The sequence below is a fragment of the Myxine glutinosa genome, chromosome 7 (assembly GCF_964187855.1).
Source record: "Myxine glutinosa chromosome 7, kmMyxGlut1.1, whole genome shotgun sequence".
NCBI classification, from domain to species: domain Eukaryota; kingdom Metazoa; phylum Chordata; class Myxini; order Myxiniformes; family Myxinidae; genus Myxine; species Myxine glutinosa.
Window position 1 is genome coordinate 130,983,278 of NC_136267.1, and position 72,089 is coordinate 131,055,366.

Below are 72,089 nucleotides of genomic sequence, written 5' to 3' on the forward strand. Positions count from 1 at the left end.
GATTGCCTTTCACACGAGACTGGGGGTTCCTGAGCTCTGCTGCCTGCTGGACCAACCATAATTGGTTCCGGAGGCCTAATTGCTGCCTTATTCGCTTTCACCCACAAGATCTCCACTGCGGTAGATACCATTACATGAGTTTCCTGGTAGGGATAGGGGATGGTAGTTACATGAGTTTCCTGGTAGAGATAGGGGATGGTCGTGACATGAGTTTCCTGGTAGAGATAGGGGATGGTAGTTACATGAGTTTCCTGGTAGAGATAGGGGATGGTAGTTACTTCCTGGTAGAGATAGGGGATGGTCGTGACATGAGTTTCCTGGTAGCAGTAGGGGATGGTAGTGACATGAGTTTTCCTGGTAGCGATAGGGGATGGTAGTGCCATGAGTTTCCTGGTAGAGATAGGGGATGGTAGTGCCATGAGTTTCCTGGCAGAGATAGGGGATGGTAGTGCCATGAGTTTCCTGGTAGAGATAGGGGATGGTAGTGCCATGAGTTTCCTGGTAGAGATAGGGGATGGTAGTGCCATGAGTTTCCTGGCAGAGATAGGGGATGGTAGTGACATGAGTTTCCTGGTAGAGATAGGGGATGGTAGTGCCATGAGTTTCCTGGCAGAGATAGGGGATGGTAGTGACATGAGTTTCCTGGCAGAGATAGGGGATGGTAGTGCCATGAGTTTCCTGGTAGAGATAGGGGATGGTAGTGCCATGGGTTTCCTGGCAGAGATAGGGGATGGTAGTGACATGAGTTTCCTGGTAGAGATAGGTAATGGTAGTGACATGAGTTTCCTGGTAGAAATAGGAGATGGTAGTGACATGAGTTTTCTGGTGGGGATAGGGAATGTTAGTGACATGAGTTTCCTGGTAGGGATAGGGGATGGTAGTGACATGAGTTTCCTGGTAGTGATAGGGAATGGTAGTGACATGGGTTTCCTGGTAGCGATAGGGAATGGTAGTGACATGAGTTTCCTGGTAGCGATCGGGGATGGTAGTTACATGAGTTTCCTGGTAGAGATAGGGATGGTCGTGACATGAGTTTCCTGGTAGAGATAGGGAATGGTAGTGACATGAGTTTCCTGGTAGCGATAGGGAATGGTAGTGACATGGGTTTGCTGGTAGAGATAGGGATGGTCGTGCCATGAGTTTCCTGGCAGAGATAGGGGATGGTAGTGACATGAGTTTCCTGGCAGAGATAGGGGATGGTAGTGCCATGAGTTTCCTGGTAGAGATAGGGGATGGTAGTGACATGAGTTTCCTGGCAGAGATAGGGGATGGTAGTGCCATGAGTTTCCTGGTAGCGATAGGGGATGGTAGTGCCATGAGTTTCCTGGTAGAGATAGGGGATGGTAGTGCCATGAGTTTCCTGGCAGAGATAGGGGATGGTAGTGTGGTGAAAATGTAAGTTGAACCCAGGTGTGACGCTCACTTAAACCACTGGGCGGTGTCTATAAGACCTCGGGACGTCCGCGACTCGAGGCCACTCCTGCGACTTTATACAATGACATGTAGAATTGAATGGTACGTACCCACTTATATTCTAGGCTTGCTTGCATTGACTGATATATCCAATCTTTCTCATATGATGCCTTGATCCTGACATATATGTTGCATGGTGTATTTTACAGGATGATGTTACGATCTAATTGAAATTAAACCTACCTATGGGACGAGTTGTGGATCTGGTTGATTTTCACAACACTTAATTTCAATTATGATCTTCGGAAATGGCGGGACACGAGTCTTGCGAAGGCCGGATGAACGCAGATCACAGACGAGCGTTCCTGACGTTCTCCGCGCTCCTGCGAGGCCCACCTCGGAGAAGAATGACCGGCGGAGGACCCGTCGAGCTAGCTCCAGCTACGGAGCTCCGACTACTCTCGCCGCCGGTCTGCCTCAAAAGGACCGGATGCGATGGGGACCTCGCAAGCCTTTTGCGGGACCGCGTCGTCAAAACGCAAACTGCTCTCCTGAGGCCCGAACGCCGGAGCAGGCATGACGGACTCCGGCAAGGCGCCTGCTGAAGGAGGCCTCTGGGAAATGTCCTGGGCCGCAACCCCGTTGGAACGACGGACCCGCTTGGCGCCGCAGGTACGAGTCTAGCCTCGGTTGCTCGAAACGCTAACGGCTCCGTCCGAGAGAATCATCCTAGATTTGCGTGCCTCGGCCCGAGATGAGATTCCCACGCGAGTGATCACGACTCCCATGTCGGCCATGCCTCCACACGGCCGGCACACTCCGACCACTCGCTACTCGGTGGAATCGCCTCCTCCGCGGGGGGCCGGCACACTCCGACCACTCGCTGCTCGGTGGAATCGCCTCCTCTGCGCGGATCGCGCACTGCTCGTCGGGATCACGCCGTGCCTCACACGGCCGGCTCACCCTGACCACTCGCTTCTCGGTGGAACCACCTCCTCCACGCGAATCGCGCACTGCTCGTCGGAATCACGCCGTGCCTCACACGGCCGGCTCACCCTGACCACTCGCTTCTCGGTGGAACCACCTCCTCCGCGCGAATCGCGCACTGCTCGTCGGAATCACGCCGTGCCTCACACGGCCGGCTCACCCTGACCACTCGCTTTTCCTCCGCGCGAATCGCACACTGCTCGTCGGAATCACGCCGTGCCTCACACGGCCGGCTCACTCCGGCTGCTCGGGCACTGCGCCCTTCGCGGGCACCTCTCTGCGAGGCCGGCGATTCTGATCGCGGCTCGTCGAAATCCCACCTACGCGCGAATCGCGCGCTGCCCCATCGCGGGCACAACCCGATCAATCGCTGCACGGTGGAATCACCTCCTACGTGCAAATCGTGCACTGCGCCCTTCGCAGGCACCACTCTGCGAGGCCGGCGATTCTGATCGCGGCTCGTCGAAATCCCACCTACATGTGGCTACTCAACGAGGCCGGCGAACTCCGCTGCCCGGAATCGCCTCAATGGAGGCTCGCTTGGCACCATGCGAGGACTCGTCGCAGCACGGATGAGTTTCTAAGGACGTCGAGCGGGACCTTCATAGCCTTTCACGACACTCGGGCTTATGCTTATGATAGATGATACACATACCATGTGTATTCTATATAACTAACTATGTCTAAAACTCCGGACAAAACACGGCCCGAAAGCTAAACAAACGAGACGCTACTTCAGGGCGTGATATGTATTCGATCCTTTGACCCGAAAGCTAAACACACGAGATGCTACTTCAGGGCGTGATATGTATTCGATCCTTTGACCCGAAAGCTAACAAACGAGACGCTACTTCAGGGCGTGATATGTATTCGATCCTTTGACCCGACAGCTAAACAAACGAGACGCTACTTCAGGTCGTGCAGTCAATCGCTGCCAAGCATGCTCGCCCTCTCGACTCGGCGTGCTCGCCCTCTCGACTCGGCGAAGCCACACTGATTCAACGGGCCGAGCTCAACTTTCGGTTTCCCTCGTACACGGTGCGCCCTAGATAATACTTTTAGCTCGTCGGCCGGGTTCGTATTCCGTACACCGATCTCGAGCCCGCTCTCTTGCTGCTGCCCAAAGGACGCGAGACTTTAGATTTTGGAGTGCTACTTTACTCCGTCTGGGGATACCGCTCAGCTGGAACTCGCCGTCAAACCCGCCCGCACGCGCCCGAACCAATTGATGACGTCATCGACTAAATCACGCTTTTGCTTTACAACACCGCGCCCGATCGATCCCGATTTAACTGTTTCCCGTGCTTGCGTCATCAGAGTTCGTCTACCTGGGTACCTCTACAGATAGCAGAAATCGATAGCATCGAAATACTCAATCTGACCGCCCCTGCCCGAAAGTGCGTGTCATAATGTGGCGGCCTTCGAGGGCGACTAGCCAACATCGCGGACTTATGCCGTTAATCGATAAGGCACGGGGCATTTGGGGGTGCACGGTGACCCCATGACACGGTGACATTGAGCGTTGCACCCGACTCCCTCATCTCCTGAGCAAGCCACGTGGGCACCGGCCCGCCGGATCGCCCTTGACTCTGGGCTTGTTGCTTCTAGAACACTTGGGGGTGCACGGTGACCCCATGACACGGTGACATTGAGCGTTGCGCCCGACTCCCTCGTCTCCTGAGCAAGCCACGTGGGCACCGGATCGCCCTTGACTCTGGGCTTGTTGCTTCTAGGACAGGTCTCCTGGCTCGCCTCCACACATTTCGAGACTGCGAGACGCCTCGCCCGGCCGCTGCCTGATTGCGTTCCCTCTGACCCAGACTGTGAATGTCGCTCGACTTCGGTGCGCGATGCGCAGCTGTTATCTCACACTTCACGACGGGGGGGGGGGGGGGGGGATGGATGAGTGAGGGGGTGAGATGATGATCCATCCATCCGGGCCATCCTCTTGGCTGTCGATCCATCCATCCAGGCCATCCTCTTGGATGTCGATCCATCCATCCGGGCCATTCTCTTGGATGTCGATCCATCCGGGACGTTTTCCATTTCTCGATCTCGACGTTTTCTCTCCGGGACAATCCCTCCGGGACGGTAGCCGGTATAGCCGATCTTCACAGATCCTCTGCGCGCTGTGCTGCAGGTCGGGAGATTCTGCGCGCTTCGCTGGGAAGGCGCATTTCGGTCATTTTGTGCGTCGTCGTAACTGCCATGCCGGTCGTTCGGGCAGCCTACGGAGGGCACTCGTGGCAAACGTTTTGCTTGAAACTATTTGCCGGAGCTTGTAATTCGTACGCGCTGCCGTCAGAGAGCGCTCGAGTCTTGTGATTTCAAAACAGGGGGACTCCGGGTTATCGCGTAACTCTCGTTATGGCTCTCGTCGGTTCTCTCCCTCGGCAATTCCATGACATGGATCTAATGTGGATCGACCATGTACCCTTGGGAGCCAAGGCAGGTACAGACTTACTGTAATGGACTTACACTGTCATGGCCTCCTGTCATGTAATCTTACTTACTGTTACAGCTTACTGTAAAGAGGCTTACTGATTTACACATCTTCCACATCGACACATCTTCCTGTAATGTGTTGCCTTGCGACGAATAGACATGGCTTACTGGTTTACACATCTTCCACATCGGCACATCTGCCTGAAATGCATTGCATTGCGACGAATGGACATTCGCTCTTCGACAAGGTACACCTTATGTAATGAGTTGCATATCGCAAAGGTACCCCTTATCCAGCACATAGGACTGTGAGACTAGCCTATTGTGACCCACAGGCTCATCGTCTGCCAGTATCGGACATGTTTGCTAACCAGGCTATGAGTGCGCCTAGAGAACATCAGCCGTCCCTCCCTTCGCCTGATACACCCCTGCCTGAAGCGGTGATGGCACTGAGGTGCCCCTCCGACACCTGCCTCCAGCGGCTACTCCGAAGCAGGGGACTCCGGATTTGGGGGCGACGTACCCGGTAATTTCCGAACCTGTGCTGGCAGGGTAATTCGCTACACTGACCTCTAAGGATGGACCGACTGACCTGTACTACTGATAATGGATTTGTTTCGTATAGCGCTTTCCAGGAAGCCCTAAAGACGCTTTGACAGTGTGCGAAACATAACACAATGGCGCAAAGACAAGAATCAATAGGGATATTTCTTTGACACCCTAATAATGATATGATGACTTCCTCTACCTATTAATGCTGACGCGCGCTCGCTTCCTGCCTAGTGGCAGCATAGTTCTAACGGCGGGGAGAATGTGGTGAAAATGTAAGTTGAACCCAGGTGTGACGCTCACTTAAACCACTGGGCGGTGTCTATAAGACCTCGGGACGTCCGCGACTCGAGGCCACTCCTGCGACTTTATACAACTAGGGCGTGCCCGTACGTGGGTGCAAAAAAACATGCGTGCAAACAACAACAACAAAAAAAAACTTTGAAACCACGTGGCAGTAACGACCACAGAACCCCCCCCCCCTCTATTTACATGAAATGGTTTGGTCCATTCGCAAAGCCAAAGCGAACGGCTTGCGAGTACGGTAGAACCCCCCCCCCCCTCTATTTACATGAAATGGTTTGGTCCATTCGCAAAGCCAAAGCGAACGGCTTGCGAGTACGGTGACCATACCTTGGGAACCACTTGTCCGATTAATTTCAAACCTTGAAAAGGCACATCCCCGGGTCCCCAGCAATATACCTGGCAAGTTTTAAGTATATCGGACCCGTGGTTGTCGAGAAACAGCGGTCACAGACAAACACACAGACACACACACATACACACACACATACACACACACACACACACACAGATTACTGGAATTATAGATAGACTAGGACGTGCCCGTACGTGGGTGCCCGTTCCTTGGTGCGGCCCGCGTGCCCGTACTATATATATATCTCAAATTATATCCCCCCCCTCTATTTACATGAAATGGTTTGGTCCATTCGCAAAGCCAAAGCGAACGGCTTGCGAGTACGGTGACATTCCCCCCCTCTATTTACATGAAATGGTTTGGTCCAAAGCGAACGGCTTGCGAGTACGGTGACAATCCCCCCCCCCCCCCTCTATTTACATGAAATGGTTTGGTCCAAAGCGAACGGCTTGCGAGTACGGTGACAATCCCCCCCCCCCCCTCTATTTACATGAAATGGTTTGGTCCAAAGCGAACGGCTTGCGAGTACGGTGACAATCCCCCCCCTCTATTTACATGAAATGGTTTGGTCCAAAGCGAACGGCTTGCGGAGTTTGGTAAAGAAATCGCCATAGCTCGGTAACTACTTCTCCGATTAATTTCAAACCTTGAAAAGGCACATCCTCGGGTCCCCAGCAATATACCTGGCAAGTTTCAAGTATATCGGACCGGTAGTTGTCGAGAAACAGCGGTCACAGACAAACACACAGACACACAGACACACAGACATTCACACAGAGATTACTGGAATTATAGATAGACTAGGGCATGCCCGTACTATATATATATCTAAAATTATATCCCCCCCCCCTCTATTTACATGAAATGGTTTGGTCCATTCGCAAAGCCAAAGCGGACGGCTTGCGAGTACGGTGACAATCCCCCCCCCCCCCTCTATTTACATGAAATGGTTTGGTCCAAAGCGAACGGCTTGCGAGTACGGTGACAATCCCCCCCCCCCTCTATTTACATGGAATGGTTTGGTCCAAAGCAAACGGCTTGCGAGTACGGTGACAATCCCCCCCCCCCTCTATTTACATGCAATGGTTTGGTCCAAAGCGAACGGCTTGCGGAGTTTGGTAAAGAAATCGCCATAGCTCGGTAACTACTTGTCCGATTAATTTAAAACCTTGAAAAGGCACATCCTTGGGTCCCCAGCAATATACCTGGCAAGTTTCAAGTATATCGGACCGGTAGTTGTCGAGAAACAGCGGTCGCATACACACACACAGACACACACACAGACACACACACAGAGATTACTGGAATTAGAGATAGATGACATGTAGAATTGAATGGTACGTACCCACTTATATTCTAGGCTTGCTTGCATTGACTGATATATCCAATCTTTCTCATATGATGCCTTGATCCTGACATATATGTTGCATGGTGTATTTTACAGGATGATGTTACGATCTAATTGAAATTAAACCTACCTATGGGACGATTTGTGGACCTGGTTGATTTTCACAACAGGTAGTGCCATGAGTTTCCTGGTAGCGATAGGGGATGGTAGTGCCATGAGTTTCCTGGCAGAGATAGGGGATCGTAGTGACATGAGTTTCCTGGTAGAGATAGGGGATGGTAGTGCCATGAGTTTCCTGGTAGAGATAGGGGATGGTAGTGCCATGAGTTTCCTGGCAGAGATAGGGGTTGGTAGTGACATGAGTTTCCTGGTAGAGATAGGTAATGGTAGTGACATGAGTTTCCTGGTAGAAATAGGAGATGGTAGTGACATGAGTTTCTGGTAGGGATAGGGGATGGTAGTGACATGAGTTTCCTGGTAGTGATAGGGAATGGTAGTGACATGAGTTTCCTGGTAGCGATAGGGAATGGTAGTGACATGGGTTTTTCTGGTAGCGATAGGGAATGGTAGTGACATGAGTTTCCTGGTAGAGATAGGGAATGGTAGTGACATGCGTTTCCTGGTAGCGATCGGGGATGGTAGTTACATGAGTTTCCTGGTAGAGATAGGGATGGTCGTGACATGAGTTTCCTGGTAGAGATAGGGAATGGTAGTGACATGAGTTTCCTGGTAGCGATAGGGAATGGTAGTGACATGGGTTTTCTGGTAGAGATAGGGATGGTCGTGACATGAGTTTCCTGGTAGAGATAGGGAATGGTAGTGACATGAGTTTCCTGGTAGAGATAGGGAATGGTAGTTACATGAGTTTCCTGGTAGAGATAGGGATGGTCGTGACATGAGTTTCCTGGTAGAGATAGGGGACGATAGTGCCATGAGTATCCTGGTAGAGATAGGGGATGGTAGTGACATGAGTTTCCTGGTAGTGATAGGGAATGGTAGTGACATGAGTTTCCTGGTAGAGATAGGGAATGGTAGTTACATGAGTTTCCTGGTAGAGATAGGGATGGTCGTGACATGAGTTTCCTGGTAGAGATAGGGGACGATAGTGCCATGAGTATCCTGGTAGAGATAGGGAATGGTAGTGGCATGAGTTTCCTGGTAGCGATAGGGGATGGTATTGACATGAGTTTCCTGGTAGAGATAGGGGATGGTAGTGACATGAGTTTCCTGGTAGGGATAGGGAATGGCAGTGGCATGAGTTTCCTGGTAGAGATAGGGGATGGCAGTGACATGAGTTTCCTGGTAGAGATAGGGATGGTAGTGACATGAGTTTCCTGGTAGGGATAGGGAATGGCAGTGGCATGGGTTTCCTGATAGAGATAGGGGATGGTAGTGACATGAGTTTCCTGGTAGAGATAGGGGATGGTAGTGACATGAGTTTCCTGGTAGAGATAGGGAATGGTAGTGACATGAGTTTCCTGGTAGGGATAGGGAATGGTAGTGACATGAGTTTCCTGGTAGAGATAGGGGATGGTAGTTACATGAGTTTCCTGGTAGAGATAGGGAATGGTAGTTAAATGAGTCTCCTGGTAGAGATAGGGGATGGTAGTGACATGAGTTTCCTGGTAGCGATAGGGGATGGTAGTGACATGAGTTTCCTGGTAGCAATAGGGGATGGTAGTGGCATGGGTTTCCTGATAGAGATAGGGGATGGTAGTGACATGAGTTTCCTGGTAGATATAGGGGATGGTAGTGACATGAGTTTCCTGGTAGAGATAGGGAATGGTAGTGACATGTTTCCTGGTAGAGATAGGGAATGGTAGTGACATGAGTTTCCTGGTAGAGATAGGGGATGGTAGTTACATGAGTTTCCTGGTAGAGATAGGGAATGGTAGTTAAATGAGTCTCCTGGTAGAGATAGGGGATGGTAGTGACATGAGTTTCCTGGTAGCGATAGGGGATGGTAGTGACATGAGTTTCCTGGTAGCAATAGGGGATGGTAGTGACATGAGTTTCCTGGTAGGGATAGGGAATGGTAGTGGCATGAGTTTCCTGGTAGAGATAGGGGATGGTAGTGACATGAGTTTCCTGGTAGAGATAGGGGATGGTAGTGACATGAGTTTCCTGGTAGCGATAGGGGATGGTAGTGACATGAGTTTCCTGGTAGAGATAGGGGATGTTAGTGACATGAGTTTCCTGGTAGAGATAGGGGATGATCGTGACATGAGTTTCCTGGTAGAGATAGGGGATGGTAGTGACATGAGTTTCCTGGTAGAGATAGGGGATGGTAGTGACATGAGTTTCCTGGTAGAGATAGGGGATGGTAGTGACATGAGTTTCCTGGTAGAGATAGGGGATGGTAGTGACATGAGTTTCCTGGTAGGGATAGGGAATGGTAGTGGCATGGGTTTCCTGATAGAGATAGGGGATGGTAGTGACATGAGTTTCCTGGTAGAGATAGGGGATGGTAGTGACATGAGTTTCCTGGTAGAGATAGGGAATTGTAGTGACATGAGTTTCCTGGTAGAGATAGGGAATGGTAGTGACATGAGTTTCCTGGTAGAGATAGTGGATGGTAGTTACATGAGTTTCCTGGTAGAGATAGGGAATGGTAGTTAAATGAGTCTCCTGGTAGAGATAGGGGATGGTAGTGACATGAGTTTCCTGGTAGCGATAGGGGATGGTAGTGACATGAGTTTCCTGGTAGCAATAGGGGATGGTAGTGACATGAGTTTCCTGGTAGGGATAGGGAATGGTAGTGGCATGAGTTTCCTGGTAGAGATAGGGGATGGTAGTGACATGAGTTTCCTGGTAGAGATAGGGGATGGTAGTGACATGAGTTTCCTGGTAGAGATAGGGGATGTTAGTGACATGAGTTTCCTGGTAGAGATAGGGGATGGTAGTGACATGAGTTTCCTGGTAGAGATAGGGGATGGTAGTGACATGAGTTTCCTGGTAGACATAGGGGATGGTAGTGACATGAGTTTCCTGGTGGCGATAGGGGATGGTAGTTGTCATGAAAATGTATCTAAGTTGGACCCAGGTGTGATGCTCGCTCGAACCACTTAGAGGCGTCTATAAGAACTCGGACGTCTGCTGCCGCGGGACAACTCCTGCGACGTTTAATCTATGACATGTAGACTCGGATGGTGCGTATACGTAGATAATCTAGGCTTGCTTGCATTGATTGATATTATGGGTCTTTCTTCATGATTCCATGATCCTGATATATATATATATATATATTGCATGATTGTATTTTACAGGATGTTGCCAGAGATCAAATTGTCATTAAACCTACCTACAGGACAATGTCGTGGAACTGATTGATTTCCATTACAATTAATGACGATTTGTCTCGCTGTCCAATCGAGAACAAGAGGTGAACGTGGGCGACATGGCGGGACACAGGATGATTCAGGTGCCGCAATTCGCAGCCGACCTGCAAGCAGCGGATGCGGGAGCGGAACTGACACATTGGCTGAAAACCTTAGACAATCAATTCAAGGCCCAGGAAACTGCTGTCACTGATGAAACGAAATTATAGGTACTACAAACAAAAGTGCATCATAACGTTTACCGGGCCATCGAACAGTGCGTGACATTCGATGTCGCGGTGACAGAGATAAAGCGTATTTATATCAAGAAATGAAGCGCGGTATATTCCCGGCACCTGCTCGCCATACGGAAAGAACAGCCCACGGAGACCCTGGATCATTTCGCTCAAGAGCTACGACGTCTGCTGACCGATAGTGCTCCGGCGGTACGTACACACGAACAAGTTTGCGATGATCTTGTTCGCGATTCTTTCGTCTCAGGACTCAGCTCCTCAACCGTCAGACAAAGACTTCTTGAAGAAGCCGACTTGATGCTCGCTGATGCACTACGGCTAGCTCATGTTTACACCCAAGCACGGGAACAATCTGACGCGTATGAACACTCATACGTCACTGCGGGGACGTCTCGACAAGCTCGACAAGCTCGACCGGAGAGAGCTACCACCGAGGACGCGGATGCAGAGACGACATCTCTGCCGGAATCCCCGGCCGCTCCCGAGGACGACCCAGATCCGGGCTTGACGGCTGCCGCAGCTGCGGGACCCAAGCCCGGACGTAACGCTACGTGTTACTTCTGCGGGAATCGACAACATCCCAGGTCGGTTTGCCCGGCTCGTGATGCGATATGTCATCTGTGCACAACTAAAGGGCATTTTGCAAAGATTTGCGGAAAGGCTGTGCGGGGCAAACGAACTCGCTCGACAATGAACGTGCTTATCGCCGAGCCAGTGGGCCGAGCAAAGAGCGGGGCGCCTCGCCCGACTTTGATGAGAATCGCACCTCCTCGTGGGCCCCTGGCTGCGCGCTCGACCTCGGTGGGATTCATCGCGCCGACAAAACAAATGGCGCAAACACGACAGAACGCAGAGCGACCGTCCTTGGCCGGCATCCGAACGTCTCATGTTGGCTTTGACACTCCACACATGACACGAGCGCCATCCGAAGACTGCTCGTACAAACTACAAGCTCCTGCTTCGGCGGGGAAAACTCTAGCCGGCTCTGAAACTCCGCACGTGTCACGAGCGACCTCCGGAGGCTGCATGTACGAACTACAAGCTACTGCGGCATGGAAAACTTTAGCTGGCGTTGGATCCACACGCGAGGCGTGATCGTCTCGCCTGGATGGCTTGATACCTGCAGGACCACCTGGCCTGGCTCGGGCTGTTATCCCACTTATGATCGAAGGGATTTTTGCTCGAGCTTTAATCGATACAGGGTCTACTGGTAGTTATGTTGATTATATCGACTGGTGCAAAAAACATGGATGGCTGATCCTTGGGACAAGACGTCGGATCTTTATGGCCTCTCAAGGGCTTAGGCTCAGCACAAAAGGGGAATGTCGATTGAAGCTTGTGATAAAAGGACGAATATTTCCGGATGTGCATCTCATGGTCTTACCAGCATTATGTGCAGATGTTTTGCTAGGTCATGATTTTCTTAAGCGACATGGATGGTTGGAAATGGAATTTGGTGGCACTGACACGCCAGCTGTGTGCGCTCTTGCAGGGATGGAAATTGAGCCGCTGTCGCTGTTCCCCAATATGACCACGGACTGCACACCTGTAGCGGTTAAATTGCGACGCTACTCACGAGCTGACGCGCAATTCATTGCGGAAGAAACGGCCCAGCTCTTAAAGGAAGGTAAAATAGAACCTAGTCGGTCGCCATGTCGGGCCCAGGTCCTGGTGGTACGAAGTGAAGTGCATCGCAAACGCACGGTAATCGACTATTCGCAGACGATTAATCGATTTACACAGCTGGACGCCTACCCCCTACCGGGGATGGACTCCCTGGTTTGACAGGTGGCCCAGTACTCGGTCTACAGCACTCTCGATCTGCGTAGTGCGTATCATCAAATCCCCATCTCTGAGGCCGACCGTATCTATACCACGTTTGAATCGGGTAAAAGGTTATACCAGTTCACCCGGCTACCTTTTGGGGTCACAAATGGGGTCGTGTGTTTTCAGAGGGCTATGGACGACCTCATCGCTAAGAGAACTTGACCGACGTCTTTGTATATCTGGACAATCTTACGGTTTGCGGGCATGACCAGGAGCATCATGACGCAAATCTGAAGCGCTTCCTCGAGGTCGCGCAGTGGTATCGCTTAACCATGAATGAGGCTAAGTGTCGTTACTCCATGCACACGATAGATCTTCTGGGGTACACCGTGACCCACAGCTCTGTTGCTCCGGATAAGGAGCGTCTGCGACCCTTGCTCGACATGGCCCCGCCCTGTGATCGAGCTTCGCTGAAGCGTGCTCTTGGGCTGTCCACCAATTATTCTAAGTGGGTGCAAAATTTCTCCGCAAAACTCCGCCCACTTGTGGACTGCGAAGCGTTCCCCATGGGCCTTGATGCCAAGGCTGCTTTTCAGGGCCTTAAGTCCGACATCGCTGGGGCCGCTGTGGTGATGATTGACGATAACAAATCTTTCGTTTTGGAACGTGATGCCTCCGATCATGCGATAGCTGCGACTCTCTCCCGGGGGGGGGGGGGGGGGGGGAGGGGGGGGGGGGTGGCGCCCTGTGGCTTTCTTTTCGTGAACTCTCACCTCCGCTGAGCGGAGACATTCGTCTGTCAAAAAGGAAGCGTACGCGATCGTCGAGTCGATTTGGCGTTGGCGTCCCTACCTGCTCGGACGATGCTTCCAAATCATCACGGACCAACAGAGCGTTGCGTTTATGTACGACACCCTGCATGCTCAACGCATTAAGAATGAGAAAATCACTCGCTGGCGCATCGAACTTGCCGATTTCTGCTACACCATCAAATATCGCCCGGGGAGGGATAACCTGGTTGCCGATGCTTTATCGCGGCCGGCAACGTGTGCGGGCCTCATATCTTTGGAGGGACTGCGCGCTTTGCACGACACTCTGTGTCATCCTGGGGTGACGCGTTTCGCTCATTTTGTGCGTTGTCATAATCTGCCATACTCGGTTGAGGACGTTCGCCAGGTCTGTCGCGACTGTGCTGTATGTGCGGAACTCAAACCGCGTTTTTACATCCCTCCCATGGGGACGCTGGTCAGGGCTACTAGGCCGTGGGAGCGATTGGCAATGGATTTCAAAGGGCCGCTGCCGGCGTCGGGTAACTCTCGTTATCTGCTCACTACCATTGATGAGTACTCACGATTCCCTTTCGCTTTCACGTGCGCAGATATGACGGCCGCCACAGTTGTACGGTGTCTGCAGAACTTGTTTTCTATGTTTGGGAATCCGGCCTACGTGCATACCAATCGAGGGGCGGTGTTCCTGTCCCAGGAAGTGAGGAGTTTCCTACTTCAGCATAATGTCACTTCTAGCTATACCACCCCGTATAGACCACAGGCGAATGGGCAGGTTGAGCGCTTCAATGGGATTATATGGAGGGCCGTCACACTAAGCCTTAGGTCCCTCGGCCAGGGCCTAGATAAATGGGCTTGGTCGTTACCTGCGGCGCTGAACTCAATCAGGGCTTTACTATGTACGGCCACCAACCAGACTCCTCACGAACGGATGTTTCATCAACCGAGGAGCTCGGGGAGTATCCGATCTTTACCTAGTTGGCTCACTGAGCCCGGGCCGGCCGAACTCAAACGTGCGGTTCGCACGAGCAAGTATGATCCACTAGTGGATAAGGTGCAGGTACTCCAGGCTAATCCCGAGCTTGCTCGTGTGTTGATGGCTGATGGACGCGAATCCACTGTCTCGGTATGCCACCTGGCCCCTTGCGGGGCCATCGACCCTTGCGGGGACATCGACGAACCAATTTACGAATCTCTTCCGTGGCTCTGCCTATGGAACATATGCCGTCCCTCCGAGATAGGGGGATGGTCGTGACATTAGTATCACTCACATCCTTTCCTCTCCATGCCTGATCTCTTTTATACTTTTTCCTCGCTGCCTTAAAACTGTCCCACTGGCTGCCACCTGTTCTTCTGCCATCCTATCGCACGCACCTGCCCTTTTGTACAGCTACCATCACTTCTCTCTATTTAGTGCCTCTTGTGCCACCTGTACCACCTTGGGGACATCACATTTTCTTCCTGTGTGTACCCAAAGGCTAAGTGTTCCCAATCACTTAATCTGTAGAGTCTCTTCGTGTAAGGTACATCCAGGCACTCAGCTAGTTTCACATATTTCAATGATTATGGATGGCAGTGGGTCGTTTGTGAAACTCACTCACTTTAGCAGGAAGCCTGGTGTTAACTTAACGGTTAACATGGATGGCTTCAGATCTTAGTGTCTTGAGTTTGAGCTCCTGTCGTGCCATTAAAGAACACCAGGTTGGTTGACTCGGCCTTTCATCCTTCCGAGGTCCACAAAAGGAGTACCAGCTTATACTGCATCAGCAGCACAGCCACGCTCGCAGTAATGATGCAACCAGCAGCCACAGGCTGCAAACGAAATAATAACCTTCATCTTGGAGCTGATCTGATTGTGTTCACCTTTTTTTCCCTGTGCTGTGGATAGCCGACTGGCACCTCCACACACATATATCAAATTTAGCTGGTTTAAGTGGAGAACAAAATAAATCGGTAATTTTGGAACTCCAAGGGTGTAACCAGCATCATAATTGTTAAATAAAATTAATTTGACAAATTATGATAATTATTAAAGTCGATTCACGCTGTTAGCAGGCTTGAAGTGTGCCCAAATTGTCAGTGAATAGTCCATAAACAATTACTATTCAGGGTACACACACTGTATTTGCCTTAAGCCGAAAAAACCGCAGAGTTTGGTGACAGTCTGTAAAAAGTTGTCTCAAAGATTTGATTTTATGATAAAAACAGTTTACTAGATTTGGTAGAACGAAGTCATTGCCATGTCAGATTCTTGTTATTCCTGAGTTTGTAAACGCACGAGTCAAACGGAAACCCCACACCTGTTGGAGTGGGGCCCGGAACTGTAGGGGTTTAACAGGGGATGGAGTTTTCAGACTAAGCCCCAAATAAATGTATTTCAATAATTCCTCACAATAATTTATCATTTGTGGCCTCATGGGTGTGCGGTTTTGTGCGGTTTTTGAGGGGATTTTTGTCAAACTGTGCCCCCCAAAGGATGGGGGTACAGGGTACAAAACAGGGTCAAACCAGTCTACACTGTTAATAGAGGTTTTATTCAAAGTTGCTTTATGTTAAAAACTTTTGCAATCTGCTTACCACTGTCAAAATGATCTGACCACATTCTGGACCACTTGCTGGGCTTCCAATGCGCTCTGTGCTGTGGATGGCCTTCTCCAATGGTTTATGGAATTGTTCGTCCACAGGGAACGTGTAACAACTTCATCTCCGCTGTGTTGCTGCAACCATTCGTCATACATCACACATCTGCGGCCCATCTGTTTTGGATACTTTCTGCTTTATTACCCCGAATGCACGAAGAGAGAGAGAGGGGTTAAGCAATGGCTCACTTTGTCTGTTTGTCTGTCTCAAAAAACGTCAGTTTATGATCGAGGAACAAAAATCGAATGTTCTATTTTGAACACGAATTGAATTGGAAAACGAAGCTGTACTTTAGCAGTACTTTGGCTCTGAATCCATGCTGATTGCGCATGCGCACAAAAGAGTGCGGCAATTATTTTTCGTCTCTGTCTGTCTGGCAGTCAAACAAAATTGAAAATCATTACAAACAGGAATCTTACTGTTTTTAGCGACGTCATAAAGGATACAAGCAACAAGTACACGGAACTAATGTAAACATGTTAAATAAGGTGGTGCAAAAGACCCTCAATCAGCGGCGGTAAACTTCCGATTTTAAAAAATATTTCTACAACCTTTAAAATCTATATTTTATTTCAATTGAATTTATGTACAGTCACGTGAAAAAGTAAGTACACCCCATGTAAAGTTTTGACTTTTTCAACATATTTCAACATACAGCTATTTGATCTTCATTTCAACAATATTGAAAGGTAAAGGTGAAATAATATAACAAATATCATGAAACATTTACATTTTGTAGTACATTGTATAATTTAAATAAACATAAATGCAAATTTCGCATGTGGAAAAAGTAAGTACACCCCTACATTTATCACTACTTCAAATACCTAAAATTAGAATTAGGTGCACCAGCTCAGGTGCAAATGATTAGAACATCATTAGAGAGGATCTTGGAGGAACCTGTCTTATTTAAACCTCAGACATTTATTTTGGTTTGCTCTTTGTTGTTGAAGTGTGCGGCGTCACCATGCCTAGATCAAAAGAGCTCTCTGAGGCCTTCAGAAAGAAGGTTAAAGATGCCGACGAGTCTGGGAAGGGATTTAAAAAGATCTCCAAACAATTTGAAATCAATCATTCGACTGTCCGGAAGATCATCTACAAGTGGAGAAGATTCCAAACAACTGCCAACTTGTTCAGGCCAAGCCGCCGGAGCAAGTTCAGCCCGAGAGCAGACCGCAAGATGCTGAAAGAAGTCTCTAAGAACCTCAGAATGTCATCACGGGACCTACAGGTAGCTCTTGCCACTGTTGATGTCAAAGTGCACGAGTCTACCATTAGAAAGAGGCTGCACAAATTTGATCTACATGGGAGGTGTGCCAGGAGGAAACCTTTGCTGTCCAGAAAGAACATCAGGGCAAGACTTAAGTTTCCCAATGAACACCTAGGCAAAGACCAGCACTTCTGGAACAATGTGCTCTGGACAGATGAGTCAAAGGTAGAGCTATTTGGCCACAGTACCAGAAGACATGTTTGGCGAAAAAGAAGACAGCATTTGACCACAAGAACCTGATACCAACTGTAAAGCATGGTGGTGGAAATATTATGGTTTGGGGCAGCTTTGCTGCATCAGGGCCTGGGCAGCTCACCATCATAGAATCCACTATGAATTCTTCATTGTACCAGAGGGTGCTTGAGGATAATGTGAGGCCATCTGTTGGAAAGTTGAAGCTCAACCGAAGGTGGACCTTGCAACATGACAATGACCCTAAACATACCAGTAAATCCACAAAGGAATGGCTGAAAAGAAAGAAATGGAGGGTTCTGGAATGGCCTAGTCAAAGCCCGGATCTAAATCCCATCGAGATTTTGAGGGGGGATTTGAAACGAGCTGTGCATGCAAGAAACCCCTCAAACATCACACAGCTGAAATAATTCTGCATGGAGGTGTGGGCAAAATTTTCTCCCAGTCGATGTCAGAAACTGGTAGACAGTTATAAGAAACGCCTACTTGAGATTGTTTCTGCCAAAGGGGGCAATACCACCTATTGGAGCCAAGGGTGTACTTACTTTTTCCACATGCGAAATTTGCATTTATGTTTTTTTAAATTATACAATGGACTACAAAATGTAAATGTTTCATGATATTTGTTATATTATATCACCTTTATCTATCAATATTGTTGAAATGAAGATCAAATAGCTGTATGTTGAAATATGTTGAAAAAGTCAAAACTTTACATGGGGTGTACTTACTTTTTGACGTGACTGTATTTAAACTGTTCAACACAACTTGCCTTGTAGGCATTTCCAAAAACCTTTCATTTAGCAGTACCTGGACAAAATATTAGGGCATTTTACATTCTCTCGACCAATAAAATTTGCTGCTTGCAGACCCCACCCATGTCCTTTTTCTCAAGACTGTGCGGTGTAACGTGTTCTATGAACTCTCTAGTTTTAACACTCATCAGAATTTACCATGTTTTTATTGACAGTGAGAATACTTATGTGTCCCAGCCACACAGTGCATCCTGACCTACATGCAGGGCGTGAACTGAACTATCTCATATTAACGAGTAATTTCTAATGGCTTCCAGAAAGAAAACCATCTCGTGTTTACAAGAAATATGTTGGAGCGGGTTAATGGCGGTCGAAAATATAATGGCTTTGGATGGTGGTGAACAGCTGTCTGGAAGACCTGAAGGAAAGAACGAGAATGTGGAAGTTATTTCCACGGGTGGGGAAAGAGCGGAACGAATGAGTGGATGTAAGGAGTGATTCTGGATGTTCGGAGTTTCACCGGAATGGGGTTGATGGTGGACCGCGTTGCACCTTGCGGAGACTTGGTGGGGACAGAGCACGGGGAGAGCAGAGGGTGCAAGACCAGAAAGGCGTCGGTAGAAGACAGAGGTTGCTGTTCAATCAGAACAATGATGTATAATCATAATGTGTATTTTAAAAAACAGACCTTTTTTTTTCATCAAATAGGCCCAAATGGACCAGTTTACAATGAAATAGCTCATCATGCCAACGACAGTTTTATTTTCTTGAATAATACGCCACCTCACTCCATTTCAGCTCACCGATGGATCACGGAAAGTGACCATATGGAGTGATGTTATTAATGAGGCCCTGAAGTGTGCTAATCATGCGTCCTCGTCGGCAACACACCAAGTGACGCTCATTTGCGATGAAAAAGACAATGTTCGTGGCAGAAAGTTGGATGGTGAAGAGGAAGAAAAAAGGGAGTATGAGAATCAGTGAAGAAATACAGCCGGGAAGTTTGTATGAAGACGAAGGTGCTGGAGCACGATGCATCAAAATTGTTATATTATTTTAGCCAGTGATCCATTGTGTATTGCACTCCGTGATGCAGCCGCCACTGAGCTTGTTTCCCGAACAAGCTCATATTCCCTAAACGTTCTTCCAAGTCACGAAGGCAAATAATTCAACTTGTTTTGGGAACGCGGTAGGTATGATAGGCAACGCAGAGATTCCAACAACAATGTCCCTCCCGGTAATTTATCGAGTGGCATCAAAAGGGAGCATGTTGGAAATGAATTACACACAGCCCTGAACGGGTGATAATGTATGTGTTTGCATAAATGAGGAGCGGCTAATTGGCTTGACTGCTGCTTGCGAAGGACAGGAGGAAAATGAAACGCCAAGAAGCCCTCGGAGTACGGTCGTGCATCAGCACTGAGCTGGGCTCCAATTGCGTGATGCAGATGTCAAAAGGCTCGTCATTTGCACGGAATTTTCTCAGGCGGGTAGTTGGGCAAAGCTGGCGGGGAACAGTTGCGATACCAAATCACAATGGGGTGTTTCATTTGCACGCGCCGCGTGGGTCTTGGACGGGCCTCGACCACCTGCTCCAATCATCCTTTCGAAGGAACTTGGCGGAGATATAAAGAAGTGAAGACGGGGAATTGTTCACAAACACGTCGGGCCGTTATAACATCCCTCTGACAACACCGGCGAGGCCTGCTGCTTCAAATGACAAACCTGGCCTTTGTTTGCTACTGCTTTGCTACTGTTTGCTACTGCTACTATGCTACTGTTTCAACACGTGGGCTTTGTGAGAAATATGACAAACGTCAATACGAACACAAATCGAAGAGAAAATAGATGCAAAACTAACCAGATGCTATTCATCGAATACTTACCCTGCAAAGTCAATTTGGTCTGAGCCAACTCTTCTGTTTTTGAAGAGTTTTTTCGTTGATCCAATATGGCCGCCAAACCACGTGAGGGATGACATCATAAATTTATATTCTCTAATATATCTGTTGCTTAGATCACGCTCAATACATTTCAAACTGATCAGACTAAGCGTTGTCCCTATGGAATTATGACGTCATAATTATGGCACCAATGACGTCATCGTTAACAACACCTATTCCACATATGGAGTTCTTTACAATGAGCCATGTTTAATTTTTTTCCATGGAGCGGTTTTGAAGATATAGAGGTGCAACATTTTTGGGGTTTTCCAAGTTAGCGCCTGTACCACATGACCGATGACGTCATGATTAACATTAAAATATCTACAAGAGGAGCCGCTCCTATGATGAAAATTTTGTGTCAATCGGACAAAGAATTGCAGAGAAAATAAAATTCATGCTGATCGAATTGTACTTGTCGAATTATGACATCATAATTAAGGTACTGATGACATCATCATTAACATATCTTATTCCCCATGGGGAGTACTTGACAATGCACCGTTTCATTATTTTCCATGGAGTGGTTTTGGAGATATAGAGGTGTAACGTTTTTCGATTTTTCCAAGATGGCGCCTGTACCACGTCACCTATGACGTCATAATTTAGAAAGCTACAGAAGGAGGCGCTCCTATGGTAAAATGTCGTGTCAATCGGACCAACGGTTGTGAAAAAATGACTTTTAAAAATGCAGACACACACGTACGCACATACACCACACATACGCACGTACACCACACATACGCACGTTCACCACATGTACGCAGGCAAATGCCTAACCCAGCTTTTCGCTTTGGGAGCGCAGGGTAAGTAGAACAGCACTGGGTAGAGCGCATACCTCCGCCAGGCTGAACAGTTTATGTTTTGTATCCCACCGAAAGGCCGTATCTGGATTTGGACCTCAACCAAAATCGAATCGACTTCTTCTTGTCGCCTACTCAACTTATCCACCAAGTTTCGTCCGAATCCTTCCACAACTTTTTGAGATATTGTGCTATATATCGTTTTTGGCCCTATTTTTGGCCTGCAATGGTGAAGAACCATTTGTAAAATTACCGTATCCAGATTCGGATCCGAATCTTCGCCAAAATCGAATCGGTTCATCCTTCTCATACACCCAACCTCTCCACAAGGTTTCGTCCAAATCCGTCCACAACGTTTTGAGATATCCCGCTATGTATAGTTTTTGTCCCTATCTCCCAATGGTGAAGAATCACTTAAAAAATTCTAGTAGCCGGATCCGAAACCGGATCTTCACCAAAATCTAATAATCTCGTCCTTGTCGCATACGCTACATCTCTGCCAAATTTCGTCTGAATCCTTCCACAACTTTTTGAGATATTTTGTTCACAAACGGACAACCGGACAGACAAACGGACAGACAGGGGTGAAAACATAACCTCCATCCACTTTTGGTGGCATTTAGAGTGTAGAAACAACAAAACTTAAAAAAAAAAAAAGAATTATGCAATCTCTTCTGTGTTAACTAAAGCACAAGCTCGACATTTCTCGAGGATTGCTGCCATCTTATTGAGCTCTCATTAAGAGTGACTTTATACACTGACTGAGTGTGCATTTATATTTGCACATTTCCATTCGAATCCTGAAATTGCTTCAGTACATGGAATGAGCATGGTGCCCATTGTCTTGGACAAATCATGCACACTCCAATCGAGAGTATGCTTGCCATCTCTCATCCAGTGAACCAGCAAAATGAGTTCCATGCCTCGTGGACTTGTGCTGATGTGTTCAGAAGCTGTACTATGACCTTGTGTCCCTGCCTCATCATATGTGTGACATGTATTACTGATGATGACCGAAAATACATCTCGTAAGAGGATACGTATTATAACTATGGTATATTTTCCCTCCAAAGTGTAGATTTTACTGTTTTAGCAAAACAAAATTAGTTTCATACTACAATTTGGTATGAAACTAACTTGATCCTACTCAATGTGTTGTTGCCATGTACAGGTAGTGGACAAAAAAAAGGGAACACCTGAATAAATGAGGGACATCAAGCAACTGCTTCCACACAAGTGTGGCCCATGTGATAATTAAGCAAATAACATGCCAGCATGCTTAGAGTCATGGTATGAAACTGCACAATAAGGTGTATATAAGTGCAATAACGAATTCCAGCCACATATGAGTTTGCCCCTCCTGGGAGAGGTCATGTGCCAATTATCACTCGTTCCTAATGTGAAAACGAGTTTTGACCTTATACGAGTTTGCCCATTCTGGGATATCCCAAGTGCCAGTTATCACTTTAAGTGCAAAAACGAGTGTCGGACACATCCAAGTTTGCCTGTCCAAGGAGCCGCCATGTGCCAGTTATCACTCTCTCAAAGAGGAGAAACGAGTTTTCGCCAGATACGAGTTTGCCCGGCCCGTCCTGGGAGATGCCATCTGCCAGTTATCACTTGATCCAGGTGTAAAAACGAGTTTTGGCCTCATACGAGATGGCCCGTCCTGGGATTCACTGGGAGATGCCATCAAATCTCTTCCTCAGTGCAAAAACGAGTTTCAGCCACATTCGAGTTTGCTCATCTAAGGAGTTTCAGGTGCAACTCACTTGGTAAACCAACAAGGGAAACATGAAGACCAATGATCTTCCATTGATGTCAGGCATAACGTGGTGAAGCACTGTTCAGGAGAGGGTTAGAAGAATATTTCAAAGTTACTCATTATCCCTTTGAATACGGTGAAATCCATCATTAAGAAGTGGAACACGTATTATACCACCCAGACTCTACCCAAATCATGCCGCCCATCCAAACTCAGCAGCCGGTCAAGCAGGGAACTGGGTCCTCTATGGACAGGTGGCAAGAAAGAAGCCATTCCTGAAAAAGGCGCATTTATAAGCACGTATGAAGTTTGCGAAAAAAACATATTGATAATACTGCAGGCATGTGGAGAAACGTTTTGTGGTCAGACAAGACAGAAATTGAAATGTTTGGTCTAAATTGGATTTGGATTAACTCTCTTGGAAGAGAAACTCTCTTGGAAGAGAAACTTGGAGAGAAACTCTCTTGGATTAAATCATACCTCTCTGACAGACGTCAGTTCATCTCCATCAATAACTGCAAATCCCCCACTGCTCCCCTCCCCCAAGGTGTCCCCCAAGGTTCAGTTCTTGGCCCCCTCCTCTTCATCCTTTACCTGTCCCCCCTCGGTCACTTAATCCGCCGTAATGGTCTCCAATTCCACTGCTTCGCCGATGACATCCAGCTTTTCATCTCCACCAAGTCCATCTCCACCGCCACCCACTCTATCCTGACAAACTGCATCACTGAAATAAAATCCTGGCTTCAAATCAACTTCCTCAAACTTAACTGTGATAAATCTGAAATAATCATCATTGGCCCAAAAACGCTCACCAAGTCCACCCATAACTTTGCCCTCAACATCGACGGTTTCCCAGTATCCACCTCCCCTCACATCCGGAATCTTGGCATCATCTTTGACCAAACCCTCTCCTTCGACAAATACACTAAACAGATCACAAAGACAGCCTTCTTTCACCTGAAAAACATCGCCCGTCTCCGTCCATCCCGCTCCTCCGTGGCTGCAGAAACCCTCATCCATGCCTTCATCACTTCCCGTCTGGATTACTGCAATAGCCTCCTTTATGGTTCACCCTCAACAATCACCAATAAACTCCAATACATTCAGAACTCTGCTGCCCGTCTACTCACCCATTCCCGGACCCGTGACCACATCACCCCCGTCCTTTACAAGCTTCACTGGCTCCCCATCTCCCAGAGAATCCAGTACAAAATCCTCCTCTTGACCTACAAAGCCCTCCATAACCTGGCCCCATCCTACCTGGCTGACCTCCTCTCCAGACACACTCCCACCCGCAACATCCGCTCTGCTGGTACCAACCTCCTGACCCCCCCCCCCCATCCGGACCAAATTTAGATCCTGGGGGGACAGGGCCTTCTCCATCGCTGCTCCCACCCTCTGGAACTCGCTACCTCACACCATCAGAGACTCCTCCTCACTCACCACATTCAAAACATCACTCAAGACCCACCTGTTCAACACTGCATTCAACATTTAACCCACAGCATCTAACCCCTGACTATCTCCTCTCTTTCTCCCTCCTTTGTGCTTTGAATATTTCCCTATTGATTCTTCTTTTTTGCAATTGTCCTTATGTTTTGCTATGCATTATGTTTTGCACTCTGTCAAAGCGTCTTTGGGCTTCCTGAAAAGCGCTATATAAAATAAATGCATTATTATTATTATCTATCTATAATTCCAGCAATCTCTGTGTGTCTGTCTGTGTGTCTGTGTGTCTGTGTGTCTGTGTGTCTGTGACCGCTGTTTCTCGACAACCACGGGTCCGATATACTTGAAACTTGCCAGGTATATTGCTGGGGACCCGAGGATGTGCCTTTTCAAGGTTTCATATTAATCGGACAATTACTTACCGAGCTATGTCCAAACAACGATTCAACCAATCAGAGAGCAGCGAGCTATCACGTGTGCCGAACGTGGCGATCAGACTCTGCCTCGGACGGCACATTTGACAGCGTATTCATTTATTTCACGTTGGAAAACTATGTTGCCGTTAAACTATGTTTTAAAACGAATTCAAACTGCGATTAAATTAAAACGATTCATCCTAACTGCGATTTGCGAACTTCCGGACAGTGAAGACTGTCCGGCAGCACGCTTTCCGGCAGCCAATCACAGAACGCTTTGTTGCGTAGGCGTGGCCGATGTGAGACGAGCGGAGCTGAGCGCGTTACGAGCTGACCGCCATTACGGTACGTAATTCGATTTCTTATGCGCATTATTTCTCCCAATTCAGTCAGAGCGAAGGGCGGAAGCGAAGAGCGTTGTATTTTTTGTTTACGGGCGTACGGGCGGGGTAGAGCGTACGGGTAGCGTTTTTTTTTTTTTTTGGCAAGGAACGGGCAACCACGCGTTTGTGCACGCGATGGCGATTGCTTTACCAAACTCCGGAAGCCGTTCGCTTTGGACCAAACCATTGCATGTAAATAGAGGGGGGGGTTCTGTGGTCGTTGCGAATGGACCAAACCATTCATGTAAATAGAGGGGGGGGGGTTGTCACTGTACTCGCAAGCCGTTCGCCGTTCGCTTTGGCGTTGCGAATGAACCAAACCATTTCATGTAAATAGAGGGGGGGGATATAATTTTAGATAGATATATAGTACGGGCATATATATAGTACGGGCATGCCCTAGTTATTATAAATTCAAAGCATTACTTCTGATGCAATCCAAACACAGCACATCACCCAGTCAACACCATCCCTACTGTCATGCATGGTGGTGGCAGCATTATGTTATGGGGCTGCTTTTCATCAGCAGGGACTGGCAAGTTTGTCAGGATAGAAGAGACAATGGATGGTGCAAAGTACAGGAGAATCCTTGATGAACATCTGCTTGAGTCAACCAGCCATGAATCGGAAACTGGGTAGAAGATTCACATTTCAGCAGGGCAATGATCCGAAGTGCAAAGCTAAAGCCACACTGGAGTAGATGAATAAGAAGAAAATAAATGTTCTTGAGTGGCCCAAAGTCCTGGCGTGAACTCAACTGAACATTCATGACAAGACTTGAAGATTCCAGTCGATCAACGATCCCCATCAATCTTAGCACAACTAGAGCAATTTTGACGTGAAGAATGGGAAAAGAGTTCACCATCTCATTGAACAAAGCTGGTAGAGATGAACCCAAAAAGACTCATCGCAGTCATTGCTGAAAAAAGTGCTTCCACCAAGTACTCACCGAAGGGGCTGAATACTTTTGCAACCAGTAGATTCTGATTTGTACACGTTTTTGCAGGTATTCTTGACATGTAACCTCCTTCAACTATAACAGTGTTTAGTTTGATCTCATCAGTTATGAATATATGTTCATTTGGAAAAATATGTTTTTACATAATTCGTAATCATATGAAAATACTCAATTTGTTGTCTGTCTGTCTGTCTGTCTATCTGACAATTTTGACCAAGATACATTCATTCGTTACTTATCCAATCTCAACCAAACTTAACAGGAGGACTAAGGGTCACACAATAAAGGTTGTAGCGAATTAATCCCCCAGCCCCCTACCCAAGGGGGTTTTCTCTGCTAAAGGGGGTTTTCCCCACTAATGGGGCTGCTTGTTGAGGTGTATATCCGCATATCTGCATTGTTGCTTTTGTAGCAATATTGGAGCAACAGGAATGATAAAGAACCTCACTGAGATTTAAAAAAACAAAAAACCCATCCCTGGGAATATTACCACAAATGAACTACAACTGGAGGCAATCCGGGGTTCGGTGACGATCCCGAAAAGAACCGTTGGAACAAAACTCTGATAAAGTTGAACAGCTTGGTCCATGAACTGTGATCCCTTGCCGACGAGGAGGTGGATACTTTGGGTCCTGGGAGGACTCCGTTCCACCTCCCGAACCCCGCAAATGGAAATAACAACCAATGACACACAGTGTCTTTTCTGGGGACAACTTTTATTCAAAGAAAGATGTAGGGATAGTTTCACATGATAATTTCTTGATTATCCCTACCTTGTTTACATACTTTTTGGAGTAACATCCCTACATCCTTTTGCATTTTTACACTGTGCTTGCGGAGCGAAAAGCGGGCCTAAGCGATTGCCTGCGTCCATACTTACCTGTCTGCATTTTTAAAATTCATTTTCTCAGCAACCGTTGGTCCGATTGGCACTAAATTTTCATCATAGGAGCGCCTCCTCTTGTTTAATTTTTTATTCATAATTATGACGTCATATGTCACGTGGTATGGGCGCCATCGTGGAAAAACCGAAAAACTTTGGACGTCCATATCTCCTCCGGAACCACTCTATGGAAAAAAATTGAAACAATGCTCATTGTCAAGTACTCCCCATGCAGAATAAGTGTTGTTAATGATGATGTCATTGGTGCCTTCATTCTGACGTCATAATTCTACAAGTACAATGCTTGATCCGATCAATATGAAAAATTTGAGGGTTATCTCGAGATAATTGTGTCAACATAATTAAATTGATGCCATCATAGATCACATGGTTTGGCAGCCATGTTGGATTGAACATAAAAAAACTTTTAAAATCCTCTTCTCCAGATTAGCTGACCAGATCGATGCGAAACTTCATGCACATGTCCTCCTAGCATTCCGGAGTATCGGGCGTCCAATGAATAATCACAGGTCACATGGTCTGGCAGCAATATTGGATTTAACCTAAAATCTATAAAAACCTCCAGAACGGCTAGACAGATCTCGGCAAACCTTTAAACACGTGTCCCCGAGGCTTGTGGATACCATGGTCTTCACAAATAAATCATAGGTCACATGGTCTGGAAGCCATGTTGGATCAAAGGGAAAAATAAATAATTATTTCTCTGAAACAGCTGGAGCTATAGAAGCGAAACCTTCCAAATATCATCTAACACGTTTGCTGCATATATTGTGAAAATGGTGATGTCATATGTCACATGGTTTGGCAGCCATCTTGGATAGAAAAACCATCCTTATCCAATCAAGACAAAACTTCACACACATTATCACCTACCCAATTGGAGCCAGAGTGAAAATCTATCATGTCGTAGGTCACGTGGTTGGCCAGCCATATTGGATCTATGCGAAGTCTTTGAAAATATTCTTCTCTGAAACTGCTTAACCAATCAATGCAAAACTTTAACTAATTCATCAACGAACTAATTTCTATTGATCTAATAAGTTTGCACTCTCTCACTTACATCAAATAAAAGAGGATCTGTCATTCACCATATACTTGTCACTTGTCAGCAGGATTAGGTACACTGTGTTGATGTACTGCATGGTGATTTTCACAAGTAGCGATGAAAATGCACGACCACATCCATAAAACAATTTTATTTTAATTTCTTGTTATTCTTTTTTTTTTTTGGTAAACATTCCGTCTTTAGTTAACGATTACACAAAAACACTAAGGAAATATCATAATCGTAAGCAGGATTTTTGTCTCGTTTCATCGGCGTATGCATCCTATGATTGTGGTTCACTGTGTATTAGTGAAACCCTTAATTACAATGGAATGCTCCATGAACAAATGCTTTATTGTTTACACGAGCTTAATGCACATAAAATTCCACACACATGTTGTACATTTGTCCTGATGACAATTAAATTGCGACTTTCAAGATGATTATTCAATTGCCAATCCACTGTGCCAGGGTTGTGTGTGAATTATTTGGGAAGTGTGACAGATTTCAGGCATCTTCATTGAGCAAATTCATAATCTCAATCTATTTAGCATCTCGGTATGGATTTAAAAGGTGCATTTGTCAACATGAAATGCTTGAATTCTTACCGTCTGAATATACATCACAAAACACTTTAGTCTGCATTGTGCCGCACTGCCAGAATATTAATATCATGACCCAAAGCAGTGTTAATAATGTACCTAATTTGTATCTTAGAATGATTCTTTGCATCTGCACATTTCCTTGGTCTAATTTCCTCACAAAATGGTCCGTAAAAGTCATAATGGAAATGCTGGAAATGTTTAAATTTGTACATCATGTGCACAAGGCATTGTATCAACATTCTCCATTCATTTGTCGACAATTTGTCCCGTGGGATGCATATCTCCTTTTCTTATAATGCTAATATGATTGTCATCACATGTTATGTGAGTAGATATTCTTCTCTTGGGGTTTTACAACTTTCTCCAGAACGAGTTAGAATGCACACTGCAGTAGAAATTTAGAATCTGGCCAGGCCTGTGTGGCTTACCTGCATTTTATAGTTTATACAAAATGTAGACCGATTGAAGAGAGATGTGATACAGGCTAAAAAGGCACAATGGCGGTGCCACAGTTGGGCACAACAAGCAAGGAAATCAACGAACTGGAAAGCAACTAGAGGGAATGCCTCTTCGCGATGGTTGTACCTCCCCAACCCATGGACGAGCCTTCTCCTCTTGTCTCTGTCTCTTTCTCTGTCTCTAACCCTGTTGTGGCCATGACATGGTAAAGGCAGGAGTGCACCATCCTAGCTAGCTAGCTTCACTTCACATCCTAGCTAGCTTCACACCTAGCTCGGCTTCACGCTGTTGAAACCAAAGCGTTCAGAATCGTTGGAATCTCCTGCGATGAAGCTTACTCCGAGGGCCTTTCACTCACTAACCGCAGGCAGGTTGGTGGTCTTTCGGTCTTCTGTTACGTGCTCCTCCCCAAACCCCCTGGTCACGGTGTACCTCAGCGCCCCGAGAGGAGTCACGCAGAAAAATGTGTTATTCTGTATGTCAAAGATCAATGGTGAAGCCACACTAATTGTTACCAACAAACAAATATTGTATTAAGATCACACAAGAATTACGGTACAACAATAATAGTAATCAAAAGTACAATCAATATATATCCTATGATGGTACCATCAGTTTCGTAATATATAACTCACTGTGCTCCAAGTGAGTGAAACAAGAACATTCCCAATGTCTCTTTCCCGGCTTCAAACCAAAGTTGATGCCGGTTTCAAGCCAAAGTCGATCCCGGCTTCAAGCCAACGTCGATCCTCTCCAGCGATCGTCAGAACGATGTCTAATCGACCAGAATCCCGTTCGGATGACAGTCAGAGTCACGCGGCCAAAGCTGCATAAAGGTGCCCTCAAGGCGACTGGGAAATCCAAAGGCGCCCTCCAGGCGACTGGGAAATCACACCCTCGGGTATGGACGTTTCACGGCTCCAAATCGGCGAACCGCAGATTTACCTTCAAAATCCACTTTGCACACACACACACCAGATAAACATCTGAATGTGGTGAAAACGGCTGAAGCGAAGCAAAGACATTGCGCGATGCGCAAAGAGCACGAGTCAAAATGGCTGATGGCCCATTCTCGAGGCGTAACGGCGCGACGATGATTCTCCTCGGACTCAACCGCCAAAACCTGACACGCAGATTTTTCTGTCACAGCGATAACAACTCTGTCGCAAGAATCCCTTTCCCGGGAAACCCGAAGTTCGCCAGTGACCTCCGTTCGTCAACGTTTGCTCCAGAACTCGATGCAGCTCGGCTTTCTTATCAAACTCACTCGCTCCACGACTCATTTTCTTTACATGCTCATTCTTTTTCTCCTCCTCCTCTTCTTCATCATCCGGTTCCGGTTTCATTTAAAACATTAACTTTTTTACCTTTTGAAAATAGCAATATCTATTTCCCTTAAACGACAACAATAATAGTACATGGAATCAAAAATGTTTACAGTGGACGAAAACCACAACAACGGAAGTGACGAATCCGTAACACTTCCCCCCCCCACCCCCCTCAAGAAAGAAAGTTTGAACATAGTGAAAACTTTCTTTGTAGGCAAAAACTCTTTTAACAAACAAAAGTAAAACTCACACCCAAATTATCAATTCACGTGAGCAACAATAATTAATATTCCCCAAAATAAAGCAACAAAACTTCCAAACAACCTACAGAAATTTCCAAAGTTAGTTCACTCTGGACAAAGCATCAGCAACGACATTGTCCCTGCCCTTTACATGCTCAATTTCCAAGTTGAACTCCTGCAAAGCCAAACTCCATCTCATCAACCTCTGGTTTTTATTTTTCATTTTTTGAATGAAGGTTAAGGGGTTGTGATCAAAAATCCAAAGCAAAGCAAATCTATAGCACTTTTTGAAGGAGGCCGAGCTGAGAGCCAGGTTAGTCCGTGTAGGAATCTTGGCTCAGCTGCTCCTGAGCACTCAGTGCTTCCAACTCTTCTCTTGATCATAAAAATCGTAATCACGGTTGTAGAGTCGGGTGCTGTAGTCATTTGAGTAGTCCCCATGTAGTCCCGTGAGTAGTCCCAGTAGTCCCCATCTCGGCTACCACCGTAATAGTCATCCCGTCGAGAGTTACCAAAACTGCGCTGCTGCTGCTGGGAGCCTCTGTAGTAATCACTACTGCGGCCGCCACCAAAACTACTACTCCCACCCCGGGAAACCATTGCCACCCCTGAAACTACCTCCACGTTTTCCTCCTCTGTAGCCCCCTCGACGCCCCTGGCCTGCCTTCTCTACTGTTATGGTCCGACCATCCAAATCCTTGCCATTCAAATCCTTTTCTGCATCTTTGGCGTCCTTTGTGTTTTCAAACGTGACAAAGCCAAACCCTCTCGACTTTTGCGTCTCCCTGTCTTTTATCAACAGCACTTCCAAGAGTGGTCCATATTTGCCAAAGATAGAGTCCAGAACATCTTTACTTGTGTCATAGTTCAGTCCACCTACAAAGAGCTTGCCAACATTGCCTCCATTCATGACTTGTGTGTGCTGACACTTAGTTTCAGGGTACTTGACAAGAAGTGTCTGTGCAAAGCGTGACGTCAGTACCCTTCCTCTTCTCTTCAGAGCGCTTCCTACCCATAGCACGAGTCGCGGCACAGGATGGAAAGGTACCCGGAATCTCCTGCTCTAACTGTGCGATGTTATTTTCCATACTGGGCTTTTCAACAAACATCGGATTACCAGAAACTCGACCACTGGCCAAATCATTCCCGATAACAAAAGAGATTCCCTCTACAGGAAGAGTGGCTTGTAAACCTACGGTGACCGGTCCTGACACCAAATCAGACTTCAAATGGATGACATGAAGTGGAGCTTTAACATAGCCACCAACCCCCCTGTAAAAGAACACTAACACCAGTTGCCGTCTTCTCTGACAATGGCAAAATGCCTTCAAGCATCAACGATTGATGTGCTCCTGTGTCCCTCAATTCCCTAACAGGTCTCTGGTTCGTTAAGTCTCCATCCAGTGACACAAACCCCTCTGAAATAAAAGGTTTGTAACCCTCTTGAACAAGGTCGTTCTGTGATGCCGTAACTTTGGCATGGGAACCTTCACAAGGCACTGTCCTCCAAGGACGATTTCTCGCATTGGCCAATGCATTCGGAGTTGTACTAGTTTGACTCCGCTCCTGATTTTTCCTTTTCGGGGTGTAACATTGGGACATCAAATGCCCAGGTTTCTTGCAAAAAGCGCAATTAGGCCCGGAGGAAAAACTCGTGGTCTGCCTCGGGCACCCCGGAAGATAAGTCTGTCTTGGAACTGTAGTCTTCTGATCCCTAAAAGTCGCGGTATCAAATTTGTCCTCATAGTCATCTCTAGGCCGCCTCCATGAATATTTGTTCTCCGCACCGGATTTACCATAACTCCCCTGGCTAACTCTAGGCGGGAAGTTAGGTTTGTGGAACCCAATCCTGTGTGTCAAGGCATAGTCATCTGCCACGGTTGCTGCCTCATACACCTCTGGTACTTTCTTTTCATCCAGATGTACTTTAATGTCCGCGTGGACACACTGTTTGATTTCCTCCACCAATATCAATTGTCGCAACAGTTTGAAGTCTTTCCCAATCCCCTTGGAATCACACCACCGATCAAACATGGTTTCCTTCATTCTGGCAAACTCCACATGGGTCTCACTCTCTCTCTTCCTGGCATTCCTGAATTTTTGCCGGTAGGCTTCAGGGACCAATTCATAGGCTTTGAGAATGGTTTTCTTCACTATCTCATAATCTGCACATTGGTCAATCGGTAAAGCCGAATAGATATCTTGAGCTTTACCCACCAGAACACTTTGCACTAACATAGTCCAGGACCCCACATGCCATTTTTTCATTTAAGCCACTTTCTCAAAGTGTAAAAAAAACTTGGCTACCTCCTTTTCATTGAAGGGTGGAACCAGCCTCACATGCCTACCAACATCCCAAGTGTTCTGACTAGTTGTCAAACTAGCCGGCATGGACACTACTTCTCTCCGTTCTCCTATTAATTCCAGCTCCTTGAGTTTAAGTTCCTTCTGATACTCCATGTCACGTTCCTTTAACTCCCTTTCGGCTCTCCTTTCCTCTGCTCTTTCCCCTGCTCTTCTTTCTTCTTCAGCTCTCCTTTCCTCTGTTCTTCTCTCCTCGAGTTCTCGTTCCTGTTCTACTCTTCTTTCCTCGAGTTCCCTTTCAGCTCTCTTTCCTCTGCTCTTCTTTCCTCGGCTTTCCATTCCAACTCTTTTAACCTTTCCTGGCTCTGCAGTTGCATCTCCATTTTCCGGAGCTCCACATTTTCTTTTTCCTCGGGTAACCAATCCAAGGCTACCTCTGTCCATGTTCCTTGTCCCACCAGAGATTCTACCACCAATGTCTGCATCTCTGCTTTCTTCATATGAGCTCGGACCTCCAAGTTTAAATGTTTGGCAAATATCAAGAGTTCCGATCTTTTTAACGGTTGGAACTGTGCCTCATTAGGGGACACCGCAAACTTGTCTGCGTCAAACACCATGGTAACTATTAGTTAGCACCTGTTAACCTTCATACAAAAATTTTCAATTTTTTTGGAAAAATTTGGGAATTTTAGAAAAATTCCAAATTTGTGAATTTTGGGAATGTTAGGGAATTCGATCCCGGACGAAATTTTTGTCAGCAAAGACGAGCCCCCAATTTCCAATACAATACAATACAATCTATCTATAATTCCAGTAATCTCTGTCTGTACGTCTGTACGTCTGTACGTTTGTTTGTTTGTCTGTGACCGCTGTTTCTCGACAACTACCGGTCCGATATACTTTAAACTTGCCAGGTATATTGCTGGGGACCCGAGGATGTGCCTTTTCAAGGTTTCATATTAATCGGACAATTACTTACCGAGCTATGTCCAAAAAACGATTCAACCAATCAGAGAGCAGCGAACGATCGCGTGTGCCGAACGTGGAGGACACACTCTGCCTCGGATGGCACATTTGAGAGCGTATTCATTTATTTCACGTTTGCAAACTATGTTGGCGTTAAACTATGTTTTAAAACTAATAAAACCGAATTTGCGATTCATTCGCTTTCCTGCGCGTTTGTGCACGCGATGGCGATTTCTTTACCAAACTCCGGAAGCCGTTCGCTTTGGACCAAACCATTGCATGTAAATAGAGGGGGGGGATTGTCACCGTACTCGCAAGCCGTTCGCTTTGGACCAAACCATTTCATGTAAATAGAGGGGGGGGGATATAATTTTAGATATAGATATAGTACGGGCAATGCCCTAGTACAATACAATTTCCAATACAAGCCCCCAATTTCAATTATGGGCCAATCCCGGACGAGCCCCCAATTTTTGTTACGTGCTCCTCCCCAAACCCCCTGGTCACGGTGTACCTCCGAACCCCGAGAGGAGTCACAGCAGAAAAATGTGTTATTCTGTATGTCAAAGATCAATGGTAAAGCCACACCAATTGTTACCAACAAACAAATATTGTATTAAGATCACACAAGAATAACAGTACAACAATAATAGTAATCAAAAGTACAATCAATATATATCCTATGATGGTACCATCAGTTTCGTAATATATAACTCACTGTACTCCAAGTGAGTGAAACAAGAACATTCCCAATGTCTCTTTCCCGGCTTCAAACCAAAGTTGATTCCGGTTTCAAGCCAAAGTCGATCCCGGCTTCAAGCCAACGTCGATCCGCTCCAGCGATCCTCAGAATGATGTCTAATCGACCAGAATCCCGTTCGGATGACAGTCACAGTCACGCGGCCAAAGCTGCGTAAAGGCGCCCTCAAGGCGACTTGGAAATCCAAAGGCACCCTCCAGGCGACTGGGAAATCACACCCTCGGGTATGGATGTTTCACGGCTCCAAATCGGCGAACTGCAGATTTACCTTCAAAATCCATGTTGCACACACACACACACCAGATAAACGTCTGAATGCGGTGAAAAACGGCTGAAGCGAAGCAAAGACCTTGCGCGATGCGCAAAGCGCGTGAGTCAAAATGGCCGACGGCCCGTTCTCGAGGCGTAACGGCGCGACGATGATTCTCCTCGGACTCAACCGCCAAAACCTGACACACAGGTTTTTCTGTCACAGCGATAACAACTCTGTCACAAGAATCCCTTTCCTGGGAAACCCGAAGTTCGCTAGTGACCTCCGTTCGTCAACGTTTGCTCCAGAACTCGAAGCAGCTCAGCTTTCTTGTCGAACTCACTCGCTCCACCTTCTTTTTCTCCTCCTCCTCTTCTTCATCGTCCGGTTCCGGTTTCATTTAAAACATTAACTTTTTTACCTTTTGAAAATAGCAATATCTATTTCCCTTAAATGACAACAATAATAGTACATGGAATCAAAAATGTTTACAATGAATGAAAACCACAACAACGGAAGTGACGAATCCGTAACACTTCTACCGACTCCTCTCCGGCCTTGCTCCCCCAGCTCTCTCTGTGCTCTGTCCCCCCTAATATTCCTACAGGTCGCACAAGATCTGCCAGCAACCCTCTTATGGTTAAACTGCCAAAATCAAGACTCTCTGCTCACCTTCACTCTTTCAATCCTCTTTTCTCCTGCCTCTGGAACAAACTCCCTCACTCCCTTCAATCCCACTCCTCCCTCCAGCTCTTTAAAACATCTGTTCACCACCATCTCTTATCTTCCCCCATCCAAAACCTTGATCTTTTCTACGCCCGTTAATTAACCCCCGAACCACTTTTTTTAAATATCAACTTCTTTCCTGGAAGTCCTAGTAGTGTCCAGGTATTTTATACATCTCCCACCCCCCCCCCCCTTCCCATGCCTCCTCCCCCCAAGCCCTCTCCCTCCCACAGATCTCCCGATGGCCCTGCTCTCCATCTCGTTCTCCCGCTCCCTTTATCATATGTTTCATGTTTTATGTGTCAGTTTGTCTTTTTGTGATCAATGTTAGCTCTTACACGAGCCTCGATCTTGTATCCTAAAAAAAAAAAAATCCTGCATGTGTGCGATCTCTGGGTCGCTCCTGGGAGATTTATCGGCTTGTTCAAGAGAACTGTCCGGAGCTACACAACACCACCAAGAACAACAACTATCCAGAGAGAGAGATAGAGATAGATAGATGGAGGTTAATCAGTCATTGGAGGGATGGTGTTGGGCAGTGGGGTTTGGGTTTGTGAATATGTGGGGATCCCTGCATGGTCATAATGAGTGTATGCAGACACGTGGCAGCGTGCTTAATAGAAGGGGAGATTCACAACGGTTCTTGAGAAAGAAATTGAAACGTTTTTTAGGCGAAAGATGTTTATAAAGATTAGAAAGCTTGAAGATGTTTTATAAGAATACTGGGAGCTTGAATGGAAAGATAGAAGAGCTGGAAGATAGCGAGGGGTATGACATAGTTGTTGTAAATGAGACGTGGTTTAGTGAGCAGTGGAACTATAGGACGGGAATTAAAGGCTACATGGTTTCTCGGTGATAGGGACAAGCAACCACAACATAGAAAGAGCAACTGTATTGTTGAAATGTAAAGTTTGGGATCGGGGTGTGAGGCTGTTTTCTATTTGCGGAGGACAAACTTTGAGGGTATGAGATATTTTTGGAGCTACAAATAATTGGGTAAAGTTAATGAGTGGGCGGTCTGCATCGGAGAAATGGCAACCTTGAAGGAGCCAATGTGTAGGGTTCAGAGTAGGTATGTATCAGTGAGGTGTAAAGGTAGATGCAGAAAAGGGAACATGAAAAGGACATAGACAAACATATTAAAGATAACATCAAGGTAGTATTTAAGTAAGGAACGGGTTAAGAGGAGTGTAGGCACATTGAGGAATGACACATGAGAATTGGTGGATGATATGAGCAGGCTTATTACCTCCACCACCGAAGGTCTCTCATCCATAATTTGAGGGAATTACCAATCAGCTCTCACCTAATCAATTACCCCAGGTGGCTAGGATGATATCAACGAACTCTTCACATGATCTTCTAGCTGAGGAAAGCTACATAAAGCAACCAAGAAAAGATACACAATGTAATCATTTTGCCATTTAAAACTCTACCCAAGTTCAAACTCTACCCGTGGATATGATTATATAAATAAATTGATCCCTCCCACGCTCTTCCAGCTGAAGAAAGCTACATGACAGCAACGGTAAAGGCTACACAAGGTAAGCCCTCATTGCTGTTTCGAACTCTTCCCAGAGTCCCTCCACAGCTGCAAAGCACCGTTTATGGACATTACAGGGGCTTTCAGGAAAAAAAACGGAATTTGAAGGAGGTGGGTTTGGGGTGAATTAAGGGGGGTAGAAAAGATCAAGCTTTTGGATGGGGGAGGATAAGAGATGGTGGTGAACAGCTGTTTTAAAGACCTGGAGGGAGGAGTGGGATTGAAGGGAGTGTGGGAGTTTGTTCCAGAGGCGGAAGTAAAGAGGAATGAAAGAGTGAAGGTGAGCAGAGAGCCTAGATTTTGGCAGTTTCACCAGAGAAGGGTTGTGGACAGATCTTGTGTGTCCTGTAGGAATATTGTTATTTTTTAATCTCTAAATTTTGTGTTCTATTGAGTATAGTCTGTTAGGATGAGCTGAGTAATGCACACTTGATCTCAGAATGTTGACCCAGCTATAAACTGTCACCCTGGTGTTTCACATACAGGGCAATCCATCAATGTGTGCGCTGTCCATGGGATTGACGTTAACCCAGAGGACTCGTCCAGCAGCACCTGTCGTTCGTGCACATTAAATATCCCGTGGTATCTTTAACGAATAAGACTTGAGTTATTGCCAGCTTCCTGAACAAATTACAAATTCCTGCCAATATAATTAGAGTATCTTGCGATGGAGTGGTGATCTGTCTCGTATTGATGAAAGCATTGAAACATTTCCAGACTTATCGTGAAAACACCCAAAGCTTTGTTAAAAGTATGGGGGTCTCTAAACACGCAGTGAGACCCCTTTTCTCTCTTACGAGTCTCCAAAAGCACAAATGCATCGTCTCACTTTAATGGTCTTGATGAATCAGGGCACATTGTGAAAAATGTTTCCACTAACTTCATCATCTAATGGCACTGCGTGTTTCAAGAATGCATTTTACTTTTCTTTCTTGTTCAGATGAGCTCGGGCACCATTTGATGGATATTGTTATGGATAATTGCAGAGCAGATGTTCTTTTCTTTATTCTCTTTTGTGATGCGCGTCGCTTGCTTTATTGACGGAATTTTAGAGCGCTGTAATTTGCTATGAATAGGTGGTGTTCTTTTTAAACTGCTGTAGTTTCTGCAGTGACAGTTTGCCGCCATTGCTATTCTTGAAATGTTCCATGATTATGACCCATTCACAATCTACAGTATAATCTGGGTTTTCATAGTCTATTTTTTTGTTAAAATTTAAGGAAATAGTTGTACACCGCACCTTTCATATGCCATCTCCAGGGGCTGCAAATCCTCATTGCCGGGCACCAAAGGGGGCTCGGCAATGACGCACGCTGAAAGGGGGTACTCAGTTTTCACTCTGGTTGTTTGTTACTTGGCAAATTATTTTTTTCTTTGCATGTATGTTGATCACTCCGGTTTGTGTGTGTGTGTGTGTGTGTGTGTGTGTGTGTGTGTGTGTGTGTGTGTGTGTGTGTGTGTTTGTCTGTCCACTCATTTATACTTGCCTACAGGTCACAATTTTAAACCGTTCTTCACGAAACTTCACCAAATGGTAGAGTTCGTGGTCCGACAAAATACTATATATTTTTGAGGTCAAAAGGTTAAAAGGTCAACATAGGCCAAAGGTCAACCACCTTTTTCAAATTTCTAAAATCCTCAATTTTCATCCGATTGACTTGAAATTTGAATAGGATATACATATCGGCAAACTTAATTCAATCACCAACTATTTTTGAGATCAGCATAGGCCAAAAGGTCAAAATAGGCCAAAGGTCAACAACCATTTCAAATTTCTAAAATCCTCAATTTTCATCTGATTAACTTTAAATGTGAATAGGATTTACATATCGGCTCACTGAATTCAACCACCAACTATTTTTTAGATCAGCTTAGGCCAAAAGGTCAACATAGGCCAAAGGTCAACAACTTCTTTCGATTTTCTAAAATCCTCAATTTTCATCCGATTGACTTGAAATTTGAATAGGATTTACATATCGGCTTACTGAATTCAACCACCAACTATTTTTGAGATCAGCATAGGCCAAAAGGTCAACATAGGCCAAACGTCAACCACTTTTTTTATTTCTAAAATCCTAAATTTTCATCTGATTGACTTGAAATTTGAAGAGGATTTACATATAGGCTAGCTGAATTCAACCACCAACTATTTTTGAGATCAGCGTGGGCTAAAAGGTCAACGTAGCCCAAAGGTCAACCACTTTTTTTTATTCCTAAAATCCTCAATATTCATCCGATTGACTTGAAATTTGAAGAGGATTTACATATCGGCTAACTGAATTCAACCAACAACTATTTTTGAGATCAGCATAGGCCAAAAGGTCAACATAGGTCCAAGGTCAACCACTTTTTTCAAATTTCTAAAAGCCTCAATTTTCATTTGATTGATTTGAAATTTGAATAGGATTTTCACATCAGCCAACTGAATTCAACCACCAACTATTTTTGAGGTTTAAAGGATGCTCTGCTGAGTGCCATTCCACTTTGTTCTGTTTTGCCAAGTGTCGCTCCACGAGTGATTTTTCATTTGTGTGTTTGTCTGTCCTCTCACTTATACTTGCCTACAGGTCACAATTTTAAACCGATCTTCACGAAACTTCACCAAATCGTAGAGGTCGTGGTCCGACAAAATCATATATGTATTTGAGGACAAAAGGTCAAAAGGTCAACATAGGCCAAAGGTCAACAACAATTTCAATTTTTCTAAAATCTTCAACTTTCATCCGATTGACTTGGAATTTGAACTCTGCCATAAAGCCGAGATCGGTGGAGTGTTGCAGTGATGGTTGTTCTGCTGGAAGTTTCTCCCATCTCCACACAATATCTCTGGAGCTCAGCCAGAGTGACCATCGGGTTCTTGGTCACCTCTGTTACCAAGGCCCTTCTCCCCTGATTGCTCAGTTTGGCCGGGTGGTCAGCTCTTGGAAGAGAACCGGTTGTTCCAAACTTCTTCCATTTAAGAATTATGGAGGCCACTGTGCTCTTGGGAACCTTCAATGCAGCAGAATTTTTTTTCTAGGCTTCCTCAGATCTGTGCCTCGACACAATCCTGCCTCTGAGCTCTGCAGTCAGTTCCTTCGACCTCATGGCTTGGTTTTTGCTCTGATATGCATTGTCAGCTGTGAGACCTTGTATAGACAGGTGTGTGCCTTTCCAAATCATGTCCAATCAATTGAATTTACCACAGGTGGACTCCAATGAAGGTGTAGAAACATCTCAAAGATGATCAAGAAAAATGGGAGGCACCTGAGCTAAATTTCAAGTGTCATAGCAAAGGGTATGAATACTTATGTCAATGTGATACTTCAGTTTTTTCTTTTTAATAAATTTTTAAAACTTTCTAAACTCCTGTTTTCTCTTTGTCATTATGGGGTATTGAGTGTAGATTGATGAGGGAAAAAATGAATTTAAACGATTTCAACATAAGGCTGCAACATAACAAAATGTGAAAAAGTGAAGGGGTCTGAATACTTTCTGAATGCGTTGTATTAAATGACCATGTGTGGGGTTTTCAGAACCTCAGATCCTCACATTGTGCCTGGTGACCTTCCCCGATACATGAAAGCAAGCTTTGTCTGTGAGCATGACCGTTTTCAGGTAATCTTTGTTATCCTCTGTGCAACTGAGCATTTCCAAGGCAAACCCCTTGAGTTTGGGTCCGTCATTTGGTTTGAGTTCCTGAAGAATCTACACCTTATATGCATAAAGCTTCAGTCTTTTATACAAAATCCTGTGTACAGCAGTGGTTTGTAGTCCTAGTTCTCTGGATGTGCGTCATATTGATTTTCTCGGACCTTATTGAAATGACTCACACACTCGTTCAACGTCTGCTGCACTTGTGCTTGGTCGACTGGTGCTTTTCTGTTCCTGACAACTTTCATTCTCCGTAAATATCTTGTACCACTCACTGATACTCGTCTGCGATGACAGATTCCTTCCATACCTTGTATGGAAATTACGTTGAACTTGTGTGTCGGATCTCATCTTGATGAACCATTCAACATACTGAGCTTTCTCCTTTGGAGTCGTAATTTTCGTTTACATTAAACCACCAGACCTGAAAAAAAAGAAAACGTTCCGAGTTTCTGTATCATATAAAATAAAGTGTATCGTTGTATTACTCTAGTAGCTCATGGTGGTTGAGTATGCACTTTATTGTACAGACCTAAACTCTTCAGGAATCCACTAATTGAAGGTCCAGGAACAATATTTGGTTGGTAACACATTTGCCACTGACGGCGAAATAGCTGAAATGGCCATACCCCTTTTTGGGCCACGCCCCCTTTTTTGCCGTGACTGTATCTACAGAACCGTTGGACCTAGGAGGTTGCCCGACCACTCAAAATTTGCGCAATGGCCACATTATGGGGGGTCAGTAATACATTTTCATATCCAAAAGTCAATGGTTTTTAAGATAATTGCCAAAAACCGATTTCAACATGTTACGAACTACAATTGTATGATACCACCAAGGCCACAACATTATATGACACTTATACCTTTTGCATCATCCTATTTTGGAATTTACTTATTTGGATTTCTACACTTTTCGCCTTTACTACAGCCACAAAACGTGACACATTTAATGTTCCTGTCTCTGCAAGTGCACGTTTTGGTACTCATACATGCTCTTGGGCATTTGCATGGAGGAGGCAGGTCATTGGGCCTGCACGATACTGGCAGTATCACTGGTGTTATGCCAACGTCCGTTGCTTCATACCCATACTGGAGTGGATCTGGTTTGGTGACGGCAGGAGTTGGGGCTTGCAACCACATCTTACACTGAAGAAATGCTCGCTTTATGTGTTCTCGTAGCGTTGATGAACAGCACACAAGCTGGTTGAAGTCCAGTTCTTTCTTGGAGTTGTGGTACTGCTCCCATCGATATTCATCGAAAGTGGAACAGTCGGTCTTCTTTAATCCAGACACAAGGAACTTTTCAGCATTGCTTGTTATCTGTGGTGACAGTTCTTCTACACCAAACCCTTCCAGTAGGGAGAGATCGATGGATGCTTTCAGGCCAGACAGCTTTGGACCCACCTTGCTGGTACTGTCGCAACCGCTGAGAGCATGAATGGCTGGGAGACACGACACCAAACCGTTGTCCAGTTGATCAACCAACATGTGGACTGGTACAGTTTTCTTTGTTTTCCGGTTACCAAGCTTCACGTACAGCTTTTGTAGTTGCCAGGTTGTGTTGAAGTGGAAGATGAGGTTGACAAAGACATCTGTGTCAGGCGAGTCGACCAAGACTGATTGAACCCCGTGTTTCACAACACCATCATTAATATGGAACATGATTCTGTCGTCGGCTTCTTCTTGGTTGCTTGAGAGCTCTGCGATCTGTGTTTCAGTGCCAGCTAACAGTTTCCTGCATTCACCCCCATATACTCCTCCAAAGAATATTTCCTTGTCCGACTCGACATTCTGCAGCATCCACTTGAAGACATACTCCTGCAACCGAACTTTGTTCAACATTGAGCTCCAGAACATATCAAGATCGACAGGGAGTTTCTGATTGTCAGACCCAATGGTGATTGTGATTTGTTCTGAGGAACTTCGCTGTGCCCGTTCCATTTGCTTGATTGATGATTTTTGATAAACATCAAAAATAATGTCTATTCTTGTGGACACGGAGCCTGTAGCAAGAATCCTGTTGGAAAGACTCTCAGCCAATTCCCCGAATGTGTGAAGGCCCATCTTTTTCATCGGTAGTTTACGCACAAGTGCCATGAAGTCCACTATTGTCATCTGAGCGTCACTCTTTACATTCCTCGTCTCCTGTGGAAGGCGACTGACAAGTTCCCTGGCTAAGGAGGCTTTATCGGGCTTCTTCAATTTGATGCCATCTTTACATTCAGTGGTGAGGAACTGGGATGTGCTGGTCAATTCATACTTCAGGAGTTCTAGCATGCTGTACCCTCTTTCTCTAGCATAGTCAATGTACCTAACCGTTTCCGCTGCATCCTTTTTCGCCATCGATTTCTTCGCTGTGAACGGAGTAGAAGTACGTTTCACGAAAACAGTCTTGCGGTTGGTAGGGATTGTATCATGTAGGTGCTTCTCCTTATCCTGAAATCTGGTCTCAACAAACTCTTCATAACTCTTCTCACCAATTTCCAGGCATTCAAGTAATCCGTCGACAACCTCCTGGGGAATGTCAGCTCCAGTAGAGATGTTCTGAAGTCGGATTCCAGCGTCGAACGGATTGTTGATGGATTTTATGTAATCCAGAAGGGCCTTTGCACGAACATGGCCAATCTTCGTAGAACTTGGATTGAACTCATGGTGTAGGCTCAGCTCACTGTCATCTTTGTCTCCCAAGTTGCACCATTCCAGCAGCTGTGCCACATGAAGATCTTTCTCATGCTTTAGGAGATTTTATGTTGTTTTATGGGATACCGCTGCCTGCATGCAGGCTCAACGACAAAACACCCATGACCGGAATTTCTAGCCATGTCTAGACTCTAGTCTAGACTCTAGACTAAATTCTAGTCTAGACTCTAGTCTAGTCTAGACTCTTCAGGAATCAAGTAATTGAACAATAGGAACAGGAACAGGAACAATTACGAATAATATTGTAGTTCGTAACATGTTGAAATCGGTTTTTGGCAATTATCTTAAAAACCATTGACTTTTGGATATGAAAATGTATTACTGACCCCCCATAATGTGGCCATTGCGCAAATTTTGAGTGGTCGGGCAACCTCCTAGGTCCAACGGTTCTGTAGATACAGTCACGGCAAAAAAGGGGCGTGGCCCAAAAAGGGGTGTGGCCATTTCAGCTATTTCGCCGTCAGTGGCAAATGTGTTACCAACCAAATATTGTTCCTGGACCTTCAATTAGTGGATTCCTGAAGAGTTTAGGTCTGTACAATAAAGTGCATACTCAACCACCATGAGCTACTCTAGTATATCATTTGTGGTACTAAATATATGAACAACCAAAGTTGTCCAGGTCATTTTGGAAAACCCTGTATAATCGAGCCAAGACCCAGGCTGAAGGCAGCTCCTCACATGGACGAGGGGTGGCAAGCTTGGAATGAAGGGGACTTGAGGTTCTACAAAGGGGAATTGAGGATCTCTTACAGAGAAGTGGGGTAGAAAGACGAAGAGGACCGGAGACTTGGAGATTCGAAACTTGAGAGGGTTTCCGGACTCTGCCGGGCTGCTCATTTCTATGTACAGGGTGTCCCCGCTCAACGTCGTCTGGTTAACATAGCTACACTATAATGTCTCTACTCACCCATTCCCGGACCCGTGACTACATCACCCCCATCCTTTACAAGCTTCACTGGCCCCCCATCTCCCAGAGAATCCAGTACAAAATCCTCCTCTTGACCTACAAAGCCCTCCATAACCTGGCCCCATCCTACCTGGCTGACCTCCTCTCCAGACACACTCCCACCCACAACCTCCGCTCTGCTGGTACCAACCTCCTGACCCCCCCCCCCCCCATCCGGACCAAATTCAGATCCTGGGGGGACAGGGCCTTCTCCATCGCTGCTCCCACCCTCTGGAACTCACTACCTCACACCATCAGAGACTCCTCCTCACTCACCACATTCAAAACATCACTCAAGACCCACCTGTTCAGCACTGCATTCAACATTCAACCCACAGCATTTAACCCCTGACTATCACTTCTCCTTCTCCCTCCTTTTGCTTTAAATATTTCCCTATTGATTCTTGTCTTTTTGCAATTGTTGTTTTCATGTTTTGTTATGCATTATGTTTTGCACTCTGTCAAAGCGCCTTTGGGCTTCATGAAAAGCGCTATACAAAATAAATGAATTATTATTATTATTATACTAATTAGATACCAAGACATCGCAGAATGTCGTGATTATTTACCTATAACTCACTATTACATAATCTGTTATAGAAATGTGATGGAAAGTCTTCAGTGTTACAATGAAATTTAGAAAGAAAAGGAGAGGCAGAGCAGCAAGCAGTCAACCATTGATGATTTTTTTCGGGGAGGGAGGTGTTGGAGAATTTGTAGCTGAGAGACTCAGGACTCCAATGACCGGACACAGGTTTACAAAAGGTCTGGTTTATTAACTGGTTATTCACTTCATTCCATTTACCAAATAATACCGCATAATATAATGGATCAGGTTAACTCTCTTCGCATGGTCCTTCTCGTTCGGCTGATGTTCCTCCGCCACTCCCGTTGGTCAGAGCTTCTGGTAGCAAGTTCTGTCGACTCCACGTTTGCTCTCGTTTATATGGACAAACTGGACTTAATCCCCTCTCCGCTAATGCCCCGAGGTCATGCATGTACCAAGTCCTGGTATCAGCTCGCTCCCCTCCTGTTGTGAGTTCCGTTTACCAAACGATAGGGGGGTGCTTCAGCCAGGGGCTGTGACCAGGTGGACAAGAGATTATCATGTTCGGGTGCATTCCTGACACTCATTTACAAACTCGTCTTTCACAGAGTTTGCATGTAAAATGTATCTGCTTTGTTACCAGGTTAATTAATAAGTTACCAGTGCCAATTAATAAGTTACACTGAGTTACACTTCCACAATTCCCTCATCTTTTTTGTTTTTTGTTTATATTAACCATTAATCTAAACATCAATATAAGTAAACAATCAATCACTACAAGTAAACATCATTACAAGTATAAGTAAATAATCAATCACTTTGGTAATCAAATTCCCTTGGGCATACACCGTCATCCTGCAAGAATCACAAAACATTTCGTTGGTCATTGACTCCTTCCATATCGTTCAATGTATTGCATTTGCATCACAAATATATTTTCAAAACAACACTTCACCATCACCAAGATACAACAATTTCACTTCATTTTCAAGTTTTATAAAGCATCTGCACCATCTGGCAAAAACGTTTGCCTCCACACAAATGTTGACTTTGTTTGAAAGGAAGGGCTGATCACTTGTGTTTGAATCCTGGTATGAAACATTTTCTTCTAATGTCTTCATAGCTCCTGCACTACTTCGTGTAGGATTTCACTGTTGTGGTAACATTTCGGAGTCATAGACTGACCCTGCTCTCCTTGTAGCATTCTTGCCACTTTTTTGCTGTAAACCATAGTAATTCCTGAACAAGGCCTTCACCCAGTTGTAGTCGACTTGCCTCCTCCCTCATTGTGAGTGGGCAGCAAGTATTGGTGTGACGTTGATTGGCCAGCAAGATGTGGAACAGGGATGCCGGATGCATCCACAATGATGTTGGGACCATGGTGTTCAGGTCATTCATGGTCCTTACCAGGAGCAACCAGCAGAATCGTGCACAGCTGTTGTGACAAGGGCACAGCCGTTTTTTGCAGCTCCATGCTGGTTCCCCGGACGTTGGTGAAGTAATAACATATGTCCCCGCATTTCACAGAGGTTGCAGGTAAAATGTCGTTGTCCTGCAACTTCTGATGTGGTGAATGTTCGAAGCCTTCGAACAAGAGTAAGTGATCGCCTTTCTTTCATATGTTGCAGTGTGATCCAGGCAAATGGTCACATAAATTTCCTTGGTGAAGGTAAGCATTCATCTCCAAGTTACACGGGAGAATGTCTTCATCATTCTTTGAGAAAGAGGGTGTATGCCACGATTAACTTCATTTTTTAGCCACAAATTTTCTTTCTCGAACTTCTTCCCAATTCCGTTAGCAATCCCTCCAAAATGTGATCTCGTCTTATCCTTATGCTCAGTCACATCTGAATCTGCTTTCCGCACACACTGAATCAGATAGGGTACATCTTACCATGAAATCAGCATAATCATGTATATCTTCCGACAGTTTCACATTCAACAATTTGTTGTTTTTCCTTAACACAAAAGTTATATTCATTTATATGCGTCACACAAATAATATTCAATCAGGTATGTATTTTATTACTAAACTAAGAATAGCATTGTATATGATTACAATCACAAACGGGAATACCTAATTCCCAACAACAATTTTTTCAAACCAACAAATTAAACATAATGTATTATTACCATAATTCCTCTCCACTTTTTCTTTTCCCTCTTCTTCCTAACAGTGTGTCACTCGTGGTGATATGAGTTCACTGATATTGTAATTGACACAACTCATAACATTGTCGTTATGCCATTATCTTAATTCTACTGTTTCATTTGCAACATCACTTGATTTAATCTTTTAATCTCAGTATTTATTCATATCATCATAACAATCTTTCTATTTTAGGTCCATATTTGTTTCTATTCTTATCAACCTCCTACGGTTTATCAATTTGTTCCAAAACACTGCAACCAAAGGTTTTAACCAAAGCTCTACCAAACTATTTCCAATTTGAACTCAAAATGCTAATTAAACAACAATTCAAAGAATTAACTTCAATGGGTCAACAAACTCATTTTATAAACAGATCTAATTTTCCCATCCAATAATTTTCCTTGCCAAATGTCATATTGCAACACTTTAATAAACCTTCGAAAAATGTCTCCCAAATCAATAAATTCCCTTTTTACTTCCCAAATACTCATCTGTAAATTACATATTCAATTACAGTTTTTTCCCTATTTGTTCGGCCTAAATGGCCACCGAAGTGGCTGCCAACATGCAGTACCGTTTTTATCTACCAAGCAAGTATTCGTCCACATAAGATCTCTACCAAAATGTTGTTTGTAAAAACAAATCTGGGATTTCTGATTACATGGATGCACACTCTCAGGACATTTCAGGCTGCTTGTTAACAATCCACTACGATTAATTAATTCCTTTACCCACAATCAAATAATTAGTACAAATTGAGGATATTATCCCTATCACATTCATTTATAGATTCATTATGTTGGATCTAAATTTTCTCCCACTGCTGCAAGGAAGAACAATAGCTCTAATAAGTCTTTGTAATATCTCACTTCATTTACCCAGCATTGAAGAATTTATTTACTATCCATTCCCATCTGTTAACCAGTGACTTTGTTTGAACTCCAAAACTTAATTTGATGAATCCCATGTGTATGGTACCACTTATTGAAACCCCTACTTTTGTAGAAAATATCCAAGTAAGTGTTTTTTACACCCCCTTAACTGTTGCTCATCCATTTCTATGCACCCAGTGAGTACTACTGACACCAGTATGCCAATATAGGTGTGCGAGATTAACAAATATGTTGCAGGTACACGTAACAGCGCGTTCTGAGTATAAATAACGTAACAGCGCGTTCATGTCTGCCCCTTGGTTTAAGATGCACAATGCATTCCGTTTTAAAACTCACAATAGTTCAAATCAGCAAGATTTTCTTTACTATTTTCCCATATCATCTATGCCTAATACACATCCATACATGCAGCACAATTTATATGCTGATAAAATTCAAGTTTATATATATATATATATAAATCCATGAGCAGAGTATTCTGGGAAGTCAGTGTAAGACCTCTCCCAAATTTGGATAATTTTGTACTCCCTCATTTCTTTTTATGAAGCTCATATCCATAAATAGCTGTTATTCTCATATAAATTCTATCAAAAATGGAATCCCCAAATTACTCACAATTTTACTATTTAATTAATGGCTGCTCATAACCCAGCACATCAAATCTTTATATTCCATCTCCCTTGACAAAAGAGATAATGTTCATAATCAAATTTTATTTCTATTTTATTTTACGGATTCTCTGCATATTCAATCCCATCCACATAAAACTATCCATTTCCAGACAGGCACACTGTCGGTGTCAACAATCTTGTAAGATTGATACACAAAACAATAAAAAACACTAACATTGACACACAAAAAATACACACACACATGCATTATGCGTATTTGTTTGCGTTGGAACTATTATTTACAGATCAAGATGGGTGTCAATTTTATTTCAATTTCATAAAATTTGTCCTTCAATTTTAGAAATGCTAATACACAAATGGACCAAAAGCTTATTCTTAGAAAACCCCTATGATGTCACATTGAAATTACCCTTTCAGTTCCCACAATAATTTATCCAAATTTGACTACACACCCATTTACATGTCAGTCGACCACTGACTTATCAATCGTGTGGAACAATAGTCCGAAATTCCCACCTGATCATCATGTGACCCTTGTCCCTTGGTTTAAAATTTGCAAAGCAATTGTTCCAACTTTGTAAATTTAAAATTGTGTGCCCAACATAAAAGATCCAATTTCGGCATTTGATCAATTAATTATCAATTTGCTTACAAGCAAAAGAAAAAATGAATAATTCTTGCTCCGAAAACTTTTCAGACCCAAGAATCATCGACAGTTATTCATGTTTGTCCAGTAATCTAATTTGTTGAGGTCAATCGTCATTTGGGATTTGTCACAATGAAGGCCTAATCATTGTCTGAGGTATCGGTCAGCACTGGTACCCTTGATCTTGGTTTCTTTGTCCTTGGTTTCTTTGTCCTTGGTTTCCCTGTCGAAATTGTCTTCTGCTCAGATATGGGCATCTCCTTATCCAGTGTCCCATCTCTCCACAGTTGAAGCACCGGCTTCTGTCGTTACCTGCTCTGTCCACTTGTTGACTTGTCTTTCTGGGCTGCATGTCTGGGTCTTTGGGTTGCCATTCTGACCTCTGGTTATCTCCTGATTCATAGTTGTTGTCTGTTGCATTGTTACGTTGTTGCATAGAAAACCTATTGCGTTGGTTCGTAGTCATCAGGGCTTGTGTCTGTAGTTGCATCAATTTTTCGGCATTTATAGCACTGTTCCTGGCCTGAATTCGCTGATGATGCAAAGCATAATTCAATATTTCTTGCATCGGCTTGCCTTCCCAAGCAATACACTGTCTTTCCACTTCACTCTTCAATTTCGGCAACAGACCATTAATAAAAAGGGGTTTTAGGGCATTGTCGATTTGTGCCCGGTCTATTCCCGAATATAGTCGAAAAACATCTCGCAATCTGTCTAAATAATCACTAGCATCCTCTCCTGTTTTCTGTTTGCACGTAACCACTTTATTCCAATCAGTCACGGGCGGCAATTTTTGTATGGCCTCTATTAATTTATTTATCTGTGTCATTTTAGCCTCCGTGGGTATGTCTAATTCTCCATTTACTGCATGTACCCAGTTTGCCTCACTCATTAATGTCTTCAAAGTGGTGGTATTAGGAATTACCCACTTTAAGAGTATTTCTATGTCTCTTATAGTCGGCAATTGCGTTTCCACAATCAATCGTAGCTCTTCTGCGAATTGAAGTGGATCTGTTTTGATTGATGGCATATCGCTCTGTAATGCCTTCAATTGGTGTATTTGCCAAGGTCTATACATCAAATCTGGGCGTTCCTCATTTGCCCCTGGAAATTGCCGTTGCGGGAAATTCATAACGCCACATTGTTCAAAACCTCCCTGTGGGAGAGTCAAGTTTTGAATGTTCATTGGCAGATCATATTGATCGTTGGATAGATTGGCATTCATCACAGAACCCTTACTCCTTGTATGGTGGTATGGGCCGTATGTTGAAGTTGTTGCAGCTGGTTGTATTGCTTGCCCACTTTGAGTCGGTTCCTGTCCTCCAGTTGCACCCTCTGGGGTAGTCACCTCAACTGGGGCACTGCTTTCACCTGTCTTCTGTCGGCTAGAGCCAATCGTTTCACTCTGTACTGGCCCTTCGGCAGGTAGAGGTACAGGTACCTGTACTTCCTGTGGCTGATATACACTATTTCGCCGATAGGGTGGAGGAGTTTCCTCTTCTATTTCATTTATCTCATATGACCTTGCGTCTGGGTACAATCTGAACTGGGATCGCTTTCCATTGCTAACTTCAAGAGGCATTTGGGTGGATACCTTTTCCAACCTATGTTGTATCTGCTTCATTTCTTTCTTCACACCCCCCATTTTCGTTTTGGTCTCCCTGTCTCTAGACTCGATGTCCCAGTAATAAAATGGTTTCCAATCCACCTTCAACTTCTGTCTGTCTCTTGCTTCTAATTCTTCTCTGAGTGTTTCCAATGTGTTCCTGTCAAACGTGCCATCCTTGGGGAATTCCTTCTTTCTCCCTTTTGTCCATTCATGCCAAGATTCCAAATCTTTAAGTGAATGTGGACCATATTGCTGATACATGTGGTTGACGCAAGCGCCTCTTTGGGACAAGTCTAGCTGACCTTGTTTGCCCTTGCAGACTCCATTTCCCATTTTGCCTGTATGTGAATACCACTCAATATTCCCTCAATGTACCAGGTAGATTACTAGGATCTGCGCTTTGGAATGCACCTGTACACACCTGTACTATATGTCCTATAAATAAAATCTACTGGAGTTTGTTCCACCTTTTATCAAAGTAACGTTGGATGCGTTGTAGCTTGTTCCAGGTTCCTCTAAAGCTTCACTCGTACCTCCAGGAAGGATCTCTCCACCTGTTCACACGGTGATTTCCAGAAAATCTCCCTCAGCTGTGGCTTTGCACAATCCAATCTCACAGATCAGTATTTGCAGATGAGCCGGAGGGTCAGTATGAAATGGGTGAATCCTCAGGTGTCCGCTCTGTTGACGGGGAAATCACACAATGGTAACCGCACATATATATCTGTATATAAACTCACCACCTTGCTCAATTTTCCCAGGTTGTCTCCACATTGTTAATATCTCGCAAAGATATCAAAGCTTCTTTCTTGAGACCGCATTTTCATCAATCAAACAATCAATATATTCAATTCAATTTATTCAGTTCAATTTATTCAGTTAAATTTATTCAGTTAAATTTATTCAATTAAATTCAATCAATTAGATTCAATCAATTAATAATTCAATCAATTATTCAATTTCAATTAATTCATCAATATTCATCAATAAATCAAATTAATCATTTTGGATGACTCCTTGCATAAGCCCTTTCCCCAATGATGTCAGGACAGGTCCATCCATTGACCGTCACCTCTGGTTCGTACCTCATGTTAATTGATGAATCACCGTCCTGTCCTAGGGTCATATCTGACATATTTCCCCATTTTGCCTGGTCTCCACAAATTTTCTTTGCAACCACTAAAGGCAACTCATCCTTCATTCGTGAGACAGCCAAAATGGATGGCAGATATTAAAGTTCTTTGGGAAAAATATCTCATCATTTTTCTTTTAATAGTACCCAAATCTCTTGGCAATATAAATTTCGTAAAACTCCTGAAATGGGACTGTCAAATTCCTTCAATCATGCTAAATTTTGAAACTCCATCGCTTGTAATACCCAATTTATCCCATAGGGCTTGAAAGTTCTTTCCCAAGTTCATGCAGCATTCTGCATTTGAACCCTATGATATCATTCATAATAATCATCATGATTTTATAGTCATGGTCCTATCATAATCATCTATTTAAACGAACATTTCCTTTATCACCACAGCTATGTGGTATAATCAACAATAGAATAAAACTGTACATAGCAACAGGCTACTTCATGGCCACTTAGTATACCTATAGACAATAAGTCATAACAATATCGAATAATCATTGAACAATTCAAAAATCGCTTTCACTGCTCTAGCCGCAGCATTCGTTATTTTGTTTGCTCATTCACTATTCCTGATTCGTCATCAAGGATCTCCATCATCACACAGCGTACTTAATTCCGCATTTTAATGAGAATTCAACAGGAATTTACGACTCAAAGGAAAAAGAACGAGCAGACCTTTTGCAGGATGATCGTTACAAAAATCGTTACATATATTAAAGTATTTATAATGTCGACAAATCATATCTTAATTCTTACAAGATTTTGGTTCTTTGAATAAATCACAGCACCGGGAGAACCAGCTCCAAAAAATGGATCTTTGTGTTTATTCAGCACCCTAGTAATTGGCTCTTTGTGTACTAATTACACAGCACCCAGGCCCCGCTCATATGGATCTTTGTGCAGCGCTGCACAGCACCTGAGCAAAAGGGGTTTCATCTACATTTTCCCTATCCGGTGTACCATCCGTGATATTTGTTTGCTCATTCACTATTCCTGATTCGTCATCAAGGATCTCCATCATCACACAGCGTACTTAATTCCGCATTTTAATGAGAGTTCAACAGGAATTTACGACTCAAAGGAAAAAGAACGAGCAGACATTTTGCAGGACGATAACTGGAATTAGTCGTGAAAATATGTCCAAAATACACAAAAATACACACCCACACAAATAAACAACATTTATTCCATTTAACAGAACAAACATTTCCTCTATCATGACATGCATGTCTTCAAAATTATATGACCAAGAGAAAAAGTAAAACTAATTAAAACTGCGGGCAGTGATAATCCGGGGACCATACCGCTCCATCCTGATTGGACGAGTGCGTGCTAGAGTCGTTAACAACGACAGTCCAGATCCGAGTGTTCAAAATTTCAACTCAATCGATCGAAAAATGAACGCAGGGATGCATTTTAAAGGTGCAGTGGCACTAACTGAGTTGCCACGAATATGGCCACGAAATTGCCAATATGGCCATCACAAAATATTTTCCCTAATCAATTGGCTCATAGCATAACCAATCTGTAAGTATTTCATCCGAAGATGTATCTCTGAGGACTTTTAATTAAATAAGTCATTTATAAATCAACGAGTTAATTTATTAAATGATTAATCAATAAATCAATATTTTCCTTGACAGCCACATCACATATTTGGACATGACGTCAGTGTCATGTCCAAATATCAGCTTCCTTACTCAAAAGGTGCCTGAGTTAATGTAATGTAATTACTGTAATAAGATTACTGCAATTACTGTAATGATTACTGTAATTACTGTAATTACCGGAACTGTAATTACTGTAATTACCTCAGGTAATTACTGTAATGTAATTACTGTAATTTAATAAGAAATGTAATTAATTAAATGAGTACTTCATTAATCGCTCATAATTAAATAACTCGTGAATTCTTATCCGGTTTATTTAACATTTGAGTGTCCCCAAAACGTTGGAGCAAAACGTTGCAACAACGAAAGTGAAACGTTGTAGCGACGTTGTGGAAACGTTAGCACAACCCAACATTTAAATGTTCCCAAAACGTTGGAGCAAAACGTTGCAACAACGAAAGTGAAACGTTGTGGCGACGTTGTGGAAACGTCAGCAAAACCCATTGGGGCGACTTTAAATGTTCACAAAACGTTGGAGCAAAACGTTGCAACAACGAAAGTGAAACGTTGTGGTGATGTTGTGGAAACGTCAGCAAAACCCAACATTTAAATGTTCACAAAACGTTGGAGCAAAACGTTGCAACAACGAAAGTGAAACGTTGTGGCGATGTTGTGGAAACGTCAGCAAAACCCAACATTTAAATGTTCACAAAACGTTGGAGCAAAACGTTGCAACAACGAAAGTGAAACGTTGTGGCGACGTTGTGGAAACGTCAGCAAAACCCAACATTTAAATGTTCACAAAACGTTGGAGCAAAACGTTGCAACAACGAAAGTGAAACGTTGTGGCGACGTTGTGGAAACGTCAGCAAAACCCAACATTTAAATGTTCACAAAACGTTGGAGCAAAACGTTGCAACAACGAAAGTGAAACGTTGTGGTGACGTTGTGGAAACGTCAGCAAAACCCAACATTTAAATGTTCACAAAACGTTGGAGCAAAACGTTGCAACAACGAAAGTGAAACGTTGTGGTGACGTTGTGGAAACGTCAGCACAACCCAACATTTGAATGTTCCCAAAACGTTGGAGCAAAACGTTGCAACAACGAAAGTGAAACGTTGTGGCGACGTTGTGGAAACGTCAGCAAAACCCAACATTTAAATGTTCACAAAACGTTGGAGCAAAACGTTGCAACAACGAAAGTGAAACGTTGTGGCGACGTTGTGGAAACGTCAGCACAACCCAACATTTAAATGTTCACAAAACGTTGGAGCAAAACGTTGCAACAACGAAAGTGAAACGTTGTACTCATTAAATCCCATATCTTGTCACCCTTTGCATTGTTGAAAGCAATTAATTCCATACTCAATATTACCTCAATTTATATATATACTAGGGCGTGCCCGCACGTACGTGCTTGCAAAAAAAAACATGCGTGCAAACAACAACAAAAACTTTGAAACCACGTGGCAGTAACGACCACAGAACCCCCCTTCTATTTACATGCAATGGTTTGGTCCATTCGCAAAGCCAAAGCGAACGACCACAGAACCCCCCCTTCTATTTACATGAAATGGTTTGGTTCATTCGCAAAGCCAAAACGAACGACCACAGAACCCCCCCTCTATTTACATGAAATGGTTTGGTCCATTCGCAGAGCCAAAGCGAACGGCTTGCGAGTACGGTGACCATACCTTGGGACCCACTTGTCCGATTAATTTCGAACCTTGACAAATTTTCCATTCCTTCCCTTCCTGATCTTTCGATGTAGGGCTGGGTTCTTTTTAGGATCATGTTGCATCGAGCATTATTTTCCAAAACAGTGTGAACATTAAACCACACCAAAACCTCTGACATCCCACCATTAACACCTATTGTAAGCGTGCCGAATCAGTAAGCATCACCCCTTCTATGAGCCTCGACCAGAGGGTGGTTGTTACTCACAAACACTCGTCGCTAGCTGTTCCATTGTCTGCCGATTCCCACTCTGCTGTTTTTGTCTCATAATCACCAAACAAGAACAGTACACATTTCCTGTAATTATCTCTCATAATCAGGATAAATTTGGAACAGCCCTTAAACTAACACCAAGCAGATCAATTTTTATATTTAGGTTGAGGTTTCACACAAACTGGTTAACTAAATAATACAGAATTATTATTATTATATCTCCGCCTTGGTGAACAGTTTATGTTTTGTATCCCACTGATAGGCCGGATCTGGATTCGGACCTGAACCAAAAATGGAATCGGCGTGTTTTTGTCACTTTTTTTTTTTTTTTTTTTTATGAATAATATTAAAATAATAACATTAATAAGTATATTATGTTAAATATCATGTATATCGCTTTTCACCCGATCTCTTTATGGTGAAGAATCACTTTAAACAATTCTCGTAGCCGGATTCGCACCTGGGTCTTCACCAAAATCCAATCATTTTGTCGTGTCACCCATGCTATTTATCTGGCAAATTTCGTCAAAAAAACAACAGCACTGGTTCTGTTTCCTGGAAGCGTCCTGCAAAACGCTTTGCTTCTCGCAAAACGTCCGCCAATGGGAAGTAAAGGGAGGGAAAAAGAGCGGGAGCAAGAGACAGGGTGCCGGAATGGACATGAGGGACAATGAGGGACGGTGAGGGAGTGTTGGTATGCAATTTTTATCCAATCGCCATCTTTCACAGTAATTCTGGACCGGCATGAGGTGGGATTGTCTGTCATGAATTTATTTGTTGATCGAACGAGTTTTAATTTGTCTAAATCCGACCAGTCGTTCCAAAGATATAAGCCTTTTTGTCGCAATACCATAAATTGGAATGAGGTAAAAATATATATATATAAATATAATTCCCTTTCCCGGTTCCCTGTCGCTCGCCGAGCGCCGAGCAAGTCGCTCGCTCGCCGAGCAAGTCGAGTGCTTTGAACAAGTGCAAAAAAAAAGAAGTACTTTATACGTGTACGGGTGGGTAAACGAGTGTACCGGCCTTACACGTCCTGGAAGCAAACGGTCGCAAGGTGCACGCTTGCTCCGTTTGCTCCCAGGTCACAGTAAGACCCTTAATGACCAGCGCAAAAATACGTATTTACAGAAATCATTTAGAGAAAAAAAAACACGAATAAATTGCTACAGTCGTTTAACACGTTTCATCCTTGTATTACCTATGGACAATCGCCAGTCCCACACACCAAATCCTCCATCTTCAGAATTCATATTTCATAATGGACAGATCCCCAAGAGGTCATGCTCACCTTGACCCTTGACGACGTCCACTCGAAATTCCAGCGGTGCCTCCAGATTGTTGGAGAATTTGTAGCTGAGAGACTCAGGACTCCAATGACCGGACACAGGTTTACAAAAGGTCTGGTTTATTAACTGGTTATTCACTTCATTCCATTTACCAAATAATACCGCATAATATAATGGATCAGGTTAACTCTTTTCGCATGGTCCTTCTCGTTCGGCTGATGTTCCTCCGCCACTCCCGTTGGTCAGAGCTTCTGGTAGCAAGTTCTGTCGACTCCACGTTTGCTCTCGTTTATATGGACAAACTGGACTTAATCCCCTCTCCGCTAATGCCCCGAGGTCATGCATGTACCAAGTCCTGGTATCAGCTCGCTCCCCTCCTGTTGTGAGTTCCGTTTACCAAACGATAGGGGGGTGCTTCAGCCAGGGGCTGTGACCAGGTGGACAAGAGATTATCATGTTCGGGCGCATTCCTGACACTCATTTACAAACTCGTCTTTCACAGAGTTTGCATGTAAAATGTATCTGCTTTGTTACCAGGTTAATTAATAAGTTACCAGTGCCAATTAATAAGTTACACTGAGTTACACTTCCACAGAGGAAAACGGTCATCTCAACATCCAGCAGAAGCCTTCACTGACTGCAAAGGGGAAACCCTCCGGTCTCAGAGACTCGCACCCTTCCGACTCTCCATTTTCCACCATCCATGTGGAAAATGCTGTCCATGGGGAAATTTCCACATTCCTCACATCCTGTGGGGAGAATGCTTTCCCTTGTATCAAGTGGGGAGAATGTTTCCCTCATGTTCCATGAGGAGAATGATTTCCCTCATGTTCCGTGGGGAGAATGCTTTCCCTTGTGTCACGTGGGGAGAATGCTTTCCCTTGTGTCACGTGGGGAGAATGATTTCCCTTGTGTCACGTGGGGAGAATTCTTTCCCTCATGTTCCGTTGGAAGAATGCTTTACCTTGTGTCATGTGAGGAGAATGATTTCCCTTGTGTCACATGGGGAGAATGCTTTCCCAGATGTTCCGTGGGGAGAATGCTTTCCCTTGTGTTCCGTGGGGAGAATGCTTTCCCTTGTGTCACGTGGGGCCAATGCTTTCCCTCATGTTTCTTGGGGAGAATGCTTTCCCTTGTGTCACGTGGGGCGAATGCTTACCCTCATGTTCTGTGGGGAGAATGCTTTCCCTTGTGTCACGTGGGGCGAATGCTTACCCTCATGTTCTGTGGGGGGAATGCTTTCCCTTGTGTCACGTGGGGCGAATGCTTACCCTCATGTTCTGTGGGGGGAATGCTTTCCCTTGTGTCATGTGGGGAGAATGCTTTCCCTCATGTTCCGTGGGGAGAATGCTTTCCCTTGTGTCACGTGGGTAGAATGCTTTCCCTCATGTTCCGTTGAGAGAATGCTTACCCTCATGTTCCGTGGGGAGAATGCTTTCCCTTGTGTCACATTCGGAGAATGCTTACCCTCATGTTCCGCGGGGAGAATGCTTTCCCTTGTGTCATGTGGGGAGAATGCTTTCCCTCATGTTCCGTTGAGAGAATGCTTTCCCTCATGTTCCGTGGGGAGAATGCTTTCCCTTGTGTCATGTGGGGAGAATGCTTTCCCTCATGTTCCGTTGGGAGAATGCTTTCCCTCATGTTCCGTGGGGAGAATGCTTTCCCTTGTGTCACGTGGGGAGAATGCTTTCCCTCTTGTTCCGTGGGGAGAATGCTTTCCCTTCTGTCACATGGCGAGAATTCTTTCCCTTGTGTCACGTGGGCAGAATGCTTTCCCTCATGTTCCGTGGGGAGAACACTTTCCCTTGTGTCATGTGGGAGAATGCTTTCCCTCATGTTCCGTGGGGAGAATGCTTTCCGTCATGTTCCGTGGGGAGAATGCTTTCCCTTGTGTCATGTGGGGAGAATGCTTTCCCTCATGTTCTGTGGGGAGAATGCTTTCCCTTGTGTCATGTGGGGAGAATGTTTTCCCTCATGTTCCGTTGGGAGAATGGTTTCCCTCATGTTCTGTGGGGAGAATGCTTTCCCTTGTGTCACATGGCGAGAATGCTTTCCGTTGTGTCACTTGGGGAGAATGCTTTCCCTCATGTTCCGTGGGGAGAATACTTTCCCTTGTGTCATGTGGGAGAATGCTTTCCGTCATGTTCCGTGGGGAGAATGCTTTCCGTCATGTTCCGTGGGGAGAATGCTTTCCCTTGTGTCACATAGGGTGAATGCTTTCCCTCATGTTCCGAGGGGAGAATGCTTTGCCTTTTGTCACATAGGGCGAATGCTTTCCCTCATGTTCCGTGGGGAGAATGCTTTCCCTTGTGTCACATGGGGAGAATACTTTCCTTTTTGTCACGTGCGGAGAATGCTTTCCCTCATATTCCGTGGGGAGAATGCTTTCCCTTGTGTCATGTGGGGAGAATGCTTTCCCTCATGTTCCGTGGGGAGAATGCTTTCCCTTGTGTCATGTGGGGAGAATGATTTCCCTCTTGTTCCGTGGGGAGAATGCTTTTCCTCATGTTCCGTGGGGAGAATGCTTTCCCTTGTGTCATGTGGGGAGAATGCTTTCCCTCATGTTCCGTGGGGAGAATGCTTTCCCTCATGTTCCGTGGGGAGAATGCTTTCCTTCATGTCATGTGGAGAGAATGCTTTCCCTTGTGTCACATGGGGAGAATGCTTTCCCTTGTGTCATGTGGAGAGAATGCTTTCCCTTGTGTCACATGGGGAGAATGCTTTCCCTTGTGTCACATGGGGAGAATGCTTTCCCTTGTGTCACGTGGAGAGAATGCTTTCCCTTGTGTCACATGGAGAGAATGCTTTCCCTTGTGTCACATGGGGAGAATGCTTTCCCTTGTGTCACATGGGGAGAATGCTTTCCCTTGTGTCACATGGGGAGAATGCTTTCCCTTGTGTCACATGGGGAGAATGCTTTCCCTTGTGTCACATGGGGAGAATGCTTTCCCTTGTGTCACATGGGGAGAATGCTTTCCCTTGTGTCACATGGGGAGAATGCTTTCCCTTGTGTCACATGGGGAGAATGATTTCCCTCTTGTTCCGTGGGGAGAATGCTTTCCCTTGTGTCAGGTGGGGAGAATGCTTTCCCTCATGTTCCATGGGGAGAATGCTTTCCCTCATGTTCTGTGGGGATAATGCTTTCCCTTGTGTCACATGGGGAGAATGCTTTCCCTTGTGTCACATGGGGAGAATGCTTTCCCTTGTGTCACATGGGGAGAATGACATGTGAAATGGCAAAGGAATGGTGAAGCGAAGTCCCTGTCAACGAGGTGTGAATTATGGTGGGAATGGGTAACTCTTGAGGTCTGATATCCTACATTTAGCACTTAGCGCACGGTATGTTCAAAAAAACCGTGTAAGAAAAACCTTTCATTCTTTTCTCTTCACGTCCTTCGACTGTCATTCATTTTGCTTTCTTGCTCCTTTGCATTTATTTCTTTCACTCTCCTCATCTCCTTTGTCTATTCATTTCTCACCACACTATTCATTCTTCGTTGTTCGTTCTTTCCTGCATTGTCGGTCTCTGTCCTTTTGCTCTGACGCCCTTGTACACCTTCGCTTTCATGTTCCCACATCCGCTAGCTGCATCACTGGACATTCCGCCTCATCTACACCACCCGAGTGTCTTGCCAAGAGATGTGTTGAATACGTTGCTGTGAATGACGTAACCGGTCCAGGGGGAAATGCCAGAGCCGTGGCTTTATGAGTAGCATGAGGGGAATCGAGTGTGGAGGCTTCCAGTTTCAGTCAGGACATGGGAGTCAGGATCAACAAGTGTGAGGTGTGCAGGGGAGAATGTCCTCGTCTCATCCTGTCCGAATGTCCTCGTCTGTCTTGTCCCCATCTATTTCTTTCTGTCATCCCATCTTCTTTGCCAATCACTCATCTCTCTCTTCCATAGTGGATGCATGATACCGGCATACTCTATGGCAAAGAGGCCGGAAGAGATGGGAACTGGTGTATTTGTGAGCATGTCTAAGTAACCGTGACACTTATTGGTTCTTCAGTCATGACGTCATTGTTGTTCTGAACGCCCATTGCTTGACTCAGTAACCATTGTCCTGGGCTCCGATTGGCTGGAGCGGAGTTGTCAGCGATGACACCATTTGCATCATTACCTTGGACAGTAGTCGGGGAAATACCTTTAATCTTTCTGTGTTGAAAGAGAATGAGAGAATGTACAAATTCCTTTTGACGACACAATGTAGGGTCCGTGGAATGGCTGAAGGTTGCTTCTAACATATGTAGATGTAACTTCCTGCGACCTCGGCTCAATATCTTGAACATATCTGCATTGTACTGGTCTGCACAATTGGGGTTGGCAACGTGCATTGGCAGAAGAAGAAGAAGGAGAAATGGTCGACGGTCCTTGAACGTCCTTCCATGCTTGTACTGGTTGAGTCCTCACTCCCAAGTTCTTTCCTCGAATCGCCAGGAGGACATGCCGTTTGATACGATCAGCCAACCTTTGGGTTGTACGGCCCACGTACCGAGCTTCACATCGGCACTTAAACTCATAGATAACATTGCAGATTTGTGAGGTGGGCAGCACATCCTTGTTGACTGACGTGAGCAGACGGCGAGAGGTGAATATTACACGAGATTGCACAGCCAGGTACGTGTTTGATACTATAGGTTTGATTTGTTCTTCAAACTAATTTTAGCTTCATTTTACTTCTGACACATACCTTCATTTTAGCTCTTACACTTAACTTCATTTTAGCTCTTACACTTAACTTCATTTTAGCTCTTACACTTAACTTCATTTTATCTCTTACACTTAACTTCATTTTAGCTCTGACACTTACCTTCATTTTAGCTCTTACACTTACCTTCATTTTATCTCTTACACTTAACTTCATTTTATCTTTTACACTTAACTTCATTTTAGCTCTTACACTTAACTTCATTTTATCTCTTACACTTAACTTCATTTTATCTCTTACACTTAACTTCATTTTAGCTCTTACACTTAACTTCATTTTATCTCTTACACTTAACTTCATTTTAGCTCTGACACTTACCTTCATTTTAGCTCTTACACTTACCTTCATTTTATCTCTTACACTTAACTTCATTTTATCTCTTACACTTACCTTCATTTTATCTCTTACACTTAACTTCATTTTCGCTCTTACACTTACCTTCATTTTAGCTCTTACACTTAACTTCATTTTATCTCTTAAACTTACCTTCATTTTATCTCTTACACTTAACTTCATTTTACCTCTTACACTTACCTTCATTTTAGCTCTTACACTTAACTTCATTTTATCTCTTACACTTAACTTCATTTTATCTCTTACACTTAACTTCATTTTACCTCTTACACTTACCTTCATTTTATCTCTTAAACTTACCTTCATTTTATCTCTTACACTTAACTTCATTTTACCTCTTACACTTACCTTCATTTTAGCTCTTACACTTAACTTCATTTTCGCTCTTACACTTACCTTCATTTTAGCTCTTACACTTACCTTCATTTTATCTCTTACACTTAACTTCATTTTATCTCTTACACTTACCTTCATTTTATCTCTTACACTTAACTTCATTTTATCTCTTACACTTAACTTCATTTTATCTCTTACACTTAACTTCATTTTATCTCTTACACTTAACTTCATTTTACCTCTTACACTTAACTTCATTTTATCTCTTACACTTACCTTCATTTTATCTCTTACACTTAACTTCATTTTATCTCTTACACTTAACTTCATTTTACCTCTTACACTTAACTTCATTTTAGCTCTTACACTTAACTTCATTTTACCTCTTACACTTAACTTCATTTTATCTCTTACACTTACCTTCATTTTATCTCTTACACTTAACTTCATTTTATCTCTTACACTTACCTTCATTTTATCTCTTACACTTAACTTCATTTTATCTCTTACACTTAACTTCATTTTATCTCTTACACTTACCTTCATTTTATCTCTTAAACTTACCTTCATTTTATCTCTTACACTTAACTTCATTTTACCTCTTACACTTACCTTCATTTTAGCTCTTACACTTAACTTCATTTTCGCTCTTACACTTACCTTCATTTTAGCTCTTACACTTACCTTCATTTTATCTCTTACACTTACCTTCATTTTATCTCTTACACTTAACTTCATTTTAGCTCTTACACTTACCTTCATTTTATCTCTTACACTTAACTTCATTTTAGCTCTTACACTTACCTTCATTTTATCTCTTACACTTACCTTCATTTTCGCTCTTACACTTACCTTCATTTTATCTCTTACACTTAACTTCATTTTAGCTCTTACACTTACCTTCATTTTAGCTCTTACACTTACCTTCATTTTCGCTCTTACACTTACCTTCATTTTATCTCTTACACTTAACTTCATTTTAGCTCTTACACTTACCTTCATTTTAGCTCTTACACTTACCTTCATTTTCGCTCTTACACTTACCTTCATTTTATCTCTTACACTTAACTTCATTTTATCTCTTACACTTATCTTCATTTTATCTCTTACACTTAACTTCATTTTATCTCTTACACTTAACTTCATTTTATCTCTTACACTTAACTTCATTTTATCTCTTACACTTAACTTCATTTTATCTCTTACACTTATCTTCATTTTATCTCTTACACTTAACTTCATTTTATCTCTTACACTTAACTTCATTTTATCTCTTACACTTACCTTCATTTTATCTCTTACACTTATCTTCATTTTATCTCTTACACTTAACTTCATTTTATCTCTTACACTTATCTTCATTTTATCTCTTACACTTAACTTCATTTTATCTCTTACACTTAACTTCATTTTATCTCTTACACTTATCTTCATTTTATCTCTTACACTTAACTTCATTTTATCTCTTACACTTAACTTCATTTTATCTCTTACACTTACCTTCATTTTATCTCTTACACTTATCTTCATTTTATCTCTTACACTTAACTTCATTTTATCTCTTACACTTATCTTCATTTTATCTCTTACACTTAACTTCATTTTATCTCTTACACTTAACTTCATTTTATCTCTTACACTTACCTTCATTTTAGCTCTTACACTTATCTTCATTTTATCTCTTACACTTAACTTCATTTTATCTCTTACACTTAACTTCATTTTATCTCTTACACTTAACTTCATTTTATCTCTTACACTTAACTTCATTTTATCTCTTACACTTATCTTCATTTTATCTCTTACACTTAACTTCATTTTATCTCTTACACTTAACTTCATTTTATCTCTTACACTTACCTTCATTTTATCTCTTACACTTATCTTCATTTTATCTCTTACACTTAACTTCATTTTATCTCTTACACTTAACTTCATTTTATCTCTTACACTTACCTTCATTTTATCTCTTACACTTAACTTCATTTTATCTCTTACACTTAACTTCATTTTATCTCTTACACTTACCTTCATTTTATCTCTTACACTTATCTTAATTTTATCTCTTACACTTAACTTCATTTTATCTCTTACACTTAACTTCATTTTATCTCTTACACTTAACTTCATTTTATCTCTTACACTTATCTTCATTTTATCTCTTACACTTAACTTCATTTTATCTCTTACACTTAACTTCATTTTATCTCTTACACTTATCTTCATTTTATCTCTTACACTTAACTTCATTTTATCTCTTACACTTAACTTCATTTTATCTCTTACACTTAACTTCATTTTATCTCTTACACTTAACTTCATTTTATCTCTTACACTTATCTTCATTTTATCTCTTACACTTAACTTCATTTTATCTCTTACACTTAACTTCATTTTATCTCTTACACTTACCTTCATTTTATCTCTTACACTTATCTTCATTTTATCTCTTACACTTAACTTCATTTTATCTCTTACACTTATCTTCATTTTATCTCTTACACTTAACTTCATTTTATCTCTTACACTTAACTTCATTTTATCTCTTACACTTATCTTCATTTTATCTCTTACACTTAACTTCATTTTATCTCTTACACTTAACTTCATTTTATCTCTTACACTTACCTTCATTTTATCTCTTACACTTATCTTCATTTTATCTCTTACACTTAACTTCATTTTATCTCTTACACTTATCTTCATTTTATCTCTTACACTTAACTTCATTTTATCTCTTACACTTAACTTCATTTTATCTCTTACACTTACCTTCATTTTAGCTCTTACACTTAACTTCATTTTATCTCTTACACTTAACTTCATTTTAGCCCTTACACTTAACTTCATTTTATCTCTTACACTTAACTTCATTTTATCTCTCACACTTAACTTCATTTTATCTCTTACACTTAACTTCATTTTATCTCTTACACTTACCTTCATTTTATCTCTTACACTTAACTTCATTTTAGCTCTTACACTTAACTTCATTTTATCTCTTACACTTAACTTCATTTTAGCTCTTACACTTAACTTCATTTTATCTCTTACACTTAACTTCATTTTAGCTCTTACACTTAACTTCATTTTATCTCTTACACTTAACTTCATTTTAGCTCTTACACTTACCTTCATTTTATCTCTTACACTTAACTTCATTTTAGCTCTTACACTTAACTTCATTTTATCTCTTACACTTAACTTCATTTTAGCTCTTACACTTAACTTCATTTTATCTCTTACACTTAACTTCATTTTAGCTCTTACACTTAACTTCATTTTATCTCTTACACTTAACTTCATTTTAGCTCTTACACTTACCTTCATTTTATCTCTTACACTTAACTTCATTTTATCTCTTACACTTAACTTCATTTTATCTCTTACACTTAACTTCATTTTATCTCTTACACTTATCTTCATTTTATCTCTTACACTTAACTTCATTTTATCTCTTACACTTAACTTCATTTTATCTCTTACACTTAACTTCATTTTACCTCTTACACTTAACTTCATTTTATCTCTTACACTTACCTTCATTTTATCTCTTACACTACCTTCATTTTATCTCTTACACTTAACTTCATTTTACCTCTTACACTTAACTTCATTTTACCTCTTACACTTAACTTCATTTTATCTCTTACACTTACCTTCATTTTATCTCTTGCACTTAACTTCATTTTATCTCTTACACTTAACTTCATTTTATCTCTTACACTTAACTTCATTTTATCTCTTACACTTAACTTCATTTTAGCTCTTACACTTACCTTCATTTTAGCTCTTACACTTAACTTCATTTTAGCTCTTACACTTAACTTCATTTTAGCTCTTACACTTAACTTCATTTTAGCTCTTACACTTACCTTCATTTTAGCTCTTACACTTAACTTCATTTTATCTATTACACTTAACTTCATTTTATCTCTTACACTTAACTTCATTTTATCTCTTACACTTAACTTCATTTTAGCTCTTACACTTAACTTCATTTTACCTCTTACACTTAACTTCATTTTATCTCTTACACTTACCTTCATTTTATCTCTTACACTTAACTTCATTTTATCTCTTACACTTAACTTCATTTTATCTCTTACACTTAACTTCATTTTATCTCTTACACTTATCTTCATTTTATCTCTTACACTTAACCTCATTTTATCTCTTACACTTAACTTCATTTTATCTCTTACACTTATCTTCATTTTATCTCTTACACTTAACTTCATTTTATCTCTTACACTTAACTTCATTTTATCTCTTACACTTAACTTCATTTTATCTCTTACACTTAACTTCATTTTATCTCTTACACTTATCTTCATTTTATCTCTTACACTTAACTTCATTTTATCTCTTACACTTAACTTCATTTTATCTCTTACACTTACCTTCATTTTATCTCTTACACTTATCTTCATTTTATCTCTTACACTTAACTTCATTTTATCTCTTACACTTAACTTCATTTTATCTCTTACACTTACCTTCATTTTATCTCTTACACTTAACTTCATTTTATCTCTTACACTTAACTTCATTTTATCTCTTACACTTACCTTCATTTTATCTCTTACACTTATCTTAATTTTATCTCTTACACTTAACTTCATTTTATCTCTTACACTTAACTTCATTTTATCTCTTACACTTAACTTCATTTTATCTCTTACACTTATCTTCATTTTATCTCTTACACTTAACTTCATTTTATCTCTTACACTTAACTTCATTTTATCTCTTACACTTATCTTCATTTTATCTCTTACACTTAACTTCATTTTATCTCTTACACTTAACTTCATTTTATCTCTTACACTTAACTTCATTTTATCTCTTACACTTAACTTCATTTTATCTCTTACACTTATCTTCATTTTATCTCTTACACTTAACTTCATTTTATCTCTTACACTTAACTTCATTTTATCTCTTACACTTACCTTCATTTTATCTCTTACACTTATCTTCATTTTATCTCTTACACTTAACTTCATTTTATCTCTTACACTTATCTTCATTTTATCTCTTACACTTAACTTCATTTTATCTCTTACACTTAACTTCATTTTATCTCTTACACTTATCTTCATTTTATCTCTTACACTTAACTTCATTTTATCTCTTACACTTAACTTCATTTTATCTCTTACACTTACCTTCATTTTATCTCTTACACTTATCTTCATTTTATCTCTTACACTTAACTTCATTTTATCTCTTACACTTATCTTCATTTTATCTCTTACACTTAACTTCATTTTATCTCTTACACTTAACTTCATTTTATCTCTTACACTTACCTTCATTTTAGCTCTTACACTTAACTTCATTTTATCTCTTACACTTAACTTCATTTTAGCTCTTACACTTAACTTCATTTTATCTCTTACACTTAACTTCATTTTATCTCTCACACTTAACTTCATTTTATCTCTTACACTTAACTTCATTTTATCTCTTACACTTACCTTCATTTTATCTCTTACACTACCTTCATTTTATCTCTTACACTTAACTTCATTTTACCTCTTACACTTAACTTCATTTTACCTCTTACACTTAACTTCATTTTATCTCTTACACTTACCTTCATTTTATCTCTTGCACTTAACTTCATTTTATCTCTTACACTTAACTTCATTTTATCTCTTACACTTAACTTCATTTTATCTCTTACACTTAACTTCATTTTAGCTCTTACACTTACCTTCATTTTAGCTCTTACACTTAACTTCATTTTAGCTCTTACACTTAACTTCATTTTAGCTCTTACACTTAACTTCATTTTAGCTCTTACACTTACCTTCATTTTAGCTCTTACACTTAACTTCATTTTATCTCTTACACTTAACTTCATTTTATCTCTTACACTTAACTTCATTTTATCTCTTACACTTAACTTCATTTTAGCTCTTACACTTAACTTCATTTTACCTCTTACACTTAACTTCATTTTATCTCTTACACTTACCTTCATTTTATCTCTTACACTTAACTTCATTTTATCTCTTACACTTAACTTCATTTTATCTCTTACACTTAACTTCATTTTATCTCTTACACTTATCTTCATTTTATCTCTTACACTTAACTTCATTTTATCTCTTACACTTAACTTCATTTTATCTCTTACACTTATCTTCATTTTATCTCTTACACTTAACTTCATTTTATCTCTTACACTTAACTTCATTTTATCTCTTACACTTAACTTCATTTTATCTCTTACACTTAACTTCATTTTATCTCTTACACTTATCTTCATTTTATCTCTTACACTTAACTTCATTTTATCTCTTACACTTAACTTCATTTTATCTCTTACACTTACCTTCATTTTATCTCTTACACTTATCTTCATTTTATCTCTTACACTTAACTTCATTTTATCTCTTACACTTAACTTCATTTTATCTCTTACACTTACCTTCATTTTATCTCTTACACTTAACTTCATTTTATCTCTTACACTTAACTTCATTTTATCTCTTACACTTACCTTCATTTTATCTCTTACACTTATCTTAATTTTATCTCTTACACTTAACTTCATTTTATCTCTTACACTTAACTTCATTTTATCTCTTACACTTAACTTCATTTTATCTCTTACACTTATCTTCATTTTATCTCTTACACTTAACTTCATTTTATCTCTTACACTTAACTTCATTTTATCTCTTACACTTATCTTCATTTTATCTCTTACACTTAACTTCATTTTATCTCTTACACTTAACTTCATTTTATCTCTTACACTTAACTTCATTTTATCTCTTACACTTAACTTCATTTTATCTCTTACACTTATCTTCATTTTATCTCTTACACTTAACTTCATTTTATCTCTTACACTTAACTTCATTTTATCTCTTACACTTACCTTCATTTTATCTCTTACACTTAACTTCATTTTATCTCTTACACTTATCTTCATTTTATCTCTTACACTTAACTTCATTTTATCTCTTACACTTAACTTCATTTTATCTCTTACACTTACCTTCATTTTATCTCTTACACTTAACTTCATTTTATCTCTTACACTTATCTTCATTTTATCTCTTACACTTAACTTCATTTTATCTCTTACACTTAACTTCATTTTATCTCTTACACTTATCTTCATTTTATCTCTTACACTTAACTTCATTTTATCTCTTACACTTAACTTCATTTTATCTCTTACACTTACCTTCATTTTATCTCTTACACTTTTCTTCATTTTATCTCTTACACTTAACTTCATTTTATCTCTTACACTTATCTTCATTTTATCTCTTACACTTAACTTCATTTTATCTCTTACACTTAACTTCATTTTATCTCTTACACTTACCTTCATTTTAGCTCTTACACTTAACTTCATTTTATCTCTTACACTTAACTTCATTTTAGCTCTTACACTTAACTTCATTTTATCTCTTACACTTAACTTCATTTTATCTCTCACACTTAACTTCATTTTATCTCTTACACTTAACTTCATTTTATCTCTTACACTTACCTTCATTTTATCTCTTACACTTAACTTCATTTTAGCTCTTACACTTAACTTCATTTTATCTCTTACACTTAACTTCATTTTAGCTCTTACACTTAACTTCATTTTATCTCTTACACTTAACTTCATTTTAGCCCTTACACTTAACTTCATTTTATCTCTTACACTTAACTTCATTTTAGCTCTTACACTTACCTTCATTTTATCTCTTACACTTAACTTCATTTTAGCTCTTACACTTAACTTCATTTTATCTCTTACACTTAACTTCATTTTAGCTCTTACACTTAACTTCATTTTATCTCTTACACTTAACTTCATTTTAGCTCTTACACTTAACTTCATTTTAGCTCTTACACTTAACTTCATTTTAGCTCTTACACTTACCTTCATTTTAGCTCTTACACTTACCTTCATTTTATCTCTTACACTTAACTTCATTTTATCTCTTACACTTAACTTCATTTTAGCTCTTACACTTAACTTCATTTTACCTCTTACACTTAACTTCATTTTACCTCTTACACTTAACTTCATTTTATCTCTTACACTTACCTTCATTTTATCTCTTACACTACCTTCATTTTATCTCTTACACTTAACTTCATTTTACCTCTTACACTTAACTTCATTTTACCTCTTACACTTAACTTCATTTTATCTCTTACACTTACCTTCATTTTATCTCTTGCACTTAACTTCATTTTATCTCTTACACTTAACTTCATTTTATCTCTTACACTTAACTTCATTTTATCTCTTACACTTAACTTCATTTTAGCTCTTACACTTACCTTCATTTTAGCTCTTACACTTAACTTCATTTTAGCTCTTACACTTAACTTCATTTTAGCTCTTACACTTAACTTCATTTTAGCTCTTACACTTACTTTCATTTTAGCTCTTACACTTAACTTCATTTTATCTCTTACACTTAACTTCATTTTATCTCTTACACTTAACTTCATTTTATCTCTTACACTTAACTTCATTTTAGCTCTTACACTTAACTTCATTTTACCTCTTACACTTAACTTCATTTTATCTCTTACACTTACCTTCATTTTATCTCTTACACTTAACTTCATTTTATCTCTTACACTTAACTTCATTTTATCTCTTACACTTAACTTCATTTTATCTCTTACACTTAACTTCATTTTATCTCTTACACTTAACTTCATTTTATCTCTTACACTTAACTTCATTTTATCTCTTACACTTAACTTCATTTTATCTCTTACACTTAACTTCATTTTATCTCTTACACTTAACTTCATTTTATCTCTTACACTTAACTTCATTTTATCTCTTACACTTAACTTCATTTTATCTCTTACACTTAACTTCATTTTATCTCTTACACTTAACTTCATTTTATCTCTTACACTTAACTTCATTTTATCTCTTACACTTACCTTCATTTTATCTCTTACACTTATCTTCATTTTATCTCTTACACTTAACTTCATTTTATCTCTTACACTTAACTTCATTTTATCTCTTACACTTACCTTCATTTTATCTCTTACACTTAACTTCATTTTATCTCTTACACTTAACTTCATTTTATCTCTTACACTTACCTTCATTTTATCTCTTACACTTATCTTAATTTTATCTCTTACACTTAACTTCATTTTATCTCTTACACTTAACTTCATTTTATCTCTTACACTTAACTTCATTTTATCTCTTACACTTAACTTCATTTTATCTCTTACACTTAACTTCATTTTAGCTCTTACACTTAACTTCATTTTATCTCTTACACTTAACTTCATTTTAGCTCTTACACTTAACTTCATTTTATCTCTTACACTTAACTTCATTTTAGCTCTTACACTTAACTTCATTTTATCTCTTACACTTAACTTCATTTTATCTCTTACACTTAACTTCATTTTATCTCTTACACTTAACTTCATTTTATCTCTTACACTTAACTTCATTTTATCTCTTACACTTAACTTCATTTTAGCTCTTACACTTAACTTCATTTTATCTCTTACACTTAACTTCATTTTATCTCTTACACTTAACTTCATTTTATCTCTTACACTTAACTTCATTTTATCTCTTACACTTAACTTCATTTTATCTCTTACACTTAACTTCATTTTATCTCTTACACTTAACTTCATTTTAGCTCTTACACTTAACTTCATTTTATCTCTTACA